Source organism: Clinocottus analis, unplaced genomic scaffold (assembly GCF_023055335.1).
Source record: "Clinocottus analis isolate CAN_PGR_092001 unplaced genomic scaffold, fCliAna1.0.p SCAF_9, whole genome shotgun sequence".
Classification (NCBI taxonomy): domain Eukaryota; kingdom Metazoa; phylum Chordata; class Actinopteri; order Perciformes; family Cottidae; genus Clinocottus; species Clinocottus analis.
In genome coordinates, this window is record NW_027176251.1 from 16,834,698 (window position 1) to 16,896,183 (window position 61,486).

Here is a 61,486-nt window from a genome sequence, read left to right on the forward strand (position 1 = left end):
GCTCCACATGAGAACTGAAAAATGAGAACTACACATATTGTTATATTAAGTGGCAGGGGAAAGTATTTAGCAATTACTTACAGCCTGCATAAGTGAACAGTTCACCCCCAAAATAAAAAATATCCTGCTCCTTATCAATCTAGTTGTTTTGGTGAGTTGCCATGTTGGATATATGGCATGTCGCCTTCACTCCAATATAATAGGACTATATGGCAAAAAAATACATTTCTGAAAACTCAACAGCAATGTATCTTTCCAAACATCCTGACGTGGTTTCTCGAGATAATAGAGAACCTTGTTGTGAGCATGTTTCACTCTTTCTAGTAAGTTCTACTATTGTTAATTGGCCCTGTGAGCAGCATATGGTCCCATTATTGTGGAGGAGGGCAGAGGCCTCTGTCAACATCTCCACAACTCTGCAACTCACACCAGAACAATCTAGATCAATAAATGGCAGAGGGAAGAGGGAAAATATGTTGTTTTTTTCATTTTGGGGTGAACTGTCCTTTAGCATTTTCTATGCAGAACTTGTCGTATTTCTACATTGCCGTCTTGCTGCTTTATATTTAAGCGTCCTAATACCTAGTACATGTAGTTATTATTATTAATTATTATTATTATTATGATTTTGAAAGGAAAAGAAGAGCCAGCCCCGTTAAAGCTTTGCCACAGCTCGTCATCTGTGCGTGAGTGTTTTTCTTGGCAACAGGCCCGACGGACTGAGCATCGTTGCGGATTTATTACTGCGTCATAACTGACGACATGTTCTCTATTATATATAATACACCATCTGTGTATCTGTTCAACCGCATCGAGGCTGGCTGCGCCACACAAAACAAAACACCGAACTTAATGAATATGAAAGTACATATCGTAGAGTTTAATCGGGTTTACATGCGATGACGTTGTTATTCATTCAATGGAGAGAAAAAAAGAAAAAGCTCAAACACATTTTTTGTTCATATTTTAAATTAAAATTTATTCAAAAACCAACAACTTAACGGACGGGAGTAAAATATTGTGCTCATAGACAATATCACGTATAAACAAACGTATACAACACTTCTCCACTGAAATGTGAAATATCATACTTTACACTTCTTTACATAGGCTATAACTGCAATCAATACAATTTTCTCTCTCTTGAAATAACTCCTTAAATAAACGGGGCGCTGCTGCTGCTGCTTCTTTCAGAACAGCGTAACCTCGGCGAGAAAGTGCAAATTTAAGTACAGTGTGTTGCTCAGCGAGGCGTCCGAGAGCTTTCATGAAGTCCTGAACATTAATTCGATTATAATAATCGCAATGCATCCGTCCCGTTGAAATGAAATGCCCATTGCTGTTTTTAAAGTGCAACTGACAGTTTAGAAGGGAATGTGAAAATGGTGCCATTTTTTTCTCACAATATAAAACCAAGTGAAATAAAAGAAGAAGAGGAGGAAAAAAGCTTTTGCAGCTCATAATTTACTAGAATGCGTCCATAGTGTGATGGAATGTGTAGTGCCCTTTTTCTTTTGTGTGTGTGGGGGATTGGGCCTTCAGTCATAAATTATTATCAGGGGGGCATTAAAAAAAGACAACTGCTATTTATATTTTACACTGCCAAAAATATATATCTGAGATAATTTAGTGTTATATTCTGCTTTCACTGAAAAAAAATATGATTCCAATTCAGATTTTTTTTTTTTGCATTTGAAACAAATAAAACAGGCTCTGTGTTCGGTGAGGAGCGCGTGCCACAACCCAGAAGGCCACTGGTCCTCTGGCAGAGCAGGGAGACATTGTTGCATTGCCCATGCGCGAGACAAAGAACATTTCAACTAAATATATGGATCATTATAATGTTTCCTTGAATGTCAGGATACAACAAACAAAAGTTTCCCTTTTAAAAAATAAATCAAAAATCGGTGTAGCACTAAATGACATATTTTTTGATCGTGTACATAATTTAAAGTCAATGCGTGTCTCTGTGGGCGCGGACGCGGCTCAGTCAGTGTTTTTGCTCGACTCCTGGTCGCTCTGGTCGTCGGTGAAGCACACGTCCACGTCACTGTCATTGTCGCTCTTTGGCTCCGCGTCCTCGAACAGGCCGCCCGCCTTCTCCTCCAGCTTCTTGACGGTCTGGCCGGGGTGCCTGGACTTGACGTGCCTCTCCAGGTCCCGCCTCCGCACCAGCACCTTGCCGCAGAACTCGCACCTGTACGGCGTGTTCCCCTCCGCGTGGAGCCGGATGTGTTTGTTCAGGTTGCTGGGGTCGCCAAACGGCCGGAAGCACACTTTGCACTTGAGCGGCTTGTAACCCGTGTGAGTCCTCATGTGGATTTTCAGGCCGTACTTCCTCGAGTACAGCTTGCCGCAGTACAGACACAGGTGTCCCTTTTTCGGTTTGCCGGAGCTGGCGTTGCTGACGCTCCCGGCGGGGATCGAGTCCAGCCTCGTCCGGTTCTTCTCCGCGCTGATCTCGGACAGCTGCTGCGTGTGCATGGCGATCTCCCGGTCGATGTTGGTGATGGAGCCCAGGTCGTGGTTCAGCGAGGGCGCGCCAAAGTAGGACATGGACTCCGGGTATTTGAGGAGGTTGCTGAAGTGGAATTTGAGCGGGTAGTACGGCGAGCTGTACAGAAGCTCCCCGTTATAGACGGTGAGGGGCATGAGGGGGATGTTACAGTCTCCGCCATAGGTCTTGACACCGTCGAAGTGTGGGAGGGAGAACCGCTCAAAGTGGAGTCCTGGGGCCATCTGGGGGTAGCGGGACGGCGACAGGCCGGAGTGCATCCGACTGTCCACGTGCTTAAAAGCAGAGGTCTCCTCCATGTGAGGCAGCAACGGGAAACCTCGGATTGCGTTTGTGCATGGCACCATCGGAGATGCGGAGTCCATGATTGCAGGTGCGCACTTGGGAGGGTGCCCCCCTCCTCCGTTCAGAGCGTCGGCCACGTTGCGGATCGGTTTCATGGTCGCGACGAGTTTGTTGAATCCCAGGCCGCCCAGCTTCCCGTTCGCGTCCTCTCTGGAGGCGTCCGCGCCTTTGGAGACGCCGGTGGGTTTGAAGGCCGAGCGCACACCCGGGTGGAAGCCCATGCTGCTCAGCACTGAGGATGTGGCGCCGAAGCCGAGGATGTGTCCTTGGTTTCTGACTGAGGTCACGCTCATGTCGAGGGCCCTGTCCTGCTCCTCTGAGCTGCTTTTCTTTGACAGGCCCGCTTTGTGCGGGAACGGCAAGGAGGACACCGCCCGCCTGCCAGAGTCTGATATGGAGGAGTTACTGTGGCCGCTCCTCGGAGAGGTGGAAGTGTTGGGGATGTCTCCGGACTTCGGCGACCTGCTGAAGGTCTCCGTGCCTCTGGCCTGCTCGCTGGTCACAAACCCTCGCCCGTTGCTCAGGGCGCAGTGGAAGTGGACGTGGGCCTTGAGCGTGTTCGGGTACTTGAAGATTCTCCAGCAGTACCAGCAGATGTAGCGCTCCTCACCTGTAGCGACAAAAATAAACGTGACATTAATTATCAGATGACTTCTTCGGATCATTAGGTTGCCCGACAGCGTGAAGCCAGATAACGACATGACAATGTGCTCCATCCCCGTGCGTAAAAGGCCAGGTCCGCGTGCGTAAAATGAAAATAACCGATTTTGCAACCTGTAGAGAAAAGCAGACAAGTGCCCCATTCTTTGTCTTCTTCTTCTTCTTCTTCCCCTAAATCACCATAAAGGTTAAGGTTACACCCGCAGCACGCACACGTAAATTGTACAGACTGTGTAAACTAAAATAAATAAATTCTGCAGCACTTTTTCATTTAAATGGAGGGTTTGTCATATTAAAATATTGCAACAACGATGTTCCCTTCAAAAAGCAACATTCCCATCAGTCACTGCTGCACATCACCTTTAAACTAGAATATAAGTATCATGGATGGGTTCCGGTGTCTAAGATCTGGTGCCAAATGGCACAGGAGGCCATTTGAATGACCCTCCGCCCCCCAGTCGAGCACTCAGAGGTTAATATAGATGTAATGATTTTGTAATCCTCATACGGACCATTGTTTATGATCGCCATCAAAAGAGCAAACGCCCTGCCCAATCTGGCGCTCAGGAACCGATGCATTGAGCGCGGCACTCTCCCTCTCTGTGCGCTTTTCCGTGGAAGTGACAGCAGCTGTTGCTTGAAATCGCAAGTCTCCAGAAACAATGGCGCGGGCCCATCTGTTGACGCCTAATAATGGGGAGCGAGCGTATGTCCAGGAGCGCACACGGTGTCGGGCCGGACAATCAGGGCAATATACACCCCATATAAAAGTTAGCATTCATTAGGCCACAATACCTTGACGCACCCACCTAATTTGCCGTGAAGCACTTGTTTTTGAATTTATTTGCTTTTGAATACATGAATATTAATGACGCGATGACATTTGTTAACCTCCGTCTCGCAACTGAATCCCCAGCCCTCTTTCTTCTTCCATGGTCGACGAGACGCGTCCATTTATGCTTTTAATTGATTTCTTTATCTTTTTTTAAATTATACTTCAAGTGTCATAATTACTTTATCCCAATTATTATTATCTTTTCCCGGCGCGACTTTGATATCATTAGAAGGTTCACCGTTTTGCTTTCTACATTTATTCAATTGAGAGGTCCTTGCCGGCCCAAATAAAACACGTCATTCAAAACCATCGCCAATTGATGGAATTCCCTGCAAAGTGTCTGTTTATAATAATCTCTTTTTTTTACGGATTAGTTCCTTCCGAGCTGGTATTTAGTTGGGATTATAGCGACTAATCCCCAAGTGCAACCGCCAAAATTATCATTACCCGCCCAAACAATCGGATTAAAAATCTAAACACATGCAGCCTGATGACAAAACTCAAGAAATCTTCAGATATTTTGAAAGAAAATAATGTCTGTGATGATTAAAGCTGGAGTTAGACTAATGTGCTCTGATTAATTGTGCTGTTTATTTGATGGCCTCCTAATATTCCTCTAATCGAATTTAGTTTTGCTCGTCAATATTTAATCATTCTTCTTCATGTGGCTTAAAAGCGACACAATGATTTATGTTGTGGGCCTGAAGTAATATTAACATCCCTTATATTAAACGAATTAAACGTTTTCGGTTTTTTTCTAAAAGAAAGTAAATGTATGTTCCGAAATGCATTTTATTTTCACCAAATGAAAAACATAAATGTGGTACCGTTCGGGTTTCACGATAAATAAATAAATAATAATGAAGAAAAAAAGAGGGCTGCCTGAGGTAAAAACAACATGCAATTGATTTCCATCACTGAGCGATAAAGGAGGCACGTCCCGGGTCATTTAGCAGCGATGGGCCCCTCAACATGTCGATGTCGTGTCATCCCCGATGCTCCACGTCTATACACAGCCAGAGCAACAGTACATCCTCATCATTGTCCTGTAATTCCCATCATTTCATTTTCGGATAATATTGCCCGTATTGGCTGAACTCTCTGCGCCATTATTAGCAGCCGGATTTACCTTTCTCGTCGTGCGTGGGAGTGGCCGTGGTGGGGATGTCGTACCACTGGGCCAGCGCGTTGGAGTACCAAACACTGAGCTCCTCTCCGGCGGGGATTTCTCTCAGCACGCGGTAGAAAATCTAGAAACAGAGAAAGACGGAAGAGGAGCTGAAGTTAACGAAGGTGTCCACACGTGTGTCTGTGTGACCTTTGGCCTCGGCCTCAAAAGTGTGATGTCAAGATCATTCACCTGTCCCCCAGGTAAGTCCGACACCGCCTCCAGGTTTTGCTCTTGGCTGTTCCTGGCGGCGCGGATCAGTCCGATCCAGTCTGGCACGGGACAGCCCGACTCATCCACGAACTCCCCCCGCACCAAGCGGATCTAAGCATGCAGAGCAACGGTTCAGAATGAGCACGAGGCATTGTGACTATCTACAGGATGATACAGGAACGATGGGAAACGTCAACCCGAACACGACCGAAGAACTAAATACATATTTCGGCTACAGCGTTTGAAAAACCCTTTCGGCCTGCAGTTTGTCTTCACGCATTTTATTTATAAACCACCCTATGTATGTTTTTTTTTGTATTTATTAATATTTAATCAAGCGAATTCTCTCGCCATTATTGTCTGTCTGCCGCGCTACCTGGAGGTGCCTCGGCCACGCATGACCAAAGCGCGCTTAATGCGTCTTTATCCGCTCTGCTGATAATTTACTAAAGAGAATGACACTCGGGCCTAATTGAGTTGATATGGGAAACGAATTTGAGGAGTGTCAGAGCGTTTCTAAACTGTTCAAGGACATTAAAGATCGAAGCGTGACATTTGACACGGAGATTGCACCTGATGATCCAGCTCAGCTCGCCCGGGGCCACGCATTTAGACGCATCAATCACAGCCGCTGACAGCGCAACAATAACAGGGTGCGGTTATGGAGCCGCGACGGGGAAATAGGTGTTTAAAAATGTTATTTTCTTGTTCTCTGTTTATACATGTCGATGTCTGGAGGCTTTTATTTGTTTTATTATCTGCTCCTTTGGTTTTCAGACATTGTATTTACCTCCACACACGCTCAGAATAATCATAACCCATCTTTTATAAGTTTTTTTGTAATTATTATTCTCAGTTATTTCCGCATGGCCCCGGGCTGCGGCCCCGGCCTCGGTGGCATCTTTCCGTGGCCGGATTGCATTAAAAGTAAACGGCTCATCGGGGTAACTGGCCCGCCAGGCAGTGAAATGTGAGGCGGCTGAGGGCATGAAACCCCACACAGCAGACCCGGGTCGCCCATTAGGCCGGTTAAGTAGAAGCACAGACTGACAAGTCGGCCGCTAATGGAGTTCAATTATTTCCAACTTGACAGGCCAAACCATTTAATAAGCGAAGGTCCGATGGATTTGACAGTGCAGCTTTAAAAATCCAGATCAGTCCGTTCGTTTTGAATATCACGCGCTGAAATTGAAGGCGAGTACAAGAAAGTGTGTTTAGATATTAAAAGAGGTTATTTGATTGTCGATTCGGTTCACTACAAAATACTACAAAGTTTTAAAGAAAACAAAAAAAGTTGTTGATGCTATTTTTGATTAACACGATTGGTAATAAATCACTCCATGAACGTAATGATGAAAAATAGAGCAATGCAACCTTTATTTAATCATCTGATGCACCGGATTAACCCGCAGGACATCCACACATTTCAAAATAAAACGCATTCTTGGAGTTGCACAAACTGAACCCTGCAGCTTAGAGAGACAACACATTTACGTGTTCTGTTTTCTTTTTTTCCTTTTTTCTTTTTTTAAACTCACCTTCTTTTTGGGTCCAACTTCCTTGCGGTCCGACACGTACTTCCCGAGTTTGAAGACGCCCGGTACCGGTCCTATTCGGATCCCGGCCGGGACGCTGCAGTCCGCAAACACACTGACGGAGGTGGACGCCCGGGTGGCTTGCATGGCGTGGGGTGAGATCAGAACCATGAAGACTGATGGAGACCGAGTGGGAGAGTGCAATGAAGGAGGAGGAGGAGGAGGAAGAAGAGGAGGAGAAAGAGAGGATGAGGACCGGCCGATATCCGCCCTCAAAGTGATGCGTTGGCGTTATGCTCTCCGGCTTTTCTAGTGATGGTGCAGGCAAGGTAGCCCCCCACCCTCCGCCCCCAACAGCCCCCCGCCCCTCCCGAGGTGATGCTGTGCTATAAGGTAGTTTAAAGGGGGGAGAAGAAGGGGGAGCGCGGTCCTGAGTTTGAAGCTGCGAGTCAGTGTGTGCGTGTGTGTTTGTGTGTGTGTGAGTGAGTGAGTGAGTGAGTGAGTGAGTGTGAGAGAGTTGGGCTCTCCCAGCAGCTGTGAGGAGAGGGGAAAACGGGCCGGCCTGGTCACATGGAGACTTTCCCTTACCCCGCCGCATAATGAATTGCTCCAAAACGGTCAAGAGACACAAAGGGCCAGGCGACCTTCCCATCCCCAAAATCCAATTTGTCAAGAGCAGAGAAAAGAGGGAGCAGAATCAAAGGTCCGGAGCGACCATTAATCCTCAGCATGTGGCTTTGTCCTCCAGACAGTTGCGATATTTTAACTGACAAATCCACTGTATAATTTCTCCATAAATCCTCACCCTTTTCCATTCTCCTCTTTCAGGCCGGTTTTTGGAAATCAGCGGCTACTTTAAATCTACTTGGCTGGCATTCTTTGAGGTTTATCCACTTCAAAGCGCTTTATTCTCCCTCCTCCTTTGTTCCCGTAGTTTAACAAAAGAGCAGGAAAGTTTAGAGGACTTGTTAACTTCTATTGACTCTCGGCGTGTGCCGGGTGGAGATCAGGCAGGTACTGAAAAGGAACCAGCAGCAGGAAGAGGGAGAGAGAAGGGGGAGAAAAGAGAAACAACAACTAAAGCACAAGCATCACCATCTTCCCAACGCACACACTTGTGGTTTTCTTGTCTTGTCTTCCTCATTCAACACGTATTCTGCTGCAAAGGCCAAAAACATTACACTTATTATTCTTTTGGGGAGAATAATGACATTATTTTACCTTTGATTTGTAGCTCAATTCAGACATTTTAGTGGCAACATGTGAACGTATAATTATTCATTATGATTCATCAATTATAAGCTTGCTCATAATGCCCAATCTTAGCAAAACATCTTTACATGAATATTATGTAAATAGATTGTGACGCATTAGAGGAAAATCTGATATTTGGTGAATAAAATGTTTCAACATTTTGTTTATAATGCAATTATTGTGAATACATAATTGATGTATAGTGTTTGATTGATTAAAAATCATATTCTGTCCTGTGGGAACCATGTATCTCCAAAATGTTTGCGTTAAGGTAAAAGCAGCCCTGTTTATTCTTTAATATTATTTTTGAATAAAGTGGACTTTGACAGATGGACCAATTAATTCTTCAGTTCATTTCGAAATAAAATAAAAAAGCCAACTAAGTTTGTATTTCTAGGTGCAACATCAGAGTATTGATGGGCCATCATCTCAACTGTATTCAGATTATTATAATGTCCATATAGGCCTACACTTTATCAGATTACGTGACTGTAGTGGTACAATTATCTAAAAATGATTGACTCACTGATTGGTTGGAAGTAAATATCTCATCTTAATAATTAATGCGTTGTGAGGGAGACTTCTGAGGGAGAAGCGTCTCAGTGCCACGTGGCTCTGTGCAGCAGGTCCTCTAGAGTTATTGGAGCCTTGTGATGCTGATGATGAGTCTGCGCAGAGGAGGAGAACAGAGGAACCTGTGGGCGATCAAGTCCCTGAACACTTTGACCTCTGACCTGTCCACTGGGAATACGAGCCTATTCTTGTGTTGAAAAAAAAACAAATCCCGAGGATATGACTGTTTAAACAAATAAAATACTGTGATACAATGTCCAAAAGCGATTGGAGTCATGCCTGCATAGAGTATTATTCTTATTCGATAATATTTAATCAAATAAAGAATACACAAAACAACAACGACACACAATACAGCTCAGATTAAATCAGTGCATTGCTTTATTTCAGGTTCATTTCAGCTTGTTGAGTTGTACGCTGTAAATAAACTAGACATTAATCTCTCTCTCTCTCTTTCTCTCTCTCTCTCTCTCTCTCTCTCTCTCTCTCTCTCTCTCTCTCTCTCTCTCTCTCTCTCTCTCTCTCTCTCTCTCACACACACCCTCTTCTCCCCGCGCTCCTCCACAGTCAGTCAAAGAGCCTGAACGACACGCGAACAATCTCATCAATGGGCGCAATGTTTGCGCCTGGCTGTGCGGAGGGGGTTATTTATTAACGCCTCGCCATTTGCGGCTGGTTCCCATCCACCCCTGCGCTGTGTTGCCTTTAAAGACCCGCACTTCTCCACAGTGAAATGAATTATTCTTCTCTGAGGAAGAGGAGGGGGAGGAGGAGGAGGAGGAGGAGGAGGAGGAGGAGGAGGAGGAGGAGGAGGAGGAGGAGGAGGAGTGAAACAGGCGAAGACTTTTCCTTTCTCGAAGTCGCTGGATGGACTCTCCCCGCTGCACTGTGCGCTCTGACGCGAGAGCAGTCAAAGGACTCGGTGTCAGTGTTGGAGGCAAATGGGATGGAAAATTAAATGAAATTAAATGGCTTGACCGGCGGTATTGTTCCTCGTGCTTCTTTTAAAACGGAAAAGACACATTAATTACACGGTCTGATCTTTATTCTGGGACAATATCGCGGAGTCCATCAACAGCATTCCGCCAGTGCGCATCTCTTAAATCAAAGCCCGCGTCTCTTTAATAAACGTAAATAACGGCCGGAGAAGAATCGCAGTCGCGATGGGGCGGCTCTGCCCGGCTCTTGCCAGCCTTCTTTTGGGGGGGTGAGGGGTATTTTAACTGTCTAAACGGTGGGGCTCTGATTTAACTGGTTGGCCATTAATGAGCCATGAATATAGAGGAACAACCTGTCTGCAAAGCAACGCGGTAAATACAGAGAGCAATGCCCCACCAGGGATCTCCATTCAGGATCCCTGACTATACTTCAGGGGTGCCAAGGGTTCACCACCACCTCTCCTGGACTGGTTTCAATGGCCTACCATTTGAGACCCCTCCAAGCTCGGGAGAAAACACATTTTTTATGTCGACCCATAAACTTTGTTTGGGGTCCATTCAGAGAAGTCCAATCATTGTCCCACTTAGCAGCGTGGCCTATTTCTCACAGATTCCCACGTCTTGGAAATGACTCGGTGTTTGTCTAAACCCATTTATTTCTCCGCATGTAAGCCCACACCTTCGGCACCTCTCACATTTATTTGGTCACACTTCTTACGGCCTAATTAAAAAGAAGAAGGAGACTGAGAAGAGGAAAAAAGAAAAGTTAAATCCTCGTGCTTTTTGGTTGTCGGGGACAGGTTGAACTCTGTCCAGCAAAGGAATCAGAACGTATTATTACTCCTTTCACATCTCAAACAAAGAGGGGGGAAGCTTTTATACGGGCCTGTTTATCTTATTCCTCGCCTGTTTTTTCTCCTTCATTATTTTCATTCTTTACACCCGCCGTGTTCAAGGTGTTTTTCTCTCTGAGAAACCTGGGGAAAGATGCAAGCTGCACCAGAGGCCGACCAGCTGCCTTGGTGCGGGTGGGACATTAGCGACGCGTTTGAATAGTAATTATGCTTGTATGGGACTCCCACCAGATGACATGATTGGGATTTTAACCCAGACTAATATTCAAAATCGCATTAGAGAGGAGCTGAATAAACGGCACCTGATTCAACGCTGTTCATGCGTGATTTCATTCAAAATGCCGTTTTCCCCTTCTTCTTCTTCTTCTTCTTCTTCTTCTTCTTCTTCTTCTTCTTCTTCTTCTTCTTCTTCTTCTTCTTCTTCTTCTTCTTCTTCTTTTTTTGCCTCCCACCGAAGTGGGCTGCACCGTTTCGGTATTCAAAGTTTTTCTTCTTTCTTTCTTTTTTTTTTTTTTTTTGCAACGGGCTTTTTCAGGCCACATTTCCCTGACTTAAAGTCACTTTGTCTCGCATGAGTAGACGCGGATAAAAGCGTGTGAAGTTTGCGTGAATTGATATGTTTCGGTGTACCTTATAAATTCATACCTTTTCTCACTCGAGCGCCTCGGAAAGAAAGTGTCACTCAGGCCGATTCTCTCTGCTGTCCGGCGCATTTAGCAGGAGATCTATTTGAGGGGTTCATTCCTAGGCAAATGTATGCAGGCGCGGCTCTGCATGAATAGAGCAGCGTGTCAGCCGACCCTAATTGGGATTTAGCCACCCAAAGCATACGCACAAAGTGACAGAAAATCGCAGGTTTCAAAGAAAGTCACAACTTTTGCCCTCCTCGGTGAATACAAGGAGCTCTCTCCCTCCGCTGCGACTCAAACAGCATTTTCTTATGGAGAGAGGTTAGTGACCCAACTGGCTGCGCGGCGTGTTTCTGCAAACTAAAAGTGGGAGCAAAACATCTACGATGCCAAAGAGCACGTTTAAAGACACGTAACCTTGACTGGCCTGTATGTTTAAACGAGCCCAGATGTTTTTGCCCGAAGTCATGGTTATTATTTGAACAAAAATCTGAATGATTGAATTGCCTTTTTCCCCTGTCAGTTAAAAAAAAAGTATAATTCTTTTATTTTCTGTTTTGTAGGGAATATTTTTTCAATAATCATTCCATAAAAAATATAAAAGATAATACCGATAATACAAATAATTGTTATTATTGTAACACGGATTATGATGATGATGACGACGTCAATACAGCAACAATAATTAGGACAACCATGATGATACTACTAATAATTTCGGTCTAAATGTGCCAAATATATATATTTTTTAAAAACAGGTGTCTCACATTTGTGATTTAACTTTTTTTTTGACAAACTGTTTGTGTCTGCGAAGGCAGGTTTATGTATATTTTGATTATTAATTTGAATGATAAGACGACACTCGTCCGTTTTTCCACCGTGAAGACAAAGCACCATGGAGAGCTCCGCATCCCACATACACGCAGTTCAAATGGCTTACACGCTCCCCTGTTAATTATATAATTTAAATCTGATCATATTGACGAGAAGTGCATTTTTCTCCCTGAACTTGAACCTAAATGTAACCGCTGATCGTTCGGGTTGGATGCACATTAATAATTCGCAGTAACAAAATGTAATCTAATGATATGATCGTCTCGTGGCTGCTCATTATATCTCCCATTGACAGTTCTGGGCTCAAACTAATTGTCTCCCGCGTGTTCGCGTGGGATGAGCTCGTGGAACCGATGTGCGAGGGAAATATTGAACGCTTCACCATGAAGTCTGTGTATAATTGTTGTAAAACATATTTATTAAGCAATGATATATTACAGGAAGGTGCTTTGGCTCCAAATAATACAACATTATCATTTTTATTTTGTCTTGCTTGTTTTTCATTATATTGTCATCTGAATCATCAAAGTTTTATTGGCGATTGATATAAACACAATTTAATAGTTTAAAACCTCATTTTTTAAAATTTGTTTTTAGATATTCATATTTTTTTCTGAGTTGGAAACGTTATTATTTCATTCAATGTATTGTAACCCAATTTCTCAGGAATAAATGTTTATGTATAGCATATTTTTTCCAAAATGAATTTTTTTACTTATTAATTTGGAAATATATCAATTTTTCTATTACTCTAATAATTCCAATTTTTTAATTAGTTTTGTAAAAAAATTTTTTCCCACTATTGTAAAATTATTTTTGTGTGATATAATATAAGGTTTTTGATCTTCACTTGACTTTAGTCATTATTATAATGATGGCACAGAAAGGCCTTTGTTGCCATCATAACACTGTCCCTGTCCCTATCTTTGGTTGCAGTTTCTCTCAGAGGATTGGTGTGTTGCATGTCTTTGCTCTGAGCCCCTGAGCAGGACACTGAGCATGTTTGGCATCTGCTGGCTAGATCCAATCGCTCCCAATCAGCAGCAGGAGGAAAAGGTGTGGATGTGGATGGAATGAGGACAGGAAACGGCTGTGTGCCGTCACTCTGCTGCAGGACAATATTTGACTGATGAATTCCTTACCCCTCCAGAAAGTGTCAGGGTGACCGCCTTGACCCTCAGGTGTTTACGTCTTTCTCTCTGTTTTGCTGTTCCCTCACTTCTTCCTTTCCCCTTTTCAATGTGTTATCCTTCCAAGCAAAAACTATCAAAATAAGCAACATGTCTCTCAGCTGAGTAAAACATTTGCTTTTTACCAGCATTTCATGATTATAGTAAACCTGTGTCCTTATGCAGCACCTCAAGCACAAACACTAAACAAGACAAAATCATTGAATGCTGATAGCTTTATTTGCAGCAAGTAGAAAAGAGGGGGAGTGTAAGGCACACAAACGTTTAGAGACCATGTTTAGTGTTACTAGTGAAGCATATTTAGACACTGTGAGGTGAAGGTTTCACTCTGTGGCAAAGGGTCATTCATGGTCTTCTTGTCCAGGGCAAAGGGCAAAGGTCAGTGCCCAGACATGGGCTTTGGTCAGTGCAAAGCTCAGAGGGGCGTGGAGGTTTAAGGGCGCGGGGAGGTCAATTGGAAATTCATGCTGCTCATTCCTCATCGGAGTCGTCGGCTGCACCGGTGATGATGTAGGTCTGCTCCTGGTGGTCAACCTCCAGCACCTGATCCTCATTTTTAAACGTTCTTAAAGGGAGGGCAGAGAAGGGCCAAAATAAGTTTGTTGGACTTCAAAGTAGCTATATGCTGGCTTAAAAGCAGGTTTAAACACGTAAAGTAGGTATTTCCTAAGCAAGGGCATGTCTGTTTTTAGTTGTACTGCTGTGATACAAAGAATGCACTGGATGTATAAAAGAATTAGAAAAAATACCTGATGGTACCTTTACCTAATGAGTACCGTCCTCCTCTCCGTCAGCTCCACAGCTTGCTCTGCGTAGGGCTCATTGTTGCCGTCATATCCACCGGATCCATATCCTATCCCGGCCCCATCAGTGTCACCCATGCCTCCACCAATCTTCCCCATTCCACCAATGCCTGATACTGCAACACCTCCCCCCAAAGCTTCAGTTCCTCGATTGCCTCCAATTCCACCAGACATCACATTAGAACCCATTCCACGATCTTTACCTTGAGCTCTATCTATGCCTCTGCCAATCCCATCACCCGTTCCTCCACCATTTCCTACACTAAACCCCATGCCAGTGCCACTCATGCCCCCCGAACCTGCAGTGCCCCCACCTGCACCCATTCCAACACCACCCTCACCTTTGCCTTCGGTGCTGAATCCCAAATTTCCATCAACACCCACACCTCCAGCCCTAGTGCTCAAACCTCCAGCACCAGTGTCCATTCCCCCAACACCACTGCCCACACCTCCAGCACCAGTACCCATTCCTCCAGCACCAGTGCCAACACCTCCAGCACCAGTGCCAACACCTCCAGCACCAGTGCCCATTCCTCCGGCACCGGTGCCTACACCTCCAGCACCACTGGTCATTCCTCCAGCACCAGTGCCCATTCCTCCGGCACCACTTCCCACACCTCCAGCACCAGTACCCATTCCTCCAGCACTTGTGCCCAAGCCTCCGGTACCACTGCCAACACCTCCAGCCCCTGTGCCCAACCCCCCAACGCCAGCACTTGCACCAAAACCATTCATTCTTCCAGCACCCACTCCTCCCCTGTCTCCACCAGTACCCATACCCCCAGCACCAGCTCCTCCACCTCCACCCCCAGCTCCCAATCCATGAACACCACTCATGTCTGCCCCTCCTACCCTTCCAGTAGGACCCTTCTTGTCATCCGGACCGCCAGCACCCATTCTTCCACTCATTCCTCCAGCTCCACTACCGTGAGCCGTGCCCACACCCATTTCTGCTCCACTCCCCATGCCTCCAACACGTCCACCACTACCTCCCATTACCCCGCCACCCATCCCACCCCCCAAGCCTCCTCCTCCTCCTCCTCCTCCACTGAAGCTCATCCCACCACCAATGGCTCCCGAGCTACAGCTGGTAATGGACAGGGTTTGCATCATGTCAGAGAGTCGCAGATCTTCTCCTTCGATAAGTTTTCTGTAAAAAAAAATCAAATATTGGAAAAAACAAAACTTTTTTTTACGTTTATTTGAAAATATTTTATCGGCTGGATCAATCAGTATTTTTTCATTCACCTGTATGTTGTAATCTCAATCTCAAGAGACATCTTGACATTTAGAAGTTCCTGGTACTCTCGCAGGTGCAGTGCAATTTTAGCCTTTGTGGATTTTAGCTCAAGCTGGAGGGCCTCAATTCGAGCCTATTAGGTTAACAGAACCATAACATTACTGTTAATAATAAATTAGTGCGATGCTTTGTGTCTGAATGCATGAAAGTAAGCATATGTGTTCACAATTTACTCTGGTGAGACTATATGTGTCGATCTTTACCTGCAGGTCTTCCAGTTCCTTCTTGTACTTTTCTTGTGTCTCACGGATCTTGGCCTCCAGAGCTTCATTCTTGCTCCTCATGGCGTCCAAGTCACGGTCTTTGCTTTGGATCTGGAGATATTTTTGTAAATGTAATAATTTTGTATTGATTGTTTATAAAGCCTTATTAATTCATTTTCACTTTGGATACTCACATCCTTTTTGGCACCTGCTATTTCATCTCTAACACTGCGAACCCTATCCACATGCCTTGATGTCTTACTGGTCAGATCTTCAAACTTGTTTTTGTACCATGAATCCATCTCCTAAAAATAGGGAATGAATTTAATGACATGAGTTTAATCTACAACAATGAGAACTTTACCTCAGATGTGCTAATGTGTGATTATTTTTACCTGGAGATTTTTGGCTGCGATGTCGTCGTACTGCGTTTGGATTTGTTTCAAAGCAGCTGCCAGGTCCGGCAGGGCGAATGCACTCTGAGCTGACGCATGAGCCGAGTAGATCCGATTCATGAGCTCCTCAATTTCCTGGGGAAAAGAAAATCGTTAGTCATCATACAAAAATGGACGCCAAACTCGATACGTACTTCTTCCATTAAGATAGTATTCACCTGTTGATGGACCCGTTTAAGGAATTCAATTTCAACTTCCATCTGCTCCAGCTTCTTCTCCAAGGCAATGCGCGAGGAGGTGGCTTTGTCGACATCCTGAGGAACACACACCACGATTATCATGTGAGTTTGGGACTAAAAAATGAATTTGATGATGAAGGAGATATCAGCTAATTAAATGGAACTTACTGGACGGAAGGTTTCAATATCTAACTCAGCTTTCCTCCTTAGCTCCACTGCCTCCTGGTATCTGATTTTGATTGCCTCCAGTTGAGCAGCTGTGGACTCCTTAGCCGCCAAGGAAATGTCCTGAAAACCAAGAAACCAGAAGTAATATGGTCGTCAGCCAATTTTGCATTGTATATCTTAACCTCATCCCTGTGTGTTCATGTGTGTGGCGTACGTGTGTGTGTGTGTGTGTATGTGTGTGTGTGTGTGTGTGTGTGTGTGTGTGTGTGTGTGTGTGTGTGTGTGTGTGCGTGTGTGTCTTCAGATGTACAACCAAGCCATCTCATCTGTGCATAAAACATAGCTGAAGACAGCTGTACTCCATGACACCTTAACACGCTGAGGCACCTCTCCATTTGCCTGCCAGAAATAAGCCCGTTACCAGGTAAGGAACCTTGAAAACACCAAGTTGACGTCTTGTATCGTTGCTTGGATAGATCCAGCTACAGCTCAGTGAGGTGTAAACCTCGCCGGAAACCAAGAATTCATTCCTTACGCTCTGCTGAGCGTCTGAAATGTAAAAGGAGAAACCGAAGGCGATGTGCGGCTCGGAGAATCCTGTCTCACCCGCTGAACTCTCATCTGGTCGGCGATCTTCTTCAGCTCCCTCAGCTGCTCTTCATACAAAAGGCGCAGACCTGATGGATTCTCAAAGCGGTTCTGGTAGGCCTCGATCTCCGTTTCAAGAAGCTTATTCTGTTGCTCGAGTGAGCGAACCTGTGAGAGCACAAAAAAAAACAACCTCCTCTGTAATTTTGAGTGCATCTGAACCAGACACCACAATGTGTTCCCTGTCCATGTGCTCAAAGAGGTGAGAGTAATATGCTCCAATTTTTCAAAGAAAGACATTTTTAGCCGAGTCTGACAAATATAAGACAAATTTGGTATGTTTAAAGGCTGTTTTACCTTGTCAATGTATAGAGCCAGTCTGTCATTGAGGACAACCATCTCCTGTCTTTCAGTTGTGCGGGTGCTGATGAATTCTTTATTTTCGGCTGCAGCCACATCCAGATCCATGGGAACCTCTCCACTTGGCCCAACACAGACCATGGCTCCTGCACCCACCCTAAAGGACCCGCGTGCCAAAGAGACATTTGAAGAAGGGGTGGAAGGCATTTCATGACAAAATAGAGGAACTTACTTACTTATGTTCATTTTTTTACAATGACAAATACTAATTTAACTGTACAGGCTCCTTATTTATAAACCCCATCTGTCCAGTAGGCACTGGAGCTGACGGCGCTTACCCTGCTCCTGACATACGAGTCCTGCGTGCAGTGGAGGCGGTCCTCCGTCCCACTGACTCCCCACGCATGCTGCCAGCCCCGGCTCTGCAGGAGTAACCGGCGGAGGCATGACGGGCGTCTCTCCTGGTGGGGGATGGGCTGGACACCCTGACCTGGTAGGACGAGCTGCTGCTGTCCTCAAAGTGACGGCGATAGGACGAGATCCTCTCCGGGCTGCGGCTCATGGCGGCGGCGATGACCGTGTGTCCTCTGGTTTGCTGATGGGAGATGAAGGAAATGCTCAAAACAGGGCCTGTCTGTGGTTTGCTGCACTTCACTTCACTGTTCCACCTTGTTTGCACTCCCTGGTTGTCAACCAGCCTCAGGTTTTATACTGCCCGTTGCCAGCCATACCCCCAGCTTTGTCAAAGGCGGACCAGTTCATGAGCCCACACCTGTGGAATGTCGAGCCTTTGCTCCAATTCAGGCTTGACCTGCCACTCAGATATCTGCCAGCAGCTTGTGAGGAGCAGAGCGTGGCTGTTATAGTGGCTGACGGTATCACCCAGTCTTTCTGCAAAACACAGAATGCCATCATCAGTCTCCCTTTTACCAGAAGCACAGTGAGTTTTGCTGGGATTGTCATACGTCTACCACCTCATTGTCCGCTGGGCAGCAGGCAGGCAAAGAGACGGCGTCCAGCAGCAGCCAGTAGGTGCAGCACTGACGTGATGTGCTCTGATGGGACGAGGGCCTTTAATTGAATGCTGAGCTGAAGCTGGAGGGTGACCTGATGAGGCTGCGGCCGAGGAGGAACAAAGAGCCCCAGCATGATTTGACATAAATTAGCACTTATTTGTGTGATGTGTTTTCAACATATTAAAACCATAGTAATAGGGGAAAAAAAGAAAATTAAATTAACTGCGGCTGAGGGGCATTGAGGAGGCAGAATAAAAGGAGAGGGAGGGAGGGGGTAGTCTGGAGGTCATGGTTGACATGGCACATGTGATATGGGGGGAGAAAACAGTGCTCATGTCTGTCCAGGGGCCAGTCTTCTCTCTTGACACTTTCAGGGTCACTTGGTCAGGGGTCAGTAAACACTACACTGTTCCTAATATTTACTGTAAACATTAAATACCAGCAACATTAACCCTCAAAGAAAACCCTAGACCCAGATATTACACAGAGAGAGAAACGCACACACACAAACACACACACGCGCAGAACATTCAGCACATTTATGAAATGTGTTTTCCTGTGACAACGTCCTGATGGATTAAGCTTGTGTCTATTCCTTTCCACTGAACTCCAATCTTGCAGCAGCGTGGGACTTTTTGGGGGTGAGGTGGAATCAGTCACGTGAACAATCCATCTTTAGCAGACCAGCTCTTTCTTTTTATGTGGCAACCAAATAGCGTCATTCATCAGTGAGGTAGTTTCTATTTATAAACCCTCAATTCAAATGCAGACCCAGCCCCACTTTCCACGTCTAATTGTTTAATTCAGACAACAATTGCAAAGGGAAACACAAGGTTGAGATGGTGTGGACGTGCTTCTTTCCAGAGTCATTTATCGCTTTTTGTGTTAATCTCATGGAACGGGCCTAATGATAGGGTGTGGTTACATGGTTTGAACTCACAGATCTGTTGAACAGTTAAATATGAATCATTTAGAGGTTCCCCTGCTTGGTGGGAGAACACTGTTTATAATATGAACACAAATGACATTAACACCTCTGAGCCAGATTATTTACTCACGCATCTGGTAAGTCACTTTGAGGTCAGTTTTCTTGACAATGATTCAGCATCGGCGAGCTGCCTCTAAGTTTTGTGGGGCACTCGGGTGATTTAGACATCCTGATTGAACCGATCACGAGAATGTCATGTGTGTGGATGCTCAGCTCAAGCTGTAAAAGGGTAAGTTAATAAGGAAGAAGGTCCCTGGCAGCAACCGACATAGTGCGGTAGTGTAAAACAAACACATTCATTATCGTGGATGACGAAGGAAGCTGTTATTGTTCCCTGTAGAGTGGGTGGCACATTCATACTGAGACACAGTGGTTATTAGACACAGCCCTTCAATACCGTAGATCATCTCCGGTCCCTGCAGCTGTCATCTCAACAAGCCGCCCTGTGCATATCGCCTGAAAAGATATTTTACAAAACACAAACTAGACATCACTGTTAATCAAAACTAGAATTGTATTTATTGAATGATGTTGGCAACAACTGCAGATGCATCTATGAGCATCAACTTCATTTAAACTCATAATTTTATACAGCAAAGTAGTCATTTGCATAGATAAGATAACCCTTATTGTCTATTGATGTTGGTTTTTTATTATGGTTGGTTTTAGAGTAATCACAGGTTATACATTTGTCTCTTTAGAAGTTGTAAAGGATTTATAAATAGTCCTCTGAGGAAATTAAATTACAAGTGACTTCAAGTAGCATTACAGTAGTTTTAAAATGTTTTCCCTTAGATGACTTATTGTTGTGTGTTGAGCCCTCTGGTTTCAGTCTTTGGGATTCACAGATGAGGGAAACAACAGGCAAGTCAATGAACATCTTAAAAAAACTTAACAAGACGCCTTTACACCTTTGATACTCTCGGTTGCCAGTCTGATCTCGGTTAAAAGCTTAAAAGAATTAAATTGTTCCAGTTTTGCCATCCCTGGATCAGTTCTGCTGTTCATTTTTCGCCCAGTCTTGCCATCCACCCAGGTAATGCTGAACACTGAAACGAAAGGAAGAAAAAAATAAAAAGGTTGATGAAATGTTGCATGAATAGAAACGCATCAAAAATAAAACTGCATTTGTGTTTGAAGTATACTCTGCATGTGTTATGTTGCAGCTCTCAAAGGAGCACAGCATGATGGGCTGGCATTGTGCAACAACAGTTGCAGTCATCTCAAGCTGGTGAAACTGTCTCATGACGAAATAACAGAGATAACCTTCAGCTGTAACAACGTAGTAATACTCAAGCCTCGGCTTCGACAGTAAAGAACACATTTAACACAAACAATAACAAGAAATCGTATTCGACACTTCCTATACATGCCTTGTTCAATAATTTGTAGATTTGACAATGAGGTGCAAAGCAATGATTGTGGCAGACACGCGCCAAGGAGACTCACTCTTTGTATCCCAACGATGTGGCTGCGTTGAGCGCCGTCTTGCTCCTGACCCCTGCCAGACAGGTGAACACAATGTTATCCGTCTGCTGGGGCATTTCACCGCCGTACTTTTCATTAAACTCTTCTGGACCCAGCTGGAGGGCAGTGTTCACCTGTCCCACTGCAAAGTCAAAGAAGCACAGACAGGTCAGCTGTTTCCAGTAGAACTTGAACTCTGTGCCGTGAATGGGATGTGTGTTATCTGGGAGCTGTAACAAGTGTCAAAGCATTGTACCCAGATACACTTATCGGGATTATCTAAGGAATGTTAACCACAAAGATAGTTGTGCAGCTTGTCTGCCGGTGCATTCATGTTGAAATATACCTAATTTGACTGTGAATGTGATATTGAAGCATTTCTCCCCCAATAAAAAAGCCTGCAATTATGAACTAAGAAACAGCTAACCAAGCATCAATACAACAAGCATATGTGTATGACAGAACATTCACACATCTGCACATAACATAAACTGTTCACATTTGCAGACTGGTCAAACTACTGGATATGATGTTGCATCCCCTGCCAAGCTAACACTAGTGTATACTTCAGGAATAACAACACTCACGGGGGACGTTGATTGACCCGGGGATGACGCCGTACTCCCTAAGCTCCCATGGTTCCCTGACATCTATGACCACAGCTTTCCGGCCCGCCAGGAGCTGCTTTAGCTGCTCATAACTCACATCCGTGCTCGGTGGCGCAGAGCTGAACCCGCAGAGCTGCGACCCTGTGGCTGAAAGCGGAAAACAGGCATATCAAAAGGCTACACAGGCACAATGTCAAATGGTGCGTCACGAGCCAACCGGCTGACATTCATGCTGACATTGCCCTGCACCTGGGCAGCAACGCTATAAGACGACGCCAACGTAAAATGCAACGCTCACTTTTGCAACCGTGGTGGGTGTTGACAAGGCTGGACGCAGGGGTTCGTCCGGGGACAGAAGCTCCACGCAGGACGGCACTGTTCCATAACAGCCGCGGAGCGACCCCCGCAAGTCCCCAACACCTTCTGAGAGCCATGTGCCAGTTTACACACTATGTGAAACTCTATATTCCCACCTTGTCAACATAAACTCGTCAGTACGCAATAACACTACGTGCGACAATTATCGTTACGAGAAAACACCAGATACCCACTGCTCACGCTCACCCTGACGACATTGACATACGCATGCGCAGACGTATGGATCCCCAGAGGGACAAACTACTCCTTCCTTTCACTTCCTATTAAGTGCAAACGCGGTTAAACCGACAATCAATACAAATAGGAGGTACGTGTCCAAAGTAGCTGTAACTGATGACCTTTAAAAGTATCAAGAGCATATATTATGATGCATTCATGTCCATGGAAAAGACGGAACAGTGACAATGATGCGTCTGTCCACATCTGGCCAGTGGTTTATCAGTAGTCAGTAGTATTGAGCCGGTTATGTGAGTTTACCTGAACGCAAATCAAACATATTTTTAATATGGTGTGCGTCGATGATAACGATAGTTACCCATTACTTGAAAATACATATTTGAGACCACATTACATATATTAATTACGTTTGCATCCATAGTAGGGTACCGTCATTTTTCACGTATCCCAGATTTGATCTCTGGGAATAGAACACAATAAAACGTTGAAACGCTCTTCCACGGCACCTGTGACGCTTTGCCTTTTCTAGAAGATTTTCCATTGTACGTGAATGCAGCATTTGGTCCAACTGAGCTTCCGTAGTGCGTCACATGTTGACTAGTGTGCTAGTTTATGCTATCGAAAGCTCGAAAAAGAATTGAATGTCAAAGGCAAAAACGAACAATTATTAAGACAATTGTGCTGTCATTGTCGGTACAGTGCACTTTTCTTTGACATGCCTTAATATATTCGTGGGTTGTTGGATAAACACACATGTTAATGTTTTATTTATCCTGACGAGCTAATGTAGCTAGCCTGTTTGCTAGCTAAGAAGAGTTGACATCTTACTGTTGGCTGTAGGTTAGCTAACACAGTCAACATAGGAGCTAAAATAAAGAGGTGAGTGCATACTGCTTTTTCGCCCAGTCGAACTGCTGAAAAGTTGTTAATTTGTTGTTTAAATGTATTTGCTATATGCCTTTTATGCGTACCTAAATTGTCGGGGCAGATTGAGGCTTCCTAACGTGTTATTGCACATTAACGAACGGTTATCTTTCTTACAGTTTTTTCTCGTCGACATACGAGACGGTTACACGTTATCTGTTATTTTGGCTGAGTGCTCCTGTGAAATGGTTAAACAAATGGTGACGGTAATGTGACAGGGGACAGGTGACGTTCAGCTGTAGAGATGCTTAAGGATTGTCAAATGCATATAGGGCCCCCCAATATGAGGACAATGTAGTAGGATCATTATCTTAAACCCATAGGCTGCCATGAGATTATAAAATCCAAACATTGGAACGTTCATGAGAAGCAAAGTCGTTCACCTGGTCTCATTTCACATGAGCAGTGTTTCACCTGCTACAGACTTGACTGAATGTCTAAATCCCCTCAAAACGAGGAAGAAATGAACATGGCAGCAGGACACGACTGATATTCCAGTGATGTGACCAAGTATGAGTTGGTGTCTTTCGGATGTAAACCCAAGCCATTCGTTAGTCATTCGTTGGAAATAATTTTCAAGTCGATTTGAAAAAGATGACATTGTTCAAATTCAGGCTAATTTGTCAGGCAAATTTAGCTTTTCTCAAAACAAGGACTATGTTTTCATTGAGTTCAGAGTTAATCCGTGGCAAATGTAAATATTCCTAAAACTATAGCTTAAAAGGGGCTCACAGATTTATTGTAGATCCACTATAATGGGTTACTGTACAGATACTCACAGACTGCTCTGTAGCTAGTTTTTAAAGTATTTGTGTGCTACAAAAAGTAGCATGGATCATGGACGAGTGTGAGTGTGTTTGCAACATTCAGGTGTCACTGTTCTGTCAAAGTAGTTTAGACTTATAAGCACGTTTGTCCTCCTCTTTTTATTCAAGAGCTCCAGATGCGGCTAAAGGACCCCTTCTCTTTGAAAGCCGCCGATATGACTAAGCGGACTAATAAACCAAGAAAACCTCGAGATGAGGAGTCCTCAGATGAAGTCAGTGGTGAGTCACAGAAGCAGCACCAGACTGTTAAAGTTGGGGCTGTGAGTTTTGATGTGAGTGCTGGCACGGTGGATAGTGAGTGGCTTACCTCTTTAGTTATACTCCCAAAACAGGGCACTTATTTGTGCCTCGTTATAGTACTTTTTTGTAAAATGTTCATCAAGTAATTTACAGATTAAATGCTTCCAGTGTCCTTGGCTGTTACCAGTAGTAACATAACTTCATTGGTTTGAACTAAACAGTGATTGTTTTGTAATTTCTGTCTATTTTGTTACTAGGGCAATTTGTCTAACATCTATCTTCATCTTCTTTTTTTGTGTGGCTGTCCCATCACATGTAATTCAGTGGGTGTTGAGCACATCGTCTCCCTTTCCAAACAAAATGACTCAGAAGCCTAAATTGGGCCATAAAAGTGATAAGAAGGTATATCAAATAAATAAAATAAAAGCATATTTTCTTTTTTCAAATCAGGGTTGACTTGCCAGCATGTGAGTAAGGCGGTGGACCTGAACTCAGTGAAGAAATCTGTCCTCTCCAGCGTGTGGTTGGTGTGCTCTGACTGCTTAAAGGAGAGGACCATGATTGATGGAGAGCCAGCAGCATCCCATGACATCCTGGTGTGCTTAAAGTGTGGCTTCCAGGTAAGAATTGTTTAACAGTGATACTATATATCTCTCTCTCTCTATATATATATACATATATATATATATATATATAGATATATATATCTATATAGATATGTATATGTATATATATATATATTTATATATGTATATATATATATGTATATATCTATAGATAAATAAATATATATCTACATATATAGATAAATAAATAAATAAATAATGACAAAACTTGATATTATATTTGTGTCATTCTTCAAAATGCTAGTACATGGAGGGACATTATCACCAATAATGTAGAGTAATAATACCCTTAATATCATGGTTGTTTTGATTTGTTTACATGTATTTACTTTTGTGCATAATATGTAAAAGGAAGCGGGTACGGTTCACTTCTGTCTCTGCCTTTAAAATATTTTGGGTGAATTTAACCTGCACCCATATTTAGGTTGACAATTGAATTATTGCACTAGAAATATAAAGACGCATGCACACATGGTATCTTCTAATTTCTTTCAATAAGAAATAAACCTGTATATTATTCAGTAAAAAACTATAATGGTTACACTTAACCTTTGTAATTTCATTTAGGAGATAAATACATACACAAATAGAGAGAGAGAGAGAGAGAGAGAGAGAGAGAGAGAGAGAGAGAGAGAGAGAGAGAGAGAGAGAGAGAGAGAGACATACATAGACACACACACACAGTGTATTGTTTTTTTTTTGAAGATTTGGCTTTATTGAGGTGGAAATTAGTTTTTAATGTTTTGTTTTGGTGTGCTTGTGCTTTACAAAGACTTTTAACTTAAGAAATTTAACTGAACTCTGTTACAGGGCTGTAACCAGTCAGGGATCCAGCATGCTGACCGGCACCACCAGGCCTTTAATCCAGAGTCTCACTGCATCACCATCAGCTTGAGCACGTGGAAGGCCTGGTAAGAAATCTCTGGCTTTATTGTGAACCATAATGAAAAGCCAAGAATGCACGCCGTACCAATGTGTGTCAACCTGCTTTGACACACGCCAAGATGCCGTCAGTGTGTGGGCTTGCATAGAGATCAATAGGCGTGGGCGTCTTGTGTTTTCATGTGTTGTCTAAAACACCGCCTGATCTTTGCTACCACAGTTTAAAGGGCACTTTCAGTTTCTATAACATTATATATTATTGTATGTACTTATATTATTATGTTTGATAGTGTGTGTAAATGGTCCTCCAATTCAGCCAAGTAAATTAAGTTCTTAAAATATGTTGAATTTCTTGTTTTAGTTTCTTGAGTGTTTTTAACATTCCGCAGTAACTTAAAGCTGTTCTGTGTCTGCCTGCGACCCTGTCTCTTTGTAACAGGTGTTTTGAATGTAACGAGGAGCTCTCCACACACTGCAACAAGAAGGCTTTGGCTCAGACCCTGGACTTTTTACAAAAACACTCTGTCAAGGCAACATCAGGTAAGATGTTTGGCAACATCTTGGAAGTCTGCCCCCCCTCCTCCCTGCTGATAGACGAAAAAAATAATCTTTTATGAGACGCGTGCATCTTCACTGCAGTTTCAGCAAGACGGAAGTCAGTTCATTTGGAGTTTTGTTTAAACATTCTTTTAATTCAATAACTTCATCAGTTATAGCAGAAAACAATTGCTTTTTTTTAACACAGACATCCTGTAATGATAATACAATATCAATGGAACACAATTATTTATAATAATCTGCACAAGGGAACCGCAAACAAGGTTTCACGTGCCTAATGTCTTAGTGTCCGCAGCAGACCCATGCACAGGATGCCAAAGGCACAATAACACCATGGCTGTGTATCAGACTACAAGATCCATGGCTGTTGAACAAAGTGACCTGTAATACAGAGGAATTTATTGGCCAGAGGCCTGTCTCTCGAAGCTGGGTTAAAATACTTGGGGTTTCCCTCAGTTATCTAGCTGCACTTAACCAGATGTCCGCGGTCTCGCTTTTTGGTGTCACGAAGCCGGTTATCAACTCGTTAAGTGAACCCAGGTGTGTCTCATCTAGATCTGTGCTTGTGCACATAAAAGGGGCGGAGTTAACTCCGTGTGACCAATCGAGCACCAGGTAGAACCCGCGGAGAGCAACGTATTTTACAACGGAAGAGCAAACCATGATCTTAAGAATGGACAAAAAATATAGAGAAAGAATACAAGCAAAACTGCTGCAGCAGCCAGAAGCCACAAGGAATCTTGGCAAAAATCGGTGACTCTGTCAATGCGTAATATTGTAATATTAAATCACGGTCTCAAATGTATGTGCCTATTTTTATTATCTTTTCGTTTTAACAATTTAACCTCATTTCAGTTGCAATTCCAGTGGAGCTAAAAATACATGGGAGCAAGTTAAAACAAAATACAAGAACATAATTCAAAGCGGTCAGTAAGTTTATTATAATATCATCCAGGCTACATGTATGATGTGAACAATATACATGCATAGTCTACACAACATCTGAAATGGGTTTTGCCGGTCACTAAACACACGCTCTCTGCGGTGCGCTGCTTTTACTATCCGTATGCCTTCCTTAGTGGGATTCTGTAGAAATGGGCAGGCCATTTTTCCAAGACAATGATTGGCCAGTCGACGTCTTATATCCCCGCTGAGATCTTATCCGGGAACTTAACCTGCTCCGGAGCAGGTTAGGTGTTCAGCATAAGTTACCAGGGCAACAGACCCCGCTAAGAAGTGAACCAGCTTCATGAGACGGAAAACCCGGAGTTAATCCAGAAGTTACCTCGCTAAGCCGAAAGGCCTCTGGTCACATAGGTTCCAATGTGTTATTATTATTACCTACCAGGAATTGACTGCAGTACACCTACTCCCCCTGGTGGCGGTGGTCGTCTGAATCCTGGTATTTCACCTGTCATCAGTTAGTTATTAGGGAGTACTGCAGTGTGGCGGGTGAGACCCCTCTGTGTCTGGTGCATTATTTCCGAGATAGATACAGCTACTTCACCTGTGGTTTACTCCGATGCTTAGGGCTTGCAGAGCCTTTTTCCATGCCATGGTTATATAATTAGAATGTATCATTGACATTGAAATAACTGTCATATATATATATATATATATATATATATATATATATATATATATATATATATATATATATATTGCTGGATTTAGAGGTTGTGTCGCAGCAGGTTGCGTTCATAAGCCTGACTTTCAGTCTTATGTCCTCTCACTTCATTCCGGCCACCTGAGTCCTCCTTGCCCAGTCAGTCAACCCTATAGGTATTATCTCTGCCCCCCCCCCCCCCACACACACACACACACACATACATACTTACACACTCAAACACCTTCTGTTCCTGCCTCCATGTGACCACTTTCGGGTCTCACTGACCGCCCCCTGACTTGGCCCAGTGGCCAGAATGCCATCCGCCCCAGCCCAGTCAGGCTGGTCCCCCTCCATCAGTCCCTTGGCCACAGCTTCAAAATTGGGAGATCTGTGCTGCATCAGTCTCCCCCCCGCACCCTCCCCCCCAACCCCCATCACCCTACAACATCGCATGACTGCACACATTAGTAGAATTAAGCGCTCGAGCGATGCTTCCCGGCTGGGTTCCCTAAAGAACAAGAGCAGCTGCGCGGGGGTTCAGCCACTGCGCTGTCGTTCTTTGTCTCTCTATCGCTATCCGTTTCCGTCCCGCGCTCCCTCTGTCGAGCCGCTGGATGTCTCACCACCTCTGGGCCTGTGTGCTGCACTAGTGGGAGCCAGGGTCCTCAACAAGTCAGAGCGACTGGATCCGAACAGCTGGAGCTGAGCACTAACCCTCAGTGGACACACTCGCAGACACACAAACACAGAAGGTTTCTTTTCTTTCTGTATCATATGTTTGTTGGCCACTACAAATGGTTTCATGTCTCAGTTATAATTATAATGAATTGAACTCTTGTGTATTCTTTGCAAAAGGGAGCACAAACTCTCCCGGTAACAGAATCAGAATAACTTTTATTTGCCGTGTACATTACATACCTGAGGAATTTTCAGACTTATTTGAGTAAAACGTGTTTTTAAAGGGCTTGTATCGTCTGTGTTTTTTAGGCTATACCCAGCCACACAGAGGTTTAGGGACTGACAGGACCTCATGTAGTATAAATGAACACAAGTAACTAATGTATTCACACATTAGATATGCTGTATTGTTGACAAACGTAAGCATTTCGAGTTTGTTAAGAGCAGAACCATTCTTTCCAGTTTAATTTCCCCATCACTGATTATTTAGATTTCTGCGCTGTTCTTTCAGTTATGCTGTTTCTCCGAACAAACTCTTGCGTAGTGCACAAGTTCTTTGAACCAGATAAACAGAGAAGACTGCGGATGAGCAATTTGTGTGTGTTTTATATTGTCCATATATTTGTGAAGCTGCCCTTTTGTGCACATGGTGCAAACCAGGGGTCCACGTTGGTGGGAATGGCCTTTCTGTGCTGGACAGTTGCTACCTACCCATTTTGTCTCTTTAAATTACCTGTCACCTTTCCTGCCAACCAATTGTTCCACACCGGTTGGCCGAATGGAAATAGAAGCAGGCTGCCATTGTTGCAGCAAAATAGGCGGTTGTTGTCTGTTGAGGAGCTTGTGAAATTGCATTTCAGTATGAAGGCCATGTTTTCACTGGAAACTGCTGTTGTACGGTTTTTGCTATAGACCCCAAGCACAAAAGAACCCCAGCAAGGATTTATTTTTTTCAGAATTCATAATAATTTTATACAACAACAGCTCTGGGTAGAAAGAAAGTCGATTAACTGTGCTCTCTCACCATCAAGGCTTTCAGCTCAAGTACCAGAGTCCCAGTAAAAAGCGAATTGACCTCAGGGAGCTAGACTCCAGTTTGTAACACAGCTGGGGAGTCTTTGTGGAGCAAATTAAAATATTGGTTCTGAATAGGCACCAGAGCTCGTCTCTCATTGGAAGCTGTCAAATATGTCTCGTTTTATGCAAGCAATTGTTATCAATCGCTATATTACAGTGTCATTGTATTACCATACTGTGTATTTTAATTTTTTTTTCATCGCAGTTTCTCAAAAGAAAGTTTCTTAAAGAACAGTTTCTTAAAGAAACTCTTTTAAAATGATTCATCATGATGCTAAACTGTGGGTATTTTTATAATGAATTAATTCAGATATAGATTATAAAAACATTATACATTCAATTTCATGAAATCCTGACATTAAGTTGTTTGGGCGAAAACATTTTGAAACAAAAGTGCTATTTAAAGATATTAAAGTATTAAAGCAAAATTAGTGTGATGAATTATATATATATATATATATATATATATATATATATATATATATATATATATATATATATATATATATATATATATATATTTCCAGCCTAATGGCGCAGCACACTAATTTTATTTCCATCTTCGTCTTTTCTAAAGGTCAAAAAATCTATCTGAAACTAAATATGTATTCATGAACATTTACCACAACTACTATATATATATATATATATATACACACACACACACAAACACATTCATTCCCAAAATTGCATACTCTAAAGAGCACAAGGCAGAACTGTGTAAAACCAGGTTCTGCCCAAAGTCAACTGGATGATTTTCCATGTTATGAAAAAACGACTATCAATGATATAATTATATTATTCGTAATTTTCAATTTATTTTTTTCTCATTTTAACTGTGGCATCTATATTTTTTTGTGTATTTAACTTCAGATCTTTAGTGTCGTAAGGACAATTATTTATTATTTATTTATTTAAATAAACTTTTTTGAAACGTCTTCGTCTCAGCAGTACGACGACGCATCACTGTAAATAAACAATTTAATAAATTAAGGGTGGAGCTAAAATGTTCTGCCATGAGATTAGTATTTTTGCAGTATATGCTTTCATGGGGGGAAGGTTACCAGATGCTTATATGAGGGATATTTACATACTGTTTGTCTGCATTGCCTGTTTGACTCTTTCTTGTGATAAAGAAAGTTATGAAACGGTTATGTGCTCAGAATTCAACCGGTTTCACTTTCCTGAGATTGATATCTCGATCGACTTCCTCCTCTGAGACATGTTGGCTGAAGTCGATGATATGGCGCTGTATGATTACTGCACCTTTGCTCACCTGGTTTTCTTGCCTCTGGTTGTTGATTTTTTGGAAAGCGTAGGCTTTGGTTCACTGTCAGTTTAGCTCAGCCGAGTCGGTAGCCAGCAAGATGCTTGTCCCCTGGTGGTGCTTTCATGGAGGTAATCAAGGGTGATCCTGTCTTTATTCCCACCACCGCACATGAAAGTAGGCCAGATAGTGGGTAGCAAAAGTGTGTGTGTGTGTGTTTGTGTGTCTGTGTCTGTAAGTAACATGGCACTGGCTTCTTTTGGCCTCAGATGGCAAGGAAACAGGCTTTTTGTGCCCTGCAGTCACAACAAATTAGTGAATTAATAAGACATTTGGTGTTGCCTGGCCTTCCTCTTGACTGCCTGCTCTGCATGAAGGGAGCTGGCCTTGAACCTCCACACTGCTGCGATGTGTGTGTGTGTGTGTGTGTGTGTGTGTGTGTGTGTGTGCGCGTGTGTGTGTGTGTGTGTGTGCGTGCGTGTGTGTGAACTGTGAACATGGAGGAGCCATGAAGCCCACTGGCCATGCGATTTGATGTTGTCTCAGCCCAACTCTAAATCTGATCAGGAAGGCTGAAAAAGTCACTAAAAATGGAAAAAGAATTTTTACAGCTTTTTATTTTGGGCTTTATTATAACAACAAAGTGACTATGAGATAGAAGGTGTGTGTGTGGGGGGTCGGAGGGGCGGGTGGGGGTGCGCGCGGCATCAACTTAGGTCATGTAAATTTAAGAGAGCAAGAAACAAATGTTGGTGTAAAACTAATCGAAAGAATATGCATAGTTTATGGCATTGTTTCCTGAGCTTGAATTGTCTTACACAAGGCCAGTTGTTGGCCTTGTTTCAGCTCGACAAAATGCCAAAACAATGCAAACACAAGCGTTGCAGAATGTTGTGTTTTTTTGAAAGGTTTCAGTAAAGCTTTTGTCTTTTCTTTTTTAAATTATTTTGCAGTGCTGACTTTGGTAAAAGCAAACAAGGCCTTTGTGTGTCCCTTGTGTGAAAAAAGAGCAGGGAGTGCAGGAGGTGTTGGTGTACATGCGTGCATGTGGACAATCCTGAGCACCGTGACGCTTTCCTCTGCCCTGGGGGAAAGGCTCCACTGTGGCACTGCTGCCTACACTCGGTGGCTGAGCAAGGAGGGCCAGGTGGTGGTGCCGAGTGCGGCACAGTCAAGCGTGGACGCGGCGCATGCTGTGACATTCGCCTTCGTCGACCGCTGCAGGGAGAGGAAAAATCTGCTTTTCCATATGCTTGTGCTCGTTGCAACCCTTCCCTCCACCCACTCCCTATTCCACTGATTCTGCCGCCCCCCCTTCTCCCAAGTCTCAACCAGATGGCTCCCTGAACATTGTTTACCTTGGGTGACGGTCCCAGATGCTGAGTGTGTCCATCGGCATCCCCATTCCGCCCAGTTAGTTTCCTCGTTCCTCTGCTCCCTCTCAGCTAAAATGCTCGTCGCAGCCCTTACACTCAAGTCCCATTGAGTCTGTAGATTTTTTTCATCTCAAAAACACCACAAGTAGATGCACATATACATTCTCTATCTCTCTCTCCCAAATACTTTCTCTTTTGCTCAGTCTTTCTCTCGCTCTCTCTCTTCACACCTTCTCATTCTCACACCAATTACAGAAATGCACAGTTTGTTTCCACTGATCAGGACTGCCGTCTTTCCCCTTCCTAACTTGTTTTCCATGCATTGTGTGCGCGCTGACATATGGGAGCTCCCTTATGGCAGCCTATTGACGATAGAAATAGGCCTCCAGATGTTGCCAGCACAGAAGGGCCAGATGCTTTTGGCACCACTGGGTGGAACGTCACAAAAGCAAGTTGTCCCGACAAGCTGAACCTCGCCCCCTTTCTTAGACAAAAATTAAAACAGCTCTCCTCATTTCTAATCAGTGTTGAATTATTTTCAGGTAAAGCTATGTACATTTCAAGCACCACAGTTGGTGCATCCAAGAAAAATGCAATATTGCAGCCAGAGGCAAAATTGCCCTCATACCCCCATTCCTTTTGCTCGGCTTTGATTGTGTATAAAATGCAAATTGCCAGGCCAAGAGTGAAAAGCCCACGGTTCACATTCCGCTAATGCCGCTGGCCTTGAGTAGGAGAAGCTCGCGCGGGCTAGCGGCCAGCAGTGGAGTCACTACCGCTGCGGGTTGAATAGCTTTTTCAATGAATGTGTTGCACAAGGTATGAATTGAATATGTTCAAGGGCAAGGCTAATGTGTGTTGAAGAGAAGAATGGAGCGAGCAAAGGTGCAGGTTATAAGAATGATTATAAGGGTTGACGGTTCAATTGAATTTGCTAAGTTTGAACATTACCGGGTTCAGGCCAGTGACCCGCTGCCAGCCTGCTCTCTTGTCTGGCTCATGTGGGTGAAGTGCTCGTGGACCAAATTTTTTTTGTGTTTAACAGCATTTAGTTGATTTTTCCCCAGCCTACAGGCTTTGAGATGCTACCATCAGTTTCTGTATGAACTTGCCATTTTGCACTGACATGTCCGCTTACGTCAAAAATAACCTGTAGTATTATTTACCATAAATCCTTTGAATTTTTTCAGAAAATTATAGCACTGGTATCAGTCAATAACCCCACAACAATACTTTTGTAATCGACATTAACATATTTGTCCTCTTTTGTAATTTATTAAAGAACCATTTTAATATGTTTTATTCATGTCATGGGACATGGAGCAGCTGCTGTTGTGCATCGGAATCTCCTCGTGTTGGTGTATTCAATGATGCTCAGGTGAGATTTTCGAGGCTGCACTTGAAATACAACGTGGCTGGCCACGCTTGGCCTTTTTGTTGCTTTTGTGGCTCGCAGTGTGAAGTTGGCATATAGAATCTTTTTTTTTTTTTTAATCTGAAGAAGCTTTTAAGCCTTATGTAAGTTTATTTCCATCTTCGTCTTTTCTGAAGGTAAAAAAATCTATCTGAAACTAAATATGTATTCATGAACATTTACCACAACTACTATATATATATATATATATATCTATCTATATATATATATATATATATATATATATATATATATATATATATCTATATATATATATATATATATCTATATATATATATATATCTATATATATATATATATATATCTATATCTATCTATCTATCTATCTATCTATCTATCTATATATATATATATATATATATATATATATATATATATATAGAAGTTGTGGTAAATGTTCATGTTATTCCTTAACATTTTATTCTGTATAATACAATATTGCATATTCCTAATAAAAGACAGGTCATTCTTTTCTACCAAAGTAATATCAATCAAATATCAATAATGTGCTATATTTTCTGCAGCTGTCCTAATGCCATCCCTGTAGGTTACTGTATGTTGTGCCATAGAGATCAGTGTATTACTCCACTGAGTCATCCATCGTAGAGCCCATGATATCCTGCATGAGGCTAAATGCCTGGGATTTTCTGAATCTGACAAACTTCCCCAACATCACATTGCACGGACACCTCTCTGCCTCAATTAGCACCTTCTAACTTATCTTTCATTCATTGCTTCACTCATTTCCCTCCCGTAACTCTAAATCTATCAGCACCACCTCCCTTTCTTCATTCTCTCTGAACAAAGTGTCATAGTGGTATAGTGTGTTCTTCACACACAGACATTTTCTGCCAACTGCAGCTACCAATTTTACAGAGAAAGCAGTGAGAAGTCCGTAATTATTAAAAGTGCAATGGTCTGTAAATTAATGTTACATTTGGAGCCCTTTAAATTATTCCTATTTTGTCAGACCTGCGTGGGAGACTTTTACAGCTGAAATTTGTAGTACTGTTTTTTTTTTTTCAACCAGATGTAGGTATTTGGTTCTACATTATATATTATAGGTGGTCAAACTTAATTGTGCTTTAAGTGTGTTGAGTGAATGTGTAGGCTGTCGATGCAAATATAACAATCCATCAGCCAGATACTGTATATTAAGTGGCTCACGAAAAAAACACAACATAATGTCCAACATCCATAATCTATTGCACATAAACTACTGCTCCAGAGCTGGACTAACATTTTGTCGCTACTGACTATTACAACACTCAAAGTTAAGGAAAATGTGAAATCGATGTTATCTGTTATGTAGTGAAGGAGAGCGTGGCAGCTAGGCGCTGCGGTTTTACCCAAATCAGTGGCTGTCACCTCCTTTTAAACTGAGGGATAATGCATTTGGCGACGTACACATTCTCCCCAACTCAACAAATCCTAAACCGCTGGCACGTGTTAGTAACACTGTCATTGGTATTAAGTCATCATGGTGTTTTTTTGTTGGCTGCTGGCAGCTCGCACAGCTACCCTACCTACTCTAGTCTGTGTGTCACTGTCAGATTCTGACCATCTGTCTCTGAGTTTCTGTTTATGGTTAGTTTTCATTGATGATCAGCAGTAACAGCTGGCTCCGGAGAGCTATCTCTCTCTCTAACCCCAGACCCTACCCCTCCCCTTCCTCACTAACCAGCGGAAACTTCTACAGCTGTCATCTGCTTTCCCAAATGACCCAGCTTTCCTTCCAGCTGCCATCCCAGCACCCTGCTCCCAGCCCCAGTCTCGCTTCAAGGCTAAGCCCAATTCTTTCTGTATCCTGCTGCAATTGCAATTAAAGGGAGGCCGACTTCTACCCTCGATCACAAACAAATTGCTAACTTGGCCACCATCTCAGCTCTATCTTTAAACTTGGCTGCCAGATCTTATTACCCCAAACTAATTTCAAAATAAAAGCCAGATCAGTGTATGGAAACTGAATCTTTTGTGTGTTTCAAAGACATCGTAAATACATCGTAGTCCCCATTTTGTAATTTCCAGGCTTGTATAGCTCTTGAGTTATTTCACCAATATACAGCTTTTGAGTTTCTACCACTGAGCATCACTCACCGGTTTTGTTTTTCTTTGTTCCAGGAGCATCACCCAAGATCATCAAGCTGCAAGAGGACCCATCTGAATATACTGACTCGCCCAAAGGCAAGAGTCCAGCTGCCAACAGCACCTTGGTCCCTGTCAAAGGCATAAATAACCTCGGTAACACCTGCTTCTTCAACGCTGTCATGCAGGTTGGTATAACTTTGAGTTAGTTTAAGTGTGAGTATTTTTGTGCATGTGTCTCAGTACTGTCAGGAAATGAAACTCATATGAAATATGGTTATATTAGTCAAAGTAAATACCTGAGGAAACAACAAGCAAGTGTGAGTAAAGGTATCATTATAAACCTGAGGCATGATCACATTATTTAAATTTCTCACAGCACATAACCTGCCCTCAAGAGACCCTATTATAGCCTAATGAGTCACAGAGATTTCCATCTAACAAGACAAAATGAACATACTTCAGTGTTGCATTAGGATTTTGTAAAACTATAGTGGGTTGGCCTCTTGTTCTAGCAGTGGTGGAAGTATTGTACTTCGATATTTGAGGTACTTTTACAACTTAAGTATTTTCATTTTATGGAACTTTATATTTATATTCATTAATATTTTTAATGCAGGACTTTTACTTGTAACAGAGTATTTTAACACTGTGCTCTAGTAAATATACTGATTGAACACGCATTGGTCGTATGAATATGAATAGTGATGACGTGGCAAAAAAGTCACTCTCACAAAGCATGAGAAATGAAAAGGCCATCGTGAGTACACCAGTGTACAACAGTCATATGAGGAACAGGGTGTTCTGTCACTCGCCAGCAAGCCAGTCCACGGCCCAGGGACAGCCAGCCACACTCTCCGAGCCGAACAGGAATCGGTCGCTGTGGAGGAAATGCGCGTGGAGAAAGCCAGCTATATTTTTGGTCTATTATTAGCTGTGGCAGGACAAAATGAACTTTAGCGGGCAGCCGCAGTCTAAGTAATTATTGGGAAACACTGCCTTTACAATTCAGAAAACTCTTCAAGTGCCGCTTCTGAGCAGTCTGGCCAATAGTAAACCAGATGTCAGTCTTACAATGACTGTGAGTGTAAACAGGCATGGCCTTGAGGTCATTTTGAAGTATATTCAATGCAGCAGTAAATGCAATGCCGGCTTGGAGCCGCTCACCTTCCCATACATGAGTGGTACTCAGTTGGTGCAGAGCATGTTCACCATACAACACCGCTATAGAGGCTCCTCAGTCTTTCTCTGGTCGTGTCATGGTGACTGCAAACCAACGTGCCTCTTCAACAATGAAGCTTTTTTTTTCCGCCATTTTGTTAATCCCCCTCAGGGCCTTCCTCGTTGATTGAAATGTGAGTGAGCGCGCCTTACACTGTGTTCCCTCCCTCTCCCTGTCTGTTTGTGTTGTCTCCTTGAAAATTGCAATCTTTTTGGTGAAAACACATAATTGTCAAGAGATGAGCTGTATGTGCGTTCACAATGCCGGCTCCATTGTGCGTTTTCCATAGCAACTGTCTTCATTGCCAGGATGTGACAAAACAGATATCTCTTGAAAGGGATGTGGCTCTAACAAGAAGGGACAATGATGGCTTCAGACTCCTTTCCTCACCAAGGATCTTCTCTACATTTCTAACTCACAGATAATAGATTTGAAAACGTCAGAATAATGAACGCACCACAAGTTTTCTACAATGGAGATACACATTTCTCAAGGGTAATTTAATTGACCACATTAGATTGCCACAAGCAAAGCTTGAATACAGTTTATTATCTTTGAAGGATTGCAACTTGTTTTCTTGTCCACAAAATTGCTGTTGGGTCTTTTTATTAGATGAATAGTAAACTCGGCTCCTATACCAATTTCATGATCTAATCGTTTTATAAAATAAATTCTGCTGCTTATTGTTGATCTTACAAACAATTCCTAGTTCCATTCAAAGCACGGATGGATTCAAAACATTAATGAAATGTTAGTAAAGCGGTCTCAAAATAGTTCTGTTCTCCCCACAGAACCTGTCTCAGACGCACATGCTCATCGACCTCATCCAGGAAATGAAGGACAAAGGCTACAAACTGAGGATCGGCCCCACTGTCGATACCAATGTGGTACTGTTTGACTTCCATCTGTTCCACTTTGTTAACGACATAGTATTTTCCAAGCCAAATAATATATTGAACAAATGCAATTGACTTTTCTTTTTTTTAATGAACCTCCCAATGTTGCATCTGTCTGACCGAATGTTGCTGCAAATCAAAAACTGAATCAAAAAACATAATCTCGATGAATTGAAATACACGTAAAGGACAAAAGACACGGCGAAGCTAAATCAAAACATGTGTTTTATAGTCATGCTGCGAGTTGACCCCAAGTGTCAACCTCCGGTGCTGAATAATGAAGCCAATGCAGATGTTTAAATATCCCAAGAACATGTTTATAGCCTGGTTTTTGGTCTTTTTAGCTAATTGAGATATTAGTTAACGATATTAATCTGTACAGTCGTCATGAACTGAGCTAATATCTCAGTTCATGACGACTGTACAGAAGGTGATTTTCTTTTTTTTTTAAATCTCCTTGTTTAAATTATGTCAAGGATTAAGTTATGCATGATTAAGGCCATGGCAGCTTTGTAGACAGCTGGGTGCTGTCTCAGATATTATAGGTCGACCCTGTTTTGTTAAATTCATTTAAAATTTTGAAATAAATGCTTGTATTCTGTCCCTTCACATTTCAGAGTCCGTTGACAGTAACGCTGCCCAGTCCCGAGCCGCTGACTGCGGCCATGTTTCTCTTCCTGCAGAACATGAAGGAACCAGGGAAAGGCCCGATCAATCCCAAGATCCTCTTTAACCAGCTCTGCCAGAAGTAAGGCGACGCTCTTCTTATCAATCGCCATGAAATCACCCACAGTGATACACTAGCTTCAGACTGTGTTCTGGTACTTTATCTTGGAGTCTGTGAAATTGTCAGTTGTTGCCGTAGTTATTATTATTGTATTGCATTATTATCTCCGTCATCACAGCCACAGCTTTCACCTGCTTTCATCCTCTCACTGCAGTGTAGTGACCGCTTCAACCAGCCAGACCCAGGTAGCACCTGGTCCCAGTTAAATGCCTTTCCAGTGCTCTAAGTTCAACATACACACTACGGGCACTGTGTCCTATTAAATGTGTAGCAGCAGCAGCTACCTATTTGTAGCGCTATCTGCTACTTGCCACTGCTGTGCCACCTGTGTCACGTTTGATCTGTAGCAAGGTCCAGCAGGCCGTGTCACAGGCAGAAACAGGCCGACAGAATGAAGCTCTTTAATGAGCACTGTGCATTTTTGGTTGGCTGGACTCTTGTTTGAGCATGGTACACTGCTGGTTGGGTCCACCCTGTATGTGTGCGTGTGCGTATTTGAGTAGTAGTGCAGGTGGGTGACCAGAGCATTTGACATTGGATGACTGGGTGCGTCTCTGATGCAGTTTGACAGTTATTCTGGTACCTAGCTTTCATCCGAAAAGCGTGTGTGTGTGTGTGCGTGTGTGTGTGTGTGTATGTGTGTGTGTGTGTGTGTATGTGTGTGTGCGTGTGCGCGGGCTGCCACCTCACCTGGTACCACCTCAGCCTGCAACACACATGCAGGCAATTGTGCATTCCAACAGCTATCGCTGCACACACCTTTATGCATTCATATGCATCTAATTTCAACGAGGGCTAATCTATTCCACTGACATGCATTTGAATAGAGATTGAATATGCCTTTTATGCCCCAGCAGCACCCATTACTTATATGGTAGACTTACACCTCAAGCTAACTTGTATTAAGGTCAGTATGTAACTGCTTTGTTCACCCATCTAACTATGGGGAATCCCTGTCTGTATATGTGCATGTCCTTCCTGTATGTCGTGAACCGTTCAACTAATATACTTGACACATGGCTGGTGTATTGCTGGGGAGCCCAATATATGTTGAATATGGTGCAATTTGTTCATTGTTAATAAGCTGTAAAAAAAAGCGAACAGCGCTTTGTGCAGCAGAGGGCATGTTGTAAAACATATTGTCTGCAGGCCGCAGCTAATTGACTTGCATTTGACTTTTCCTGCTAGACTTTACATTTTGAGCTCTCGTTCACTTTTCTTAGAGTCAACGAGTGATGATTGATTCTCGACAACACTGCAAGCAGCACTTCCCGGGGTCATTAAGCCTCTTCCAAATGGACATGTGCTACAAACTGGATTTGCACTAGTACAGTAAATGCATCCACTCGCATTGTCTCTTAATAACAAAAGTTTAGCTAACAGCCACACACATTGGTAAATTGGAGATTTCTAAGCAAGAACAATGGTACTGCACTAATAAAATAATATTTGAGAACTTATTTTACAACATAGTTGCATAGGTATGAAGCTGAATCAATTAGTCGATTGACACACAAATCTAGCCGCGAAAGTTTTGAAGGAAAAAAAAAAACAGTAAAGAACTAAGAAATCACTGTCACTGTTGAGCACTCAAACCTTCAGAGCATCAATGTATGTAGGGGATGATACAATTCTCAGAGCATCTCTTACCAAGAACTCAAAAGAAATAAACAAGGTCTCAGCAACCTTGTGTATTTCTAGAAAAGAGCCCCTGATACAATTTAATGGTGCACAGTGAACTGATCAGGGAACATTTCTACAAGTTGTTTCACACCAAAAAGTCTGCGTCAGATGAAAAGCTTGGATTGTGAAAGTTTTTGGACCGCTGTAAAACTTGATTTTGAAAGATTTAATTGGATCACATGAGTTGGAAACAATACTATGCAGCCACCACTGGAATCTAATGCTACAAATAGTATTTTACTGTTCACACAAGAGCCCAGGATGTTAATGATCGTGTAATTGTGGCACCACCATTGCATAATGAATATAGGGGATACAGTGATTAGTGTGACCTAATCTTTATCTGTAACTGTGCAGAGTACCGGGTTTAAACATAATAAATAGACATGCAACAATACAACATTTTTTTTTCCCGAAATTGACATGTCAATGAACTTTGAAGAAATATTTGGAACAAAACTGGTTGTTTTTAACAATTGGAAAGAATTTTTAGATGTTTCAAGTAATGGTCATCATAATTTCAGCTGCTTATTATGATTCATATGGAAGAGCTTGAGATTTCTTGTACCCTACGCACATCTACATTGGTGTAGTGTCCCCATTACATCCACAAAGTGCATCTGATTGCAGTAGCATTCTGAACTACCCTGAACACTCACATGCTTCGCTGATGCACTCCTCTACACAGCAACTCATCTCCAGTCAGCCAGGTCTATAGCTTAGAGCTGAAAGGACGGATCAAGGACGGATCAAGAACGGCTCCTGTTTACACCGACATGTTCCTCCACTTTGGTGACCTTTGTGCTTGCAACTCTCTGTGAATATATAGCCTATCAATTTCTATTTTAATGGCAAACTCTTGTCATTCCTGGAGGTTTGGGTATGCATGTGGGCACTGAGAGCCCTTTTGCCATTTCTCTTTCACTGTCTTTCACAGTATGTTGGTGTTTAGGAAGGTTACTGTAATAAGGATATCTGGCTCTGCTGGGGATCCCTGCATCCCTGAAGCCCTGTTGAGCCTTGTTTTTAATTAGTTTATTATAGCTGTACCCAAATCAGTATTGTTTTTGTAAAGATTTGGCTGGTCAAAAAATAATTGATGATTTTGACAAAATTTACATCGTCAAATGTAGGCTGTCACAGTTTCTTAATGAATTTAATATTTTTTACACTTTTCAATGCTGCATAGTCTGACTGGGGGATTTACTGTCAATAGCAATGCAATCAACGTGTTAATGAGTAAATTGTTTAGAGCAGAACATTCTTCATAGCACTAGCCTCTTGAAGAATTTTTTTTAAAAGTGTTTAAGTCAATGAAGGGGTCCCTGATGGATGATTTGGCTCATTGACTTTCGGAGAGCAGCCCTGCAGTGTTTGTGTGTTTCTGGCTGTGTGTGTGTGTGCGTGCACATACATTTGACCTCAACCAGCTGAGTTCCCCTCTGCCTGCCTCTTCTCCCTGCCAGCAAAAGGGGTCTGGTCTGTGCTCTGACCAGTGCCAAGCTATGTGGGTTGGATGGTCAGCACCACACACTCTATCTGGTGCCAGAGAGGGTCCCAGCTTGTACCCCAGCCTTGTTTTACTCCAAAGCTCGTCGGTGGTGTGAAGATGACTTTTGATTTAAGTCTCAAATATTTATCTACTTCCTCCTGGACCCCTGGAGTCTGAGGTCATGGACAGTGGTTTTCATAATACTACAGTCCACTGCTGCTATTTGTTTCGAATGGCATGCCCTTTCTGTGCATGTCTGATGCATAAGATTTTTTTTTTTTTTTTAAAAAAGGCCACTCAGTGGCATTCATCTACACCTGCTTCTTTCAAGGACTGATTCAATTTTCAAGACGGTCACTGGACACTTTCTTCTGTTGCAAAGAAATGAAAAGTACCCTGGCTCTCTGCTACATCCATGATGAGACTTTATGAGAAGCCTTACATCCCTGATAGAAATAGCAGAGGACAACAATAGATTTCATCTCGTGCTCTGGCACGCAGGACACGCACATCTACATTGATGTAGACCCGATACGAACATGAAGAGGCAGGGCTGGCATACTGGTCTGCTCAGGAGGATGACCTCTTTCAGGTTGAAGAAAAGAGGCAGATATTGATCAAAGTAATACAAATGTTGCTGTGCGCACATATGCTGAGCTGAAAACCACAGTCCAGGGATTGTCATTTAACAATCTGGGGCCGGTATTTCAAAAGTATCTCACAGGATTATAGCTTCTCACAGTTTGCTATGTCGGCAGGCACATAATAATTTTAGCTAGCTAGCTAACGTTATCTTAAGCACAGCAAAATCATATATTGCAATGCTGGATTGGTGTTTGTTTGAGTCAATGTATGACATAATTGCAATGAATTTTCTTTAAAAAAAAGTTGAAACTATAGACTGTCACCTTCATGAAGAAAGTCAGCTTGCTCGCCTGTTAGCAACTTTACATAGAAGTCAACGGCCCAGTTAGCTTCTCTTAGCATAACCTTAGCGAACTGAGCAATTGTTAAAAGTAGGCGAACACTTGAGTAGCTGGCAGTTGACATGTTGAGTTGCTCTCCGTATATATAGTCTTACTAATGCTAGATATTATACAAAAGTATACTTGGATTCGGACGCCACATCTGTCCAACATTTGCTCCTTTTGTGAAATGGTCCAATAATGTTTGTTTTTTCCCATTCAGACCAGAAGCTGGGAGTCAAGTTTTGAAAAATCCTTTATCCGGTCGTATTGAGATACTCTGACAAAGTCGAAAAGATCATTTTGATCCTCGACTGAGAAAAGGGAAATTTAATTATCCAGATCATTCGGATCTAAATGACTGGTTTTCAAATATTGGACCCTGATGATAACAATGCATTAACTTTATTCCATCAGTGAATTGATCCTGAACTTGAAGGATAATTAGGAAAAATGAAAACCGCACAATTAAGTTGATATATTGTTGTTTTCCAGGAAGCTAACCGTGAAGTCTTTTAAAGCAGGTATAGATTTTGTTAGTGTCTCTCACGTTTGCAAAACCCATGTTTGTAATTATAGGGAGACACAGAGGCAAATAGGGCTTGGACTTATTTTAAACTGTGCAACACAGCATCCACAGTCTCCTAAAGTAAGTGTGTGCATTGATTGAAAGAAAATAAACTAAAGAATACCAGTGGCCAATAGATGCTGTATGGTTTACTGTTTAAGAAAATAAAAATAAATGTATTGACATTGTACACTGCAATTGACTTGCAGGTATATTCCAACTTAGTGTCCTGGGTGAGATGTAGGAGTTTTATTGTTGGTAAAGACACAATCAGTCAAATCAATAGAAGAAATGTGAAATGGGCACCAAGTTCAGATATGTGTATGACTTTGTTCTGTACCAAATTTTCTATTTTTCATGAGCATATTGGAAGTCATTGAGTCATAATTACATTTAGACTTGCCAATGCGTGAGCAAACGATGGATGAGTTTTCTGTTTGAGCTGTGTGCGGGGGCATTGTGTCGTTTATACAGTGCGTGTGTGTGTGTTTGGGGGCGGGGAGCTTGTGTGGCCTTGTGTCTGGTACTAACTCATCCGGCTATTAATTGTGTTAGCACCGCAGCTGTTTGCATTGGCCAGATTGAGAGCAGCGCTACAGGGCCCTTCTGCTTCTCTCCACTGGGATGAGCTTCCAGACCTCCTCATTCCCACTGATCCCAACCAACCTTTTCAATTTCTCTCTCTCTACATCTCTGCGTCCGTCCGTTTGTCTCTTGCGCTTCTTCCCGTCTCGCTCTTTTCCTTTTCTGTTTTGCTCAGTATTCCTCTCTCTGTGTGTCTCTCTCCTGGGAGGTCGACAGACAAGTCAGCCGAACGAGAGGGAAGCATTCCTTCACATGCTGTCCACTTTCAGGAATGGAAAGGCATAAGTGACATGTGCTTTGTACCATCCTCACCCCTCCACCCACCCTTTCCCATGTGTCTGCACGAAGAGGGCATAAGAGACAGATATCGTGTCTTTATGTGATGAGGGGGGTGGGCTCCTCCAGACCTCCTGGTTATGACCTGTGTTGAGGGCAGGTGGTTGGCCATCCCTCCCCCAAACATGGACATCCAGTCTTGGGCCACATGTCAGCATGTCTCAGAGAGATGATTCCTTTAAAGTGAATTATTTCAATAAGTAGGATTATTAATTGCATTAATACTTGAATACAAAACGCTGTGACCAGATTGTCTATCGACCAGGATAATAAAACCCCCACAAATGTCTCTGAATATTATTATTGTGTATAATTATTAATAACATATGGTAAGTTTCTGGTGGGTCAAACCATTGGGGACCATTTACAAACACAATCCACAAAAGATAAGTTTGCCCCTTTTTAAAGTGATCTATTAATACTACACTGTAAGGACCCGAGCACCACTGGTGTAATTGATACATTACCATAAAAAAAAAAGAAGTCAACCCATGACCCTCCGAACATCCTAAACATTTGACCTATGGCTTCTCTAATCAGTGATGTGGCCTCTCCGTGTGTGTCGTGGCCGTTGTGCCTGTCGGACCAACCTGTCCTGTGGTTATGTGGCGGGCTCGGCCCAACAGGTTGCATTGGCTCCAGCCCCAGATGCCCATCTGCCCCTGGCATCTGTCCTCACATCTGCTTCACTGCGGACGGCCAGGGGACGGCCCAAGGAGAGCCTCCTCTTCTAACCGCTCCGGCGTAAATGACCATGGTGGATATCCACCAACAAAATGGCAATAAAGAGCACAGGGTCAAGGCAATAAGTTGACTACCAGCGCAGTAGAGCTGTGCTTCGACGACCGGTTATGATTATTATATTTGTCCTGTGTGGAGCACTTTTGGCTCGTAATGGACGTTTGTGTTCAACCCAATGGAACAAATATTGTGTAAATTGGCAATTCATTTTAGTGCATTGTCTCCCTTTTAAGGCTTCCTGCCTACATAAGATATGATTGAAAGTCTATTGAATCATTATGAATGAAAGAATTACAGAATTGAAATGCATAAGGACAGGATCTCATATCAATCAAATAATTGTTTAGATAATGGCAAGAAATTTGACTTTCATTTGTGTTTTTTTTCCCCAGAGCGCCGCGCTTTAAGGGCTACCAACAACAAGACAGTCAGGAGCTTCTGCACTACCTCCTGGACTCCATACGAGTAGAGGAAACTAAAGTAAGCATACACATTTTCCTGAAAATGATTAAGTCCACAATGTAATTGCTGTTAATCTTTTGCCTTTTTGCACTTTTTGTGCTTAAGTTGGACTCTTCTTTAAAAAAAGAACAATCAAACTAGCACCAATAACAGAAAGCCATCGTAAACTAGTGTAGTCATAATGTAATGCATCCGGCGGTGTGTATGTGGGTGGCAGTGTATGCTCTCACAAACCAAATATCTGTTTTTTGCTTGACAAATCAGTTTTTTTTTTTGTTTTAACCTTATGTTTATGTAACCATGTTTTTGGCAAGTACAATATTCCGTCACAGGGCAATTAGGAGGCCCCACAGCAACCCTTTTCAGGGCTGAACTGGCCCCTGTGGCCCCACCAGTGGCTATGTGAACCAAGGAGGAGAAGTTAGCGGGTGTGTTTAGTGGTCAACCCCAAACCCAGGAGGGGCTGCAGGCTGAGCGCCCCTGCTCCCATTCAAACTTGTGAACACTGACAGTTGTGCCACTTAGGGGACTTGCAAGTGGCACGACCGGCATCATTGTGTGATCTTGGGAAACCCACAGCTGCCGAATGAGCTCCAGGGCTGTCCTATTGTGCTGGAGGGTCACCCACAGCCCCCCTCCTACACACACACACACACACACACACACTCTCTCATCAGCCCATCTCCCAATCCAATCAAGGAGGTAAAGAGGGAGGGGGCCACAGCCTCCTCTATTCATTCACTCAAAAACTAATTTCTACAGCCAAGCACATACAGTGGCGTTTTAGCTGACATTGTTGAAGGATTTCTACAATTAAGGCAAACATTAAACGTATTACTAACTTTTCTAATATCAATGAATCTATTGGAGGATGTTGTTTGTTGTTTTTTCAAACACCAGACAAACATGATGCAACAAAATTATAATTCAAAGCCGTTGGTCATGAATCTATTCCAAGTGAACCTGAAACCTATTTATTTTGAAGAGGGCCATTTGAGTAACATCTAAATTCCATTCAAATAACTTACACACACTGTCCTGTGTGAGCCGTGTGCCACAGAGGGAGGCTGGTATTTTTTGCAGTGGGTGTCTCCGACCTTTTAGAGGCCCTAAGTGTTTGTGTTGATTGGCCATTAGTATCAGAGATCTAAATATGCTAATTTGGCCCAGTCAATTATCACCAATTAGCTGAGACGGTAGGTCTTACTCTCTCAGGGCATGGACTGTCCTTCTTCGCCCTGTCTTCGTTTTAGCCTCCACCCCTGCACCCTTGTACCAGCAACCCTCTTCAATCCCCCTCCCCCTGATTCCCTCCCCCGGCCCATCCTGTGTGGGACAGTGCACGCTGTTACTTTGGGAAAGGGGGGAGAGGGAGGGTCTGGGGTTACTGGTAATTAATTAGTAGGAGAGGCTCAGCCTGGTTTGACTGCTGACTGAGTGGGGTGCACGCTGGCTAGGCTTGGATTAGTGGGACCTTTTTTGACCTAAATAGCCAGTCCAGTGCGTGGGTCCCGGGACAATGGGGGGCTGACTGGTCTCGACCGCAGACATAGACCGCGGCCAATTATCTATTGATTGGTGCTTTACTGTGGCTGTGCCTCTTCACAGCTCTGTCGCCGACACACTCACTGACCATGTCACCTCCAATAAGAGGGCCTTTGAGGAGCTCAGAGACACACACAAACATGCACCGTTAATTAAGAGATTTACCCGGTAACACTTTTCGACAAGCACAATAATTATTTTACACTAATGAAGCTGTGGGCTGGATTTTGATGTTTCACTAATGGATGTAATGGAGGGAATTCATGAAGAAGAAAATAACATCCCGGGATGAATTTAAATTTTAATTTATGTATTTATTCAGCATAATCTTTCAGCCAGCACCGTCTAATTTTTGTGGTTGTATTTGTTGTGTTTAGAGGGTGAAAGCAGGAATTCTGAAGGCTTTCAACAATCCCACAGAAAAGACAGCAGACGAGGAGACCAAACGCCAAGTCAAAGGTTTGTGTTCTCACTGTAGTGGGGACATGGCCCAGATCAATAGCCCCATCTTCTGGCAGCTAAAGGAACTACAGCCCAGTTAGTTATCAGGCAAAGGGTGGCTTGATGGAGGACAGTATCATCTTTGTTGGATAAACCTTCATGGCTACCTGTATGCTCCTATTAAAAACACTTTAAACTAGCTTCGAACTGATGACTCATATCTCCGTATTTTATGGCCTGTGTGTGTCACAATCGACAATCGGTGTCATCAAAATTTCCGTCCATGAAAATTAGTCAAACCAATTTATTTTCAGCCTTTATTGGAAAACAAATAGTGACGATAATGGTTTAGTGGAGTGCAGTGGCAGATTATTCTTTGCATCATTCGATTAAAAACAATGTCTCTCTTCCCCACTAGCATACGGAAAGGAAGGTGTGAAGATGAACTTCGTCGACCGCATTTTTGTGGGCGAGCTGACGAACACAATTATGTGTGAAGAGTGCGAGCATGTAAGTGTGTACGTGGGTGAACAGCCACAGCTCAATCTGATGACCTCAATGGAACGCATAGAAGCACCGGGTCGCCAAGATCACACTTTCTTCGGCTTCAGACAGTAATTGATTTTAAATGCAGCAAATGTGTAACCTTGTCCACTTTTCTTTAAGTTTCATTTTATTTTTGCTGTGGGAACCGCGATAGATTGGTGTACAATTTCCAGCAACACAGGCATTTGGCATTCTCCATTAATCATAAATTGACCGATATTTGTCACTGACCTAAGGTGTAGCTCACCAGCATCTAGTTGACATTTCTCTTTGAACTGTTGCATCCATTTTTGACGAAGATACCCCAGAACCAAAGGATGTGCTCAAAAAGAAATTAAAAAAGGAGAGAAGTCTGTGGGAAAAACAAAAAGCCTTTCAAGGACCAGCTCAAACACCAACTGTTTGTAGCAGGCGTTCACAATAACACAAGCAAACTCAGAGTCGTGAACAAAAGCAAATGCCACTATGTAAATTCATGAACATCCTTGAAGGCAGAAAGCACCATGTGTCGAGCCGGAGAGGAAAAAGCAGAAAAATAGCAGCTTTCCTCAGCTCCTCTCTCTCTCTCTCTCTCTCTCTCTCTCTCTCTCTCTCTCTCTCTCTCTCTCTCTCTCTCTCTCTCTCTCTCTCTCTCTCTCTCTATATATATATATATATATATATATATATATATATATATATATATATATATATATATATATATCTATAGATATCTATATATATATATAGATATAGATATCTATAGATATCTATATATAGATATATATAGATATCTATAGATATCTATATATATATATATATATATATATATAGATATATATATATATATATATATATATATATATATATATATATATATATATATTCAATTCTGTTCGAGTTATTTTGTAAAGCAACCAAGGAGGATCCCTCTCCCTGGATGGACAGAAGCAATACATGTCATGTGGACAGAATGAACAACATAACAGAGTTACAGCACATTCAATGAATGTGACAGAAATTATTAATTCAATTAATAAATAATATGGAATATATGTGCTAATACTGACATCCATGTGATTTGCCTTTCAGATCTCCACAGTGAAAGAGGCTTTCATAGACATCTCTCTGCCCATCATAGAGGAGAGGGTAAGCTACAACAACTGTTCAGAAGAAAAACTGTGTAAATAATATCAAAGGATAATGATAATTATCACTCTTATCTCTCTCATACAGACAATATTAATGGGGGAAAAAAAGGCGAGATTGTTTTTGCGTTTTGCAGGTTGAAGTGTTTTTTTCGGTTCCAGAATTGAAGAGGCTTTATATCTCGTACTCAGATATCAAAACCCTCCAACCCTGGTCGGCTGGGGAAGGGCAGCCGGGAGCTGGACACCCACGTGACTCACAACGACCAGGTTCTTTCTGCAGCGCACTCTGTCAACAGAAACACCAGGAAGCTGAGTGGACAGGTAGGGATGCACCGAGTAGTTTGAAAGCTTCATTAATACTCTGACATTCTTGGCAGCTTTAACAACTCGTAGGCAGTTACGAACAGGCTCAGAAGTAGATGGTATTATACTTTGTGTGGAGTTCAAGTGGTAGGATTAGGATTGTTTCCGACTCTTCCTCAGGGCATTTTTGAATCCAAAAGTCAAAATTGATTGAAACATGAAACGCATCCTAATTTTCTAAATTCATAACATGCTTTTTATCAAATTCAATATTCAGCTTCAATTAATATTTTCACAGAAGTCAAAACCAATGGCGATTGCACCCAAAGAGAGATACACACTGAGTTCTATTCATTAAAGAAAGTCGATTTAATATAAAAAGAATATTTAAGTTGAGGATTTTGTTCAAGGATTTATTATTTTTTTGTGATGATGTCATAGAATATGGCAATAGATATTCAAAGCTTGTTCAAAAACTTCAATAGAAGCTTAAAATGTAAAAAAAAAGAAATAGAAAATGACTTTCGGTCTAGCGGTCTGTGAGTACGGCTTATTTGAAAAGGGAATCTCTTCTCTTAACTGTTGATATTCATGCACAAAGAAATGATCTGCCAACTTTGATCATTTTGTTTGTTTGTTTTTCTCTCTATTGTCTGCAAACTGATGAAATGCACACATATTTTTGCAATGTGCAAAGCCTTGGCTAACATCATTCTCTTCATGTTCAGTTATTATTTCTTTCCTCCCCCTGTGTGTGATTTTGAAAGAAGACAAAGCCTGGCCCTTTAGATTCCACAAAGGGAAAATCTCTTGTAACGTTAACAGCAGAAATACAAAGCAGTTGCAGGCTGTAAACCATGGTGCAATGGCAATTAAGCTAAGAGCTGAGGTTTACCAGATGTGTAATCATCACTACAGTATTCATCAAATGCACACATACCCTCGAAAGTATTTCACACCCAAGGCACACCAGTTAATTAAATTTTTTAATAAAGTGTGTGCCTTTGTCGAGAGAGCCAAAAATCGACCAATTCCTTTTCTGGCAACGTAAAAAAAAAAAATTCCACATTTGTGCAGTGCAAACAAGTGTGGTGGCGGTAGATTGGGAATCAAGATCCTTTTTGACCCGTGAAATCTTCATGTAAATCTGTCTGCATCTCTGAAAGGGTCTTATGCATCTGTTGTTCTCTCCCCAAGAAGCTGCAGAGCAGGAGGTCCTCAAGCTCTGTGGAGGAGAAGGGAGCAGGCTGCAGTGCAGAGCGGCCAGAGGAGGAGGGGCTAGCCGCCGGATCCGCCCGCGGCGTCTCCGTCTGCAAGATGGCCGCTGCCGGCAGCCTGTCGGACGGCAGCGAAAGAGATTCGGCTGCTCAGGACAGCAGCAACGACGCCGACAGCGAGGCCTCAGAGAGCGAGTGGGCCCCGCGGCCCTTTTCCTCCAGCCACAGCCACGGGCACATGTCCACCCCGTCCTCCACCTCCAACCTCACCCCGTCCCCGACGCCCGTCTCCGCCACCTCCTCGTCCTCGTCGTCCTCCAACATGAGGCAAGGCGGTGCCGTGGAGCAGCTTGTTACCGCAGTATCCAAAGTCAACCTCGGGTTCACATCCGGGGACGGCTCCCCAGAGATGCCGGGGGAAGCGCAGTTGCGAGACAACCTCCACCATCAACACCACCAGGGGGCCTTCCAGGCGCTGTCCCACAGTTACACACCCAGCTCCAAGGAGTGCTCCATCCAGTCCTGCCTGCACCAGTTCACATCTGTGGAACTGCTGATGGGCAACAATAAGCTGCTGTGTGAGAGCTGCACTGAGCGCAGACAGAAACAGCTGCGCAAGAGCAGCTTGGCCGGTAAGAGAAAACATCTGTAAAGACATGTTGCCAACCTGCGATTATTTGATATGGATTAACTATTGCCAGAGTATTGAACATGTGATTATATATACATCACAGGTTGTCCATAGGAAACCCTAAAAGCAATACTCCACTAGCAGAACCCGTCTTTAGAATATCAAACTCTCATCGCCTGCCGTCTTGATTGTTGGCTGTAATAAGTTTAGAGTTTAGTCTCACGTGGTGCAGGGTGACCGTGGGCAGCTTGATTTCTTGCCAGTTACAATAGATTCCAACAGTGACCAGATCGTGTTCTAGAAAAAAACATAAAAACATCCATAGAAACTTCTCAATCCACTCCTGTACTCACTTTGTTCCAAACACACATATTTCTGCCATCGTACAACTGACTGTGTTGAGTTTGCACGCATCTGAGGAAGAGCAAATTCTTACTAGTGTCAAAAGGAAGGGCTACAATAATGTCAATGTTCGTAGGTTCCTGTAATGAAGACTCACTATTTTTGGTTTTGTTCTCACTCAATCACTCAAATTCAAGACTCTTTTCTTTGTCACTAAAATCTTTTCTTTGTCACTAAAATTTCTTTGTCACTAAAATCTTTATTCATTAGTTGGAATGCTGCAAGCATTCCAACTATTGTTCTTCAAATCTTTGCAAGCATTCCAACTATTGTTCTTCAAATCTTTATTAAACTGTTTCTTCTTCTATTTCTTCCATCTGTATTTTGGACCGTAACTACTCCTTCCTATTTTCAGCTACAGAAAAAAGTTCAATTATTCAAATATTCTGCTACTTAAGGACACGATGGCTATGACCTTTTATATTTCTGACTTTTTAAATTTCCACATTATTAGGCTTTTCATGATTTTTTTTATAATGGGAGTCAATGGGGAAATCTTCAAATCATTTTCAACTTCAAACGTTTACAGGTTCTTCATATGTTGAGCTTGAGACAATATTTAAAATTTTAAATGTTGACAAAACCTTCAGCTATTAATCTACGCTTTTACATTTTTCATATTTTCTCAAATTTTAAAATTATCCAGCTTTTTATTAAAATAAAAATGAATGGTTTCCAATGAAGAACATCATCAAATCTGCTTTCAACTCTTCAACTTGAAAAGGTAAAGGGTCTGTCATCCCTTCAGCTAGAGACACCATTTCACCTTTAAAATGTTGACAAAATGTTCAGCTATTACTGTATTACTCAGCTTTTTTGATATCTTTTATAGTCTTTTAACTGTCTGCGTTTTCGTTTTATGTTTTTTCCGCACTTTTTCTGCCTTTCTCATTATTGTGAATTGCGCAGCTCAGAGCGGGTGATGTCATACTCAGAGCGGAGAGATACGTGAGGGTCTTGTTTTTAAACTTGCTCTCTACTCCAAAGCGTATACTCTTTGGGCATAATTTATAGCTCAAAACGTGGGAAATCTTGTCTTCTGCCGTAAACTGCGGTCGATAGGAATTAAACAGATTCAGACGTGTTGAAGTCCGACTGAATGTGAGAGCAAGTCCGTCCCCAGCAGCAGCCCTTTGGTCTGTGCATCTGCAGGCACATAAACAGCCGCACACGCGAACGGGTACGAACGGGTACGCACGTGCACGCGCGTGAACGGTCGCGCACGTGAACACCCACTAACGTGAAACGGTCGCGCGTGTAAACGCATGCGAATGGATGCGCACGCGCCATAACTGCCGCGCACGTGAACAGCCGTGCACGCGTGTGAACGGCTGCGCTAACGTGTTATTATGGTCGCGTGCACATTCGCGTGTGTGTGCAGGTCACTTTGGTTTCAGACGTCAGGATTAACAGCTTCACTAACGTTCACATTCTGAGGTTTAACTGTGCAACCCAATAATATCAGGAGTCTCACCAACTGCGCCTGTGGATCAATGGTTTGCAACTCCGGCTTAGAAGCAGGAGATCAGTGGTTCAAATCCCGCCTATGTCTACCTTTGATTTTTTTTTTTTTACTTTTTTTTTTTTCTTTTGTCAGACTGGACACCCTGTAGGGCCGGGTCGTATGTTTAACACCCCTGATTTAGATGATGCAGTTTTCCTTTCAACTTTTCCAATTATACATTTAAACGACAAGGATTTTCAACAGTTTAATTAAATGATTTTTAACTGTAACTTTATTCAGCAGGTATTTTGCCTTTTCTATATTTTCAGTAATTATTTGCTATTTATTTATATATTCATCTATTCCGCTATTTTCAGCGATATTAATATATTCAGCTGTTTTCACAAATATTCAGCTATTCTTTCATTTTCAAATATATTTAGCTAATTTAAACTATATTCCACTATGTTCAGCTATATTCAGCTATTTATTTCAAATATTTCAGCTATAAGCTTCAGCTTTTTGCATCCCAACGCATTTTCTGCAGGAAATGCTCTTTCTAGTTTAACTATATTAAAATTAGACATACATACAAAAATGTGTTTGTCAGACAATAATAAAGTACAGAAAAAACTAAAACAAAAAACAGCAGAGAAAAAAATTAAAACCAAAAAATCCACTCACCCCGACACCCCTTTATTATCTTTTGCATGCAAATTTGCATACACAGACCTGCATTTATTCCTGCATTTTCCTGAACACAGAAATCCCGCCCATATGAAAGCCATTAGGTTTTTCCATGGTTGGTCAATTTGGCTTAAACTGTTCTTTACCCTGGCAATCATATTTTTAAATGCAGCCGTCTCTGCCATGAGTTTGAGCCAGTCTGTGAGCGTGGGCGTATGTGGGTTTCGCAAGATAAGCCTTGCTGCCACCATGAGACCTCTTAATGACAGTCTAATCTCTGTTTTGGTGAGGCGTGGTGACACTAACGATGTCACCATACATCTTTCCTAATCTCAATGTCGAGATCTTTTTGCCATACCAGTCTCTGGCCTTCCCACATTCTAGCTTGAATATTTGACATTTTTTGTTAGAATATTAAGGCAGAGTGTGGTACGGAAAGCATTTAGGAACTTGTGAATCTTATTATCTTATTTTTCTTCTTTTTTCAGTCCAAACCTAGACCCCATGCTACTCCTCAACTGTAAATCCTTCCAGAAACCCCCCTTCTCATCTAAATTAAATGTTTCTTTATGGTCCTCGAATGACTTAAATGAGCCGTCTCTATAGAGATCTTTGATAACATGTATTCCTTTTGCCAGCCATGTATCCCTTAGAAATACTTTCTTCCCTAAACAGATGAGAGGGTTATTCTAAGTGGAGGAGTAGCTTTGTTTGTATTGGGAGATCCCTATAAAATTGTATGTGCCCTTACTCATGCCCACGTTGTAAAATTATATTTCTTTGGTCTATTTTTGTTGTGTGTTTTTGTGATAACGAGTCCATGAACTGAAATTTACGACTTTGTTAGTTGTTTTTTTGTTAGAATTAGGTTTTTAACAGCTGGATCTGACATTTCTGTGTGTTTTGTTGGCATAGACAAGAAGATGGAGAAGATTTACACGAGTGCTAGGAAGCAAATACTGATCTCCTCGCTGCCTCCTGTCATCACATTGCATCTGAAACGCTTCCATCAGGTGAGAAGCCCCACGCTGCGTGTTCTTGCCCTTCGTGTTATCGTTGCATATAGTCAAATGTTGTATTTGATGCAGCGATGTGTGTGTGTGTGTTTTTTTTATGTCTTCGACATTTCATTTTGAGGTGTCGGCTTGTCCGTACCATACTAGTTGAACGCCAAATCTCCCTCGCCCTCTTGGACTCAAGGATGAACTGATAAGAATTTGGTTGTCAAAGGTCACTGTGACCTCACAAACACATTTATACTTTTGCCTTAACTCAAAAGCTCATATGCTGATTATGTAAATTTCAAAGAAATGTCCTATAGTATAAACTGGTTAAAAGATGACGTTCTCTTTTTGTATTGCAAGGCGGGGATGAACTTGCGAAAAGTCAACCGCCATGTTGACTTTCCCCTGATCCTGGATCTGGCTCCGTTCTGCTCGGCATCCTGCAAGGTAAAATATACTCTGCGTACTTCTCTTCCACGTCAAGACTTATGATTTATTATATCTCTCATTTACCACTACTTTACTATTACTATACTATTGTTTCTATTGGTCTCTAAACTTTCACATTTTTAGTTCTTTTTCCCCTTTTTACTAATATTCCTCCTTTTTTTCTTTATCTTTTTTTTTACTAGAACCTGGCAGCCGATGAGCGTGTCCTCTACAGCCTCTATGGGATTGTGGAACATAGTGGCTCAATGCGGGGGGGCCATTACACCGCATATGTAAAAGTGCGCACTCCCCAGAGGAAAAGGGAACAGCGCCACAGAAACCTGTCAGGTCAGGGTTTGACTCTCTTTTGCCTCTAAGACCTTTTACCTATTTTCTGTGGCATGTTTGTGTGCAGTTCATGGTAGTGGTCAGTATTTCGCAGCAATGGTGTTACTCCCCGTGACCTTGAACATGTTTTCTTCAAAAGGCGAGATAAATAGAGGTCTTTGTGCTCTATAGATCCATGTTGTTTTCGGTTCTTCTCAGGGCCGATGTAACAGTGATTGTTTGGAGTAAGAGAAGGCCAACAGCCGAGTAATTGGCAGATAGAAAGACATAATCCTTTATTAATCCCTTTGGGGACATTCTTCTCTACGTTTGACCCATCCTTGGTTAAGAAGCAGTGGGCTGCTCTGTAAGGCGCCCGGGGAGCAGATAGGCGTTAAGTGTCTTGCTCAGGGACACTTTGACATGTGAACTATGGTATAGGTTCAAAAAACAGCCAGAAAATTGCACCAATCAAAGCATTCTCTCCCCGTGTTAGGGCAAGATGTTGCTCAGAGTGAGAAGAAAAATCAAAAAGCGATTCCAACACCAATTGTGCGAGGAATGACGGACATAATTATTTCACAAGATCAGATTTTGTTCAGAGCCAGTTCATAGTTGTGGATTTATATGGACACATATAAACATTTATGTTCCAGAAAAGTGCCTGCAGTAATGACAGTCCACCTTCTCTCAAACACACAAACACGTTAATTATCATTTCACAACATGACTTTATTTAACAAACATTGTCACACATTAATCCAGCTATTCTGCTCGCAGCGGTTCATGCAAGCACCCGTTTAACACGCATTCAAAGCTTCGTTCAAAAACCTCTATGGGAAGCTTTAAATGTCAGAAATGACATCTGTACAGCCCTCGCGGCTCGGCCCGATCCGGTTCGCCAGGTGTTGCGGTGAGTGTGTATGAAAATGATGACTGTGTTGCGTTCAATGCAATTGCCTCAAGTTCAATGCAATTGCTGCACAAGTAGAGTTTTTTTTCCATTTATTTGCGGCGCTTCGCAGCAAATGCTTCGCCGCTCTTGCAGGTCCACGGCCCGTTGGTTGGGCGACCCCTGGTTTAAGGCCTTCTGCACCGGCCTCACCATTAAGCTACGGTGTTGCCACCTGATTAATGGTCGGATCAACACATCCACATCGCTGCGCATTTCTCTCACAAGTCTCCCACAATGGCCTCACAATAGTGACACCCTGTGTGTACCGTGTGTTTTTTTCAGGTGCGAGGGAAGCCGGGAGCAGCTTCCAGAGCCAGTGGGTGTACATCAGTGATACCACCGTTCAGACGGTACCAGAGTCAAGGGTACTCAACTCTCAGGCATACCTGCTCTTCTACGAGGAACTGCTGTAATGTGACTAACAAAAGTATTTTTCCCTAGATGCCCATTTTGCTTTGTATTGTTGTAGTTTTTTATGTACATGCCTGTACGACTACTCATACTGTACCTGTGAGTCGCTGGAGGAGGAGGGACAAAAAGGGAAAGACTTCACTGTACACTCATTTGTCTTACGTGAGGGGAATGACTGTTTTGCATAAACAATTGTTTGAGTTTCCAGTTTTCAAAAATCCTTCTCTTTTAAGAAAAAAGAAAAAGAAAAAAATGAGGTCGGTAAAAAAGTGTTTTACTGAACTTGAGCTGTTCTAAGTTTATCGTCTGTCTCCGTCACGATCAGGTGCCTGAGATATTAACTGCATGATGGAGTTTTTTAAAGAGTAACTCGCAGGAAATAAGCAGAATTATTGCATGCTAAACTGTGCTCAGCACTGACTAGTTGATGTCAAGTGTGTATGTGTGTGCGTGTGCACATACACACGTGTGAGTGAGTGAGTGAGTGATTGAGAGACAGGAGAATGTAGATTCAAGGTGCTATGTGTATCATTTTCTCGAGAGATGGTAGAAAATGCCAGGAGGAAAATTAATTCAGACAGGTTTGTCCTTTTCAGTGGAGAGAATGGAGCGTGAAGACAAGCAGCAGTATTATTCGTGACAGAGTTTATCGGAGATACCGGTGTGCATTTAGGAATCTCGAGCACTAATAATGCAGCGCCACAGGCATTAAAGGAGCAGTGTGTAGGATTTAGTGGGATCTATTGGCAGAAATGTTTTTCATTACTCTGTAGAATGGTTGTGTTTTCATGAACGTAGAAGTCCTTCATATTTACAAAAAGAGCGGGTCCTCTTCACAGAATTATCGACTGTATATGAGAAGTAGTCGTTGGCATCTCAGATTCTTACGACCAGTGAGTGGAAGTTAACATATTTGGACTGCGGAGGAGTGACATAGCGACTCCGTAGAGACGCTCAGGTAGCAGTCGCGACCTGTCAATTTTCCTGTTAGCCCCGCCCTTAAGCGTACTCTACTCTATTGTCTATTTGACATGAAATGGGAGCATAATTTACTAAATAAACATCAGGCTGTGAGAAGTGTGAAGCAGGGTGATTTTCTCAAAGAGGGACATACCAAACACTGGCAACAGAAAGAGCATTTCACATTTAGACATTACCTAAAGGCCACCGTAGTTCTCTGACACGCTTGGAAAGAGACGGGTGAAATCTGCAACCTCATCACTAGACGCCACTAAATTCTACACACTTGCCCTTTAAATAGCGACTAGTTATTGTCTCAGTCCTTACCCTCTGTATGTATACTAATGATGATAACCAAGCTATCACAGCTTAGTCATTTACTTCACACTATACTGGTTTAAATTGTTACATATAGCACCTTTTATTGAGTAGCACAACAATTATTCTACAGCCTCCTATGAAACCTTTTTTTTTTATATTATTTTTTCTTTACATCAGAATGTAAACATGTGAGACTATCAGTTAATTACATTTGCCAAAGACGAGTTTTGCAACCGCGAATCAGAGCAGAAAATCCAAAACAAACACACGGAGGAGTTTACTTCATGAAGTTCACTTTTGTTCTTTCAAGGTCGTCAGTATGGTTCTCGAGTGTCGCACAAGAAAAAAAAAAACGCACTCGGTTGTTTATCAGACCAACAAAGCACCTTGTCTGCCTTCATTGTGTTTCAGCTCTACTGTTGCTGTATAGGCTCACTCACAAACCCATTGAGTTGTTCAACTAAGCGCTGTGACTATCCATAATACTATCAGTAAGGTTAAACAAAACATAACTTTAACTAAGAAACGGAGTGAGAGGCTTTAGATCCTGACTAGAATAGAAAATCATCTTTGCTGTAATGTGCATGGGTTAATGTGAAACATGAATGTATTGCTTTTTCTTGAAATGTCTGTCAAATGAGTTGTTCATCTTTTTCTATGAAAATGTTTTAGATGAAAAAGAAAAAATCATTTGTTGTTGGACATTTGCCAAAACGGTAGAAAGAACAGGTCCGATCATGTGCGTTAGAATCCAGCGTTACTTTTTTTTAAACGAGGACAAATTCAGTGCCTGTGCTTCAGGTTTGAGAAACCTGTGCATGGTGAGAGGAAAACATATGCAGATTAAAATGCAAAGAGGGATATGTGGCATATTTATGTACAGTATAAATTACTGTAAGCAAAAATAATAAAGAGTATATGTAATTGTACATAATAGAAACGATACAAAAACCATGGTGCTTCAGGCGTGCAGGTTTTTTTGTCAAGGCTGATTTTTCTTTCCAGAAAGTCATTTAATTTCATTTATGAAATTATTTCAACATTTGGAATGAGTAAAACTGCAAACTGTATTAAACAAAATAAATCTAATTTATGAACTGGATATTCTACACGACTCATCTTTCTCTCTGTGCGTTACCCCCCATCGTGCAGCGAGATCCCAGGAGAGAAGGGTTTTGCTCTTTCTGCTTTGAAACTCGGATGTCAGCCTGTTTTCACGCCAAGCGGGATGTTGTCCACCATCCCTCTCTGGGCTGTCGCTGTGGATCCCACGGTGCCATATTCAGCCCGTCTTCACCGGTGATCGGCCCTGACGGGTGCAAAGCAGCGCTGCTTCAGAACATGTCGCGAGCTGGTGAAGAGGAGGTGGGTGTGGAATCAGGAAAAGGGCAACGTCCAAAAACATCGCTCTTGCACGTCCCCCACGTTCCCACACGCTGTGACATCCGAGTCACGCTGCCGGAACGTTGAAACAGGTTGTCAAGCCGCCACCAACAAAAAGAGCAAATCGTTTCTGAAATGCGTTTGTCTATTTTTAAAGCGAGAGGGGGAGGGAGGGTGGTGTCTTTTTTTGGCTCGGGGACATGCTGCTGAAGCATTAGATGTGATTTAATCTCATTTAATGAAAGCCCCCCCGCCCCATCTCAGTGTGAGACGGTTGTAAGAAACTAATGCTGGAATGCTCGTTACTGTCTGCCTATCTACCAGCAGTGGAGGTCACGTTCTACTGCTGTGACCATGCGGGCCATTGTCACAGTCATCCTTCAGGAATAGATTGATCCACAACCCAGTCAACACGTTTCCCTCGCGCAAACACACCCACACTCACACGTCACCGCTACTTATTAACACCAACAGAGCACATGACGGAGCCCTGAACAACACCTGCACATGACCCCTTACGAAGACAGGGCATGTGTTAAATAGATTTCAGACACGTTTTAGGGAAAGGGCAACACCCAGTAAAAGTCAGAGAACAACCGGACATCGGTGCACTGCACTTAACACCTAACATATTTTGCGCTGCCTTTCTGCTGAAATCACACGCATCAATCTGTAATACTGGACTATTGCTAACCGCAGTTTGCAGATCAATGTTGAATTTATTTTTGCTGTGTTAAATGTATCCAGACAGCACATGCTTAGCGTATGCTGCCCTCTACTGATGCAGATACATTTAATGATGAGAATAATAATAACCTTGTTAATGTCATACGAGAAATACAGAGTGAAGGGTTTTAAAGAAAACAGACAAAGAATGAACACAAAAACTGTGAAAATAAGATGCAAAATATATCACACTTGGTAAAATAAGATAGAAAGGTAAAAATAAAATGAATGTAAAACTGAAATAGGAACTTTTAAAAACAAATGTGGGAAAGTGGTTTGGTCAGACCGCTTTGGATATTTTATATTTAAGGTTTGGTTCTAAATACCAAACATAAATGTACATTTTCTGTCTTAGCCTTCTGTCTTCAAACTCAACGTCCCTCAGCTTCGTGCTGGTGTTCACCTCAAACACCTGAACGTGGCCTTGCAAGCTTGAGAAGGTCAGTTTTATCAAAGTCCTCCAGTTCAAACTCCCGCAGCCTTCAAACAGAGAGGAAACATGAGCGTCATCTTTACTGATTCATGAGCAGAGATAACATAAATGTCTGTGTTTATTTTTTTTTATCTCGATTGACCTTACATGAGCCTCATGAGAGCCGACGTTCCAGCAGATCAAACAGCAGCTGTGAAGGAAATAAAGTTGCTCATTAGTTTGTTGCTCCGTGGTTTCACTTGTTTGAAATGTTTAACGGTCAAAGCGACAACCAAGTCTTCACAACAGTTTGTCAGTTTAACAACAGACTTCAGAGAACTCGAACACAGTTGATCCTCCTGACGCAAGTGAACAGCGTTCTGGTGAAGGAGTTGTTGAACTTGCAGAGTGTCTGATAATTGAGTCACTGGGATCTAAAGATTCTAGAAAAACCTATTTGGGCAACGGTCAGCTTATTGAACCAAGGATTGCAGAGGGACGAAAATAATCTAGTTTAAGTACAAAATTTACATTTGTGTGATCAAACATGCAGAGAATGAGCATGAAAGTTGAAGCTGATGTTTCTACTCAACAACACTTTGGACGAACACTGTAACACAATAAATGCCTTTTAAATTTATTACAACATGTTTAAAAT

General features: G+C 42.5%; 4 protein-coding genes across 6 annotated transcripts; 1 reads left to right on the forward strand and 3 right to left on the reverse strand.

Annotated features, from left to right (window-relative positions):
* Positions 1-1,324: 1,324 nt before the first annotated feature.
* prdm13 (PR domain containing 13) lies at positions 1,325-7,442 on the reverse strand. The gene is made up of 4 exons (XM_068570552.1): positions 7,275-7,442; positions 5,716-5,847; positions 5,485-5,605; positions 1,325-3,470 (listed from the first exon to the last, which is right to left on the reverse strand). The coding sequence occupies exons 1-4, from the start codon at positions 7,440-7,442 to the stop codon at positions 1,987-1,989; spliced, it is 1,905 nt and encodes a 634-aa protein (XP_068426653.1). The 3' UTR covers positions 1,325-1,986.
* A 6,572-nt stretch (positions 7,443-14,014) lies between these two features.
* On the reverse strand, positions 14,015-18,161 carry zgc:172323 (uncharacterized protein LOC564165 homolog). The gene is made up of 12 exons (XM_068570598.1): positions 17,938-18,161; positions 17,597-17,756; positions 17,258-17,407; positions 16,652-16,771; positions 16,463-16,558; positions 16,245-16,379; positions 16,044-16,154; positions 15,850-15,960; positions 15,595-15,719; positions 14,859-15,496; positions 14,309-14,693; positions 14,015-14,108 (listed from the first exon to the last, which is right to left on the reverse strand). The coding sequence occupies exons 1-12, from the start codon at positions 18,159-18,161 to the stop codon at positions 14,015-14,017; spliced, it is 2,349 nt and encodes a 782-aa protein (XP_068426699.1).
* Positions 18,162-20,141: 1,980 nt separating this feature from the next.
* Positions 20,142-22,116, reverse strand: tstd3 (thiosulfate sulfurtransferase like domain containing 3). Its single transcript, XM_068570410.1, has 4 exons — positions 21,977-22,116; positions 21,658-21,825; positions 21,053-21,212; positions 20,142-20,652 (listed from the first exon to the last, which is right to left on the reverse strand). The coding sequence occupies exons 1-4, from the start codon at positions 22,110-22,112 to the stop codon at positions 20,595-20,597; spliced, it is 522 nt and encodes a 173-aa protein (XP_068426511.1). The 5' UTR covers positions 22,113-22,116; the 3' UTR covers positions 20,142-20,594.
* A 714-nt stretch (positions 22,117-22,830) lies between these two features.
* Positions 22,831-59,404, forward strand: usp45 (ubiquitin specific peptidase 45). 3 transcript variants are annotated; one of them, XM_068570173.1, is made up of 18 exons: positions 22,831-23,112; positions 24,093-24,203; positions 24,675-24,844; positions 25,661-25,761; positions 26,172-26,272; positions 35,854-36,005; positions 37,831-37,926; positions 38,553-38,683; positions 45,485-45,572; positions 47,477-47,558; positions 47,959-48,050; positions 49,158-49,214; positions 49,406-49,537; positions 50,717-51,368; positions 54,816-54,913; positions 55,265-55,351; positions 55,537-55,681; positions 56,898-59,404. In XM_068570173.1, exons 2-18 carry the CDS (start codon positions 24,101-24,103, stop codon positions 57,026-57,028), a joined length of 2,418 nt encoding a protein of 805 aa, XP_068426274.1. In that variant the 5' UTR covers positions 22,831-23,112; positions 24,093-24,100; the 3' UTR covers positions 57,029-59,404. The 3 variants fall into 3 exon arrangements, with proteins under 3 accessions (XP_068426274.1, XP_068426275.1, XP_068426276.1); XM_068570174.1 differs by having other exon boundaries at positions 50,720-51,368; XM_068570175.1 differs by having other exon boundaries at positions 38,619-38,683.
* The last annotated feature ends 2,082 nt before the right edge of the window (positions 59,405-61,486 follow it).

Bases quoted from the DNA above. Each gene is read 5' to 3' on its own strand.
- prdm13 (XM_068570552.1), bottom strand. From the start codon at position 7,442: ATGGTTCTGATCTCACCCCACGCCATGCAAGCCACCCGGGCGTCCACC. The intron at 5,848-7,274 runs GTGAGTTTAAAA...CTGCATGCTTAG, and splicing joins AAGTTGGACCCAAAAAGAAG to ATCCGCTTGGTGCGGGGGGA. The intron at 5,606-5,715 runs GTGAATGATCTT...CTCTGTTTCTAG, and splicing joins CGGACTTACCTGGGGGACAG to ATTTTCTACCGCGTGCTGAG.
- tstd3 (XM_068570410.1), bottom strand. From the start codon at position 22,112: ATGGCTCTCAGAAGGTGTTGGGGACTTGCGGGGGTCGCTCCGCGGCTG. The intron at 21,213-21,657 runs GTGAGTGTTGTT...TTGACTTTGCAG, and splicing joins CGGGTCAATCAACGTCCCCC to TGGGACAGGTGAACACTGCC. The intron at 20,653-21,052 runs GTGAGTCTCCTT...CTTTCGTTTCAG, and splicing joins ACATCGTTGGGATACAAAGA to TGTTCAGCATTACCTGGGTG.
- usp45 (XM_068570173.1), top strand. From the start codon at position 24,101: ATGCGGCTAAAGGACCCCTTCTCTTTGAAAGCCGCCGATATGACTAAG. The intron at 24,845-25,660 runs GTAAGAATTGTT...ACTCTGTTACAG, and splicing joins GCTTAAAGTGTGGCTTCCAG to GGCTGTAACCAGTCAGGGAT. The intron at 51,369-54,815 runs GTAAGAGAAAAC...TTGTTGGCATAG, and splicing joins GCGCAAGAGCAGCTTGGCCG to ACAAGAAGATGGAGAAGATT.
- zgc:172323 (XM_068570598.1), bottom strand. From the start codon at position 18,161: ATGAGCCGCAGCCCGGAGAGGATCTCGTCCTATCGCCGTCACTTTGAG. The intron at 17,408-17,596 runs GTAAAACAGCCT...GTGCTCTCACAG, and splicing joins TGGCTCTATACATTGACAAG to GTTCGCTCACTCGAGCAACA. The intron at 16,772-17,257 runs GTGAGACAGGAT...CTTGGTTTTCAG, and splicing joins ACCAGATGAGAGTTCAGCGG to GACATTTCCTTGGCGGCTAA.